The 71,778-nt window shown below is 34.9% G+C and overlaps 5 protein-coding genes and 1 non-coding gene across 8 annotated transcripts; 4 read left to right on the forward strand and 2 right to left on the reverse strand.

Moving 5' to 3' along the window:
- The first annotated feature begins 2,887 nt into the window (after nt 1–2,887).
- On the forward strand, nt 2,888–4,830 carry LOC146944252 (serine carboxypeptidase-like 9). Its single transcript, XM_085747927.1, has 6 exons — nt 2,888–2,893; nt 3,461–3,532; nt 3,611–3,729; nt 3,928–4,041; nt 4,354–4,399; nt 4,542–4,830. Exons 1-6 carry the CDS (start codon nt 2,888–2,890, stop codon nt 4,623–4,625), a joined length of 441 nt encoding a protein of 146 aa, XP_085604053.1. The 3' UTR covers nt 4,626–4,830.
- A 9,438-nt stretch (nt 4,831–14,268) lies between these two features.
- LOC146944253 (putative hydrolase C777.06c) lies at nt 14,269–20,029 on the forward strand. Of its 2 annotated transcripts, none has more exons than XM_085742655.1 (10): nt 14,269–14,508; nt 14,598–14,733; nt 15,635–15,762; nt 16,667–16,814; nt 16,897–17,002; nt 17,191–17,249; nt 18,306–18,341; nt 18,419–18,528; nt 18,703–18,769; nt 19,584–20,029. In XM_085742655.1, the coding sequence occupies exons 1-9, from the start codon at nt 14,327–14,329 to the stop codon at nt 18,758–18,760; spliced, it is 963 nt and encodes a 320-aa protein (XP_085598781.1). In that variant the 5' UTR covers nt 14,269–14,326; the 3' UTR covers nt 18,761–18,769; nt 19,584–20,029. The 2 variants fall into 2 exon arrangements, with proteins under 2 accessions (XP_085598781.1, XP_085598780.1); XM_085742654.1 differs by having other exon boundaries at nt 18,703–18,764.
- An 894-nt stretch (nt 20,030–20,923) lies between these two features.
- Nucleotides 20,924–22,602, forward strand: LOC146944254 (uncharacterized). Its single transcript, XM_085742656.1, has 3 exons — nt 20,924–21,153; nt 21,746–21,811; nt 21,961–22,602. Exons 1-3 carry the CDS (start codon nt 20,980–20,982, stop codon nt 22,459–22,461), a joined length of 741 nt encoding a protein of 246 aa, XP_085598782.1. The 5' UTR covers nt 20,924–20,979; the 3' UTR covers nt 22,462–22,602.
- A 182-nt stretch (nt 22,603–22,784) lies between these two features.
- LOC146944255 (U5 spliceosomal RNA) lies at nt 22,785–22,901 on the forward strand. Its single transcript, XR_015029362.1, has one exon. It is a non-coding gene; the product is annotated as a U5 spliceosomal RNA (small nuclear RNA).
- Nucleotides 22,902–24,462: 1,561 nt separating this feature from the next.
- Nucleotides 24,463–26,693, reverse strand: LOC146944256 (large ribosomal subunit protein eL38z/eL38y-like). Of its 2 annotated transcripts, XR_015025886.1 has the most exons (4): nt 26,539–26,693; nt 25,338–25,521; nt 24,665–24,787; nt 24,463–24,574 (listed from the first exon to the last, which is right to left on the reverse strand). XR_015025886.1 is itself a non-coding variant. In XM_085742657.1 (3 exons), the coding sequence occupies exons 1-3, from the start codon at nt 26,647–26,649 to the stop codon at nt 24,765–24,767; spliced, it is 318 nt and encodes a 105-aa protein (XP_085598783.1). In that variant the 5' UTR covers nt 26,650–26,693; the 3' UTR covers nt 24,463–24,764. The 2 variants fall into 2 exon arrangements, 1 of the variants encoding a protein (XP_085598783.1); XM_085742657.1 differs by having other exon boundaries at nt 24,463–24,787.
- Nucleotides 26,694–30,592: 3,899 nt separating this feature from the next.
- LOC146944257 (auxin response factor 6-like) lies at nt 30,593–36,523 on the reverse strand. The gene is made up of 14 exons (XM_085742653.1): nt 35,919–36,523; nt 35,260–35,372; nt 34,751–34,849; nt 34,586–34,642; nt 34,341–34,496; nt 34,176–34,260; nt 33,955–34,045; nt 33,512–33,676; nt 33,302–33,424; nt 33,067–33,142; nt 32,746–32,893; nt 31,416–32,596; nt 31,128–31,318; nt 30,593–31,007 (listed from the first exon to the last, which is right to left on the reverse strand). The coding sequence occupies exons 1-14, from the start codon at nt 35,959–35,961 to the stop codon at nt 30,809–30,811; spliced, it is 2,727 nt and encodes a 908-aa protein (XP_085598779.1). The 5' UTR covers nt 35,962–36,523; the 3' UTR covers nt 30,593–30,808.
- Between the last annotated feature and the right edge of the window lie 35,255 nt (nt 36,524–71,778).

The following is a 71,778-nucleotide window of genomic DNA, read 5'->3' on the forward strand; positions in this document are numbered from 1 at the left end:
AAGCCACTTAATCATTTTTTAATTAAATAAATAAAAATCTAATTAAAAATATTTAAAAAATTCTGGAAAAACGAAAAATTAATAAAAAAATAAAAAATTCTGGAAAATTGAAAAATTAATAAAAATGAAAAAATACGGAAAAAATTTTAAAATTCTCGAAAAATAAAAAATTGAAAAAATACGGGAAAAATTTAAAAATTCTGGAAAAATTAATAAAAATAAAAAATGATTAAAAAAATAAAATAATCTAATAAAATGAAAAATTCTGAAAAAAATAAAAAAGATTAAAAAATTCTGGAAAAATGAAAAATTAATAAAAAATTGAAAAAAATATTAAAAAATTTCGATATTTTAGAAAAAATTATAAAGATTAATCATTTTTAAAAAAATGAAATTTTTGAAATTAATTTTGAAATTTTCATTAGTATATATGTCGACTTAGGTTTTTTCAGTGTATTTATTTCCAAAAAAAATTCCGGGAATTTTTGTGTATTTATAAACCGGAAATTTTTGTGTATTTATAAACCGAGAATAAGGGAAAAAATATGTGTATTTATAAACCGAGCTTAGGTTTTTTGTGTATTTTTCAAAATTTTGAAATTTTCATTAGTATTTTTTCCGGGAATTTTTGTGTATTTATAAACCGGGAATTTTACAATGAAAATTTCGAAATATGCATATTACAATGAAAATTTTGAAATTTTTTAAAATATTTTCCAGAATTTTTATTTTTCATTATTTTTCATTTTATTAGATTATTTTATTTTTTTAATCATTTTTTATTTTTATTAATTTTTCCAGAATTTTTAAATTTTTTCCGTATTTTTTCAATTTTTTTCATTTTTATTAATTTTTCAATTTTCCAGAATTTTTTTATATTTTTTTTCAATTTTTTATTAATTTTTCATTTTTCCAGAATTTTTTAATATTTTCAGAATTTGTGTTCAATTTTTTTATTAATTTTCATATTTTTTTTCAATTTTTTTTTATTATTTTTCATTTTTCCAGAATTTTTTTATATTTTTTTTATGATTTTTTTAATATTTTTAATTAGATTTTTTATTTATTTAATTAAAAAATGATTAAGTGTCTTTTTTTATTTATTTTTAATTTAATAATTACCCACGTGGCATGCCACATGGGCATTGACCGGTCAAATTTGACCAAAAGGACTAAATTTGCAATGGGGTTAAAACTTAGGGGGCCAAAATTGTAGTTTTCATAGTTAGGGGGCCAAAATTGCAAGTTTTTGAAAGTTAAGGGAGGAAAAGTGCACTTTAGCCTATTTTATATTAAAGAGTTTAGAGACGAAACAACATGCAATAAGGCCTCGTTTGGTAGATGTGAAATAGAGACGAGAGAAAGAGGAACGAGAGAGTTAGCAGAGAAACACACAATCTCTTCGACAATTGTGGTTGTGTTTCAAACTTTGCTCTGCTACCAACACAACACAGTTCTGAGATTGAAAATAAAATTGCAGTGGTGGACGTTGCTATTTCACTTTAGATTGTGAAAAAATCAATCAATTTCCAAATTGTTTGAGTGAAATTTAAAATTAAAAACAACCAATTTGTTGTTGGATAAAATGAAAAGGAAGGTCTTGGTGGTAGGGTGGAAAGAGATTCACCGACGAGAGATGCAGCGGGAAGGTGGGGAGTGGTTGGTTCATGATAGAAGCTCATGAGTTTTTTTTAGTGGTTGTGAAGTTTTTTTTTTTTTGACTAATATTAATTTTGCTTAAGTGTATTTTTGTACTTTTCAATATAATCAACACTTCTCTTCTCTATTTCTCTCATTTCTCTTTTATACCAAACAATCCATCAAATCTACTCTATTTCTTACCTTTTTCTCTCTTCACAAACTCTCTTACCTACTTCTCTCTTCATAACTTCTCTTCTAAACCAAACACACCATAAGTGTTAAGAAGTATCAAATTGTCGATTCGAACCCGCGTCCTAAGTTAATTTTTTAATTTTTTTTTGGGATTATAGGACCAATTTAGAACTGTGCATATTTTACACACGGTTGGGATTCAATAAATGAAGCCTAAAATAAGGATGTGTACAATCTAAAGTGTGATCCATTTATGAAAAAATAATGCGAGAATGAGCATATATATATATATATATATATATATATATATATATACATATATCTAAAGTGTGATCCATTTAATATGTTGGTTTTAAAAACAATTTATTTTTTCTTTAAATTTGGCCCCTGCAAAAAAAAATTATGCTAGCTTCGCCGCTTTATTTTAAATAAATATATATTTAAACCAAAATAAACCCACTTGGGCCGGTTTGTGGTGTTGGCTTTGGACCTTAGAGTGTGTTTCTCTCAAGGTCTATGGTTCGATTCTCTTTGGTACCAATTTTGAGGGGTTGGTTTGACTTCTAAAAAAAAAAAAATAGAAGAGTAGATTGATTTTAGTTAAATATATGTTTGACATAAAGGAATAGAAGAATTTTAAAACTAATTTAGTGTTTTACCCTTCAAATCTTTCAACACTCGTGTTTTCATCCCATGTTAAGTAAAAGCCAGTTTTTGGATGACAAGGTTTTGCAGAGTAAGATGCAAAGGTTCAAGTTTGACGAGATTAAAAACATGTTTTTCTTTATTATTATTATTTTGATTTATTATCTCGTGAAGTTCACGAATTTTGACCCATGTAATGAAAAAAATTGAGTTAAAAAGAAAAAAGGAAAATTGACGTGAAACAAAAAATGGAAAGGAAAAGAAAAACGCAAGTTGAATTGATTTTGAGATGACAAAGGAAAAAAAAAATGAAGTTGACGTGAAAGAAAAAAAAAAGGAAAGGAAGAGCAATTGGACATGAGACCTAAACTTTTATTATTTCAAAAACGATAAGATTTTAACAATAAAAATGAGGGTAATTTCACCAATATAGTAAGTTACAACTCCCCTCTAAAATCTCTCAAAAAAAAAAACTCCCCTCTAAATCCTTCCAACTTAATTTGGAGGGAACAAAAAAATGCTCTACGAGGGATTATTTATTTTTTTGGCCGGAGTTCGAGCTCCGGTCTTTACATATATTATATATTGTCCTTACTAACTGAGTTAAGCTCACGAGGAACTCTAGGAGGGATTATGACCGCCTCCCTTCCTCTCCCAAAAAATTGAATTAAAAAAATATTTAAAATATTACCCCCTCCAAAAATTCATAACCACACAACCCTCAATGTCGAATGAAAGGAAAAAATTGAGGGGAGAAAAGGAAGGTAATCTCATGACGGTCTTTCTTGATGTCAAAGTCACTTGATTATTTTAATGAATATAATTATCTCAGCCTTAATTTTAATCAAACGATCATGATTAATATTTTGTATTTTTCACGATAGGTAAAAGTTCTTATTTCATACACTCTAATCTTCCCCTAATCTATATATATAACCTCGAAACATTTTGTTAACTTGATGTTTGTTTCCTCGGATGTTAGAATTACCCACAATTACTTAGTGATTATTGGGCCAACAATAGCACTGTTCGCGAAGCCCTACACATACGCAAGGTATGTAGTTTTTATACCCATACATACATATATAGACACACACACACGATAATACTCGTTTGGTTGCATGTGTTGCAGGGAACTATTGGAAAATGGAAACGTCGTTCTGATAAAATACCTTATACGGGAGATATCTCTAACAGCTTCGATTATCATGTAAATCTCAGTGATAAAGGCTACCGTTCACTAATCTACAGGTCAATAATCTTTCTCTATGTTCATAAATTGCATATGGACGTATGATTGCATTAGCACTGATGAACTAGTTTCATAATCTCTCATGTCAATTTCTTATATATATGATTTGATTTGTTATATAAAAGTTTTACATTGTCACAATATGCAAATTAATCTCAATTTTCTAACGACAAATAGATTTTATATATTGTTAACAGTGGCGATCATGACATTTCTATTCCATTCTTGGATACAAAAGCATGGATAAAATCTTTAAACTACTCCATTGTTGATGATTGGAGGCAGTGGCATACAGAGGGCCAAGTTGCAGGGTATTCACATAAATTTTACTAGAATTATTCTATTTTTTCTTTAAGAAAGTGTTGCTAACATTTTTTTTTTCTTTTTTCTTTTCTGAAATGGTCTTTCTTAAAGTAAGAGTTTACAGTTTAATTCAAAAAGTGATCAATAATTTTTACTCCCTTCAACTATTTATAAGATATATTATATATATTTAGTCAACAAACGTTAATGTATTTGGTTCAAAATTTGAATCAAATATATCAAATTTTGTTGATTCAAATGTCATCTATCTAAAAAAAACAAATTAATTTAATATTTATTTTATTTTTGTGCAAGTATAGATACACAAGGACATACTCGAATGGGATGACATTTGCAACTGTGAAGGCAAGTCACTTGTACCTCAACTGCTACAACTATAATTTACAAACACATATTTCACTTGATTAGTCTATTGAAGATTTACAGCCACACTGAGTTTCCCTAAAAATTTAACAATATGCAATTTTTGGCTTGATCAAATTTACAGGGTGGAGGACACACAGCTGCCGAGTACCGGCCTGAAGAATGTCTTGCCATGATTAGTAGATGGATATCTAAGAGGCCTTTGTAGGAATAGCCAAAAATAAACTCATATGTCACATAAATGCAGATTATTGAGCATTATTTATTTTCTTAAATAAGAGGAGTTGGTAATTAATTATATTACCTTAACTCCTCATTAGTTTATTTCAGTTTTTATTCTTCGGGATGTTAAAAAAAAATTATGATTCAATTTGACTTATCAATAAAGCAAAATTGAACTTTTGCTCTTTTAATTGATTTTTTTTAATTAGTCCTTAATATATTTTTTTGAGCAAATATTTTTTTTTTTGTTAAGTTAATGTTTATGTTCCTAGACATTTACATAATTGGCGAGTTCAATTTCGCCTATCTCACAATAAAATGAACAAAGTAATATGAAGAGAAAGATACCACAATCTTCCTTAAAAGGAATTTACAAATCTGATAATGAGAGGGGTATGAGAAGGGTATATGTAATACCCCGTCCATTTATATTGCGAGTAACGTCAGTTAACGAGGAGAGTGCGCGCGTCTGAGTTTAGGGGCGTAATTGGAATTTGAGTTTTAGGGGTATTTAAGGGCAAAAGGTCCCAAAATATTCATTTTCATGGGAACTTTCTCTCTCTAGGTTTTCAACAATATTTCTCTCTTCCTTCTCTCTACAATTTCGGTCCCAAACTTCTCTCAAAATCACCCACTCTTTGTGATAATTCCTTGAGGCAAGCATCATGAAAAGGGATAAGAAGTTCTTGATGGAAAACACCTAAAGATTGTAGAAGCAAGCTCTCTCTTTTGATTCTTGTCTACCTAGGGTTTGGTTTAAGCTTAGAAACACTTGAATCTTATTTCTCTTGGGCAAGGTGAGTTCTTAGTTAGAAAAACCTTCCTTTGGTTTGAGCTTTCTTGGTGTGTAAGCTATGATTTGTGCTAGATGTGTTTATGAACTTCAAAGCTAATTCTTGATGAATATTTGTTAAGTTTGCCATGAAATATGTTATTTATTGCTTTGGTATGTTGCTGGATGTTTTGGTGCATTGCAGGAAGCATTAGGATGCGTTTTGGGTCAAAAATTGCAATTTTGGTACCACAGGCCCGAAGAACTACGCTATTAGCGAAATTCTACGCTAATAGCGTAGCTCCCCAGAAAAGCCACGCTCCAGGGGCGCTATTAGCGCAGCCTTCTGGAGTGGCCAACTTAATTTTGGCCTTTTGGCCCTCCCTTGGGTCGGTGGTGCGTTCCGAAGTATTTCTTTCATCGTTTTACGATCCTATAACCCCAAAACGACATCTAGGCAATGCATCTAACACGTAGCGATTCTCGAATTAAAAATCATGGCAATCATAACATAATCATTAAGGATTTCTTGTGAACGAATCACTTGAATGTGAAAGGGAAAGTAATAGTTTATCAAGGGAAGAAACATAGAGACTTGACATAATGTGTCGAGAATAGATTAGCATCATTTAGACTATGAATGATAGATTGTGATACGATTAGATATTTTTTTCACTAAGAATGTTTTAACAACATATATGTGCCGTGTCTCTTGCGATCACACTAGGTTGGTTTCAAGAGGTTTCCATTAGGTGAAACGGGAATAGCCGTAAGGGACCCACACGTCACTAGGGAGTTCCGGTGGTTTACCTTAGATAGGTTTCCATCGAGCAGATAGGGTTTGCGCTCGGGTTTACTCCACCCCGGGGCTTTCCATAAAATGAATTCAGATATTGTTGTTGTTCAACACTAACTCTTAATTCAATTATTGTTGACTATGATATGACGTTAGATACGTTTAAACTTCAGAATAGAACAGTTAAAGATAGTTTTGTCGATGACGATCGTAGGTTTTCCCCTAATCGTCCGACTTAGCAATGTGGCATATGTAAAGGCCTCGATGCTTAGAGAGTATCTTGGATTAGCGGACTTAGATTTACCCCTTAACCGCGATGTCACATTTAGAGATATTGAGCCTATAACAAGTAAGTTGAACCTATGACGGATTTAGCATGCACTGCCGTCTAGGAAAACAATCCCCACACACGTATAATCAACCGTCAGGTTGTAAAGTAGACACGTGGTAACCATAGGCCTTCCCCGAGGTTATCACTAGCTAGGGTTAGATAGAACTCACTGAGGCATTATGTCTCATCCCTCTCCTTATTTGTTCAGGTTCTCAGGCTTTCCGCGGAAAAGGTAAAGAAAAGGTTCAGGAGTGAGGTGCTTGCAAGGACTTCATCATGGTGTTAGAATAGTTGATGCATATGTATAATTATGACACTTGTTGTAAAATGGTTGTATATTTTTAGACTTGTACGACTAACTTCTAAGTGGAACAATGTATCTTAAAACTTTGGCCGTTGGAGTGGTTGATTTGTACCTTGATGACAATGTTGTATTGTAAAAATTAATGTATCCAATATCAGTTTTAACGCACTTTTGATTACTCTAGACACTATCAAAGTGGGCGTTACAATTTGGTATCAGAGCAGGTCGTTTCAGATCGTGCCTTGGGTCATTAAAATTACAATCCAAGTAGCCGTTCTTTTGAGTTTAGGATATTGTCCTCATTGTTATATTTGGTTGAAATTGATCACTTTGACTTAAATATGACTTTTAGAGAGAAGATGTCCGGAGCGAGAAGAGGACGAGGCCGGCCAAGGAATAATCAGAATGATCAGGAGAATGAGAATCCTAGTGCTCAAATGTGGGCACAGTTGATGCAGCAGAATCAGCAGATGATGCAAATGATGCAACAGCAGATCCAGCAGAATGCTCAATCCCATCAGCAGTGGGTTGCAGCTATGCAACAAGGTCCGGGAGTGCATCAACAACATCCTCCACCTCCAGTTGTGGGAAACCCGGCTTTCCGAGAGTACAATCGGAACCATCCTCCAGAGTTCGATGGTAGCGGTGAACCACCAGAGGCTAAGAGGTGGATTAAGCATATGGAAAAGATTTTCCTTATGGCCAACTGTACCGAGGAGGAAAAGGTGATCTTTGCAACTAATCAATTCCGAGGTGCAGCCCAGGATTGGTGGGAAACTGCTCGACGTAGGATGGAGGCTAGTGGGGTAGAGTTGACTTGGGAGAATTTTAAGCAAGTGATGAAAGAGAAGTACCTTCCTTTGACATTCAAGGTCAGAAAAGAACAAGAATTTCTTCACTTGAAACAGGGTAACATGTCCGTGACTGATTTTACCAAGAAGTTCGAGGAGTTGTCCCATTACTCAACTCACGATGAGTATGCGGATAATGAAATGTGGAAGGTTAATCATTATAAGCATGCTTTGAGGGGTGAGCTGTATACGGTGGTCAGTCAACAGAGATTGACAAACTTTGATGAGATGGTGCATAACAGCTTGGAAGCTGAAAGAGGTTTTGACAAAGCTGTTAAAGAAGGTACCACAGCCTTCGATAGAAGAAGAGGTAGCTTTGTTGATAGACATCATGAGAAGTTGAAGCCAAAGGGGTCTCCTCAGAGGGGTAAACAGTCGGGTTCTTTCAGATCCTATCCAACTTGTAAGAAATGTGGAAAAGCTCATATGGGGGAATGTAAGCTGGGTGATAACTCTTGTTATGCTTGTGGCCAGACAGGACATTACATGGCAAATTGTCCAAATAGAGGAGACAAAGGCAAAGGAGCAAGCACTACAATGACTAGAGGCAGGGTGTACTCATTGGATGGGAAGAAGGCTCAAGAAAATGAAGACTTGATTGGCGGTATGTGTTTTCTTGGTCAGAATCCCATTAGAGTTTTGTTTGATTGTGGTGCCTCACGTTCCTTTATTTCTTTTCAATGTGTGGAAACTCTTCAATTGTCTGTTTCATTACTAAATCCCCCTATGTTGGTGACTACGGCCACCGATGGAGGAGTTGTAGCTAATTATGTTTGTGAGAATTGTCCTATCACTGTGTCTAGCAAGACGTATTATATAGATTTAGTATGTCTCCCGATGAAACAACTTGATGTGATTTTGGGGATGGATTGGTTGTCAGCAAATCATGTGTATATAGGGTGCGCAGAAAAGAGTATCTATATGCCAACTAGTGATACGATGGAAGGAGTAGCCTTGTCAGAATTGATTAAGCACACATATCAGATGGCTCAGTTTATCTGTGCTCAAGATAAGAGATTTTATGTTATGCTCACTGTGACTCCAGAAACAGATTTAAGCCCTAGCGACATTCCAATTGTCAGTGAATATTTGGATGTTTTTCCGGCAGATATCACAAGTTTACCTCCTGAAAGAGAAGTTGAGTTTTCAATTGATTTGATTCCAGGAGCAGAGCCAGTATCAGTAGCACCTTATAGAATGTCTCCCCTAGAGCTCAAAGAATTGAAAACCCAGTTAGAAGAGCTTATTCAAAAGCATTTCATCAGGCCTAGTGTGTCGCCTTGGGGTGCACCTGTATTGTTAGTCAAGAAGAAGGATGGTAGCATGAGGTTGTGTATTGATTATCGCCAGCTGAATAAGGTGACTATCAAGAACAAGTATCCTTTACCAAGGATTGATGACTTGTTAGATCAACTCAAGGGGGCGTCGGTATTCTCGAAAATTGATCTCAGATCGGGATATCATCAGATTCGTATCAAGTCTTCAGATGTGTCCAAGACGGCTTTCAGAACACGATACGGGCACTATGAATTTTTGGTCATGTCATTCGGTGTAACTAATGCCCCAGCAGTTTTCATGGACTATATGAATCAGATTTTTCAGCCATATCTAGATCAGTTTGTCATTATTTTCATTGATGACATTTTGGTTTATTCCAAGAACCCGCAGGAACATGCTCAACATTTGAGAATAGTGTTGGACATTCTTCGGGAGAAGCAATTGTATGCAAAGTTCAGTAAATGTGAGTTTTGGCTAACGGAAGTCAGATTTCTGGGTCATGTTATTTCTCAGGGAGGTGTAGCAGTGGATCAGTCGAAGGTAGAGGCCATTCAGAATTGGACTAGACCAAAGAATGTGTCAGAAGTTCGAAGCTTTTTGGGACTAGCTGGTTATTATCGCCGTTTCATTATGAAGTTTTCCCAGATTGCTTTACCCTTAACCCGACTCACAAGGAAAGATATACCTTTTGAGTGGGATGAAGAATGTGAGAAGTGTTTTAAGACTCTGAAGAAGAAGTTAACACAAGCACCAGTCTTGACTCTTCCAGACCCGGAGAAGAGATATGTTGTGTTTTGTGATGCATCGTCTAAAGGACTTGGAGGAGTACTCATGCAAGAAAACAATGTGATATCTTATGCATCTAGGCAGCTCAAGACTCATGAAGAAAACTATCCCACCCATGATCTAGAATTGGCGGCCATAATGTTTGTTTTGAAGAGTTGGAGACATCATTTGTATGGAGCACAATTTGAGTTGTTTAGCGATCACAAGAGTTTGAAGTACTTGTTTGATCAGAGGGATCTGAATATGAGGCAGAGGCGTTGGATGGAATACCTAAAGGACTTCGATTTTGATTTGAAATATCATCCAGGAAAAGCCAATGTTGTAGCGGATGCATTGAGTCGTAAAGCCTTGATCCAAGCCGAAGTAAAAATGCATGTTTGCAAGTTGCACGAGGAGGTCCAAGACCTTAACCTTGAAGCCACAGAGGATGTTGATGGTATTTGGTTACACAAATTAGAAATCTCTTGTGATTTACGGTCAAGAATTGTACAAGCACAGGAGTCAGATGGTGACTTACGAAGGAGGATTGGTCATCCAGAATTTTCTATAGCTTCGGATGGGGCAATTTTATTCGAAGGAAGAATTTGTGTACCGAATGACGCAGACCTTAAAAGGATGATTTTAGGAGAAGCACACAAGAGTAATTTCTCGATTCATCCTGGTGTTACCAAGATGTATCGAGATTTAAAGAGAGATTATTGGTGGCTTGGAATGAAATTAGATATTGCTGACTTTGTAGCTAGATGCCTGGTGTGCCAACAAGTTAAGATTGAACATCAAAGACCAGCGGGGTTGCTACAACCGCTAGAGATTCCTCAGTGGAAATGGGAGCAGATATCTATGGACTTTGTGGGAGGTCTACCTCGTACTCAGAAGGGACATGACTCCATTTGGGTAATTGTGGATAGATTAACCAAGTCGGCTCATTTCTTACCGGTTAAATCTACCTACAAAGCATCTCAGTACGCAGACTTGTTCATTTCAGAAATAGTTAAGTTACACGGTGTTCCAGTGAGTATCGTGTCAGATAGAGATCCCATTTTTACTTCACAATTCTGGAAGGCTTTCCAAAGGGCTTTAGGGGCTCGCTTGAAGCTGAGTACGTCTCATCATCCGCAGACTGATGGTCAAACAGAGAGGACTATCCAGACTTTAGAAGATATGTTACGTGCTTGCATTTTGGAAGATGGTGGAAGTTGGAGTCATCACTTACCTTTGATAGAGTTTTCCTACAACAATAGCTACCACTCTAGTATTGGGATGGCACCTTACGAAGCTTTGTATGGTAGGAAGTGTAGAACTCCCTTATGTTAGGCTGAGGTAGGAGATAAGAGTATTCTTGGACCAGAAATCATTCAAGAGACAACCTTGAAGATTAAATCAATTCAAGAAAAGATGAGGATAGCTCAAAGTCGTCAAAAGAGTTATGCGGACAATCGACGAAGACCTTTAGAGTTCAATGAAGGTGATCATGTATTCTTAAAAGTTACTCCCAAATTGGGCTTGAGGGGTACTTTCAAGATTAAGAAATTGTGTCCAAGGTACGTAGGACCGTTCTTGATACTCAAGCGTGTCGGACCAGTGGCTTATCAACTAGCTCTACCTCCAGCAATGTCAGGTATACATGATGTGTTTCACGTATCCCAACTGAAGAAGTATGTACCGGATCCTTTCCAACCAGTTGAATTGGATTCTATAGAGTTGAAATCAGATTTGACATTTCAACCGGAACCAGACATGATAGTAGATCGTGATGTCAAAACACTCAGAAGCAAAGAAATTCCTATAGTGAAGGTGGTATGGAAAGGTTCACCGGATGGTGAAGCTACGTGGGAACTAGAATCAGAAATGTTGAAGCAGTATCCGCAATTGTTTCCAGGTAAATTCTAAATTTCGAGGACGAAATTTTTTTAAGGGGGGTAGAGTGTAATACCCCGTCCATTTATATTGCGAGTAACGTCAGTTAACGAGGAGAGTGCGCGCGTCTGAGTTTAGGGGCGTAATTGGAATTTGAGTTTTAGGGGTATTTAAGGGCAAAAGGTCCCAAAATATTCATTTTCATGGGAACTTTCTCTCTCTAGGTTTTCAACAATATTTCTCTCTTCCTTCTCTCTACAATTTCGGTCCCAAACTTCTCTCAAAATCACCCACTCTTTGTGATAATTCCTTGAGGCAAGCATCATGAAAAGGGATAAGAAGTTCTTGATGGAAAACACCTAAAGATTGTAGAAGCAAGCTCTCTCTTTTGATTCTTGTCTACCTAGGGTTTGGTTTAAGCTTAGAAACACTTGAATCTTATTTCTCTTGGGCAAGGTGAGTTCTTAGTTAGAAAAACCTTCCTTTGGTTTGAGCTTTCTTGGTGTGTAAGCTATGATTTGTGCTAGATGTGTTTATGAACTTCAAAGCTAATTCTTGATGAATATTTGTTAAGTTTGCCATGAAATATGTTATTTATTGCTTTGGTATGTTGCTGGATGTTTTGGTGCATTGCAGGAAGCATTAGGATGCGTTTTGGGTCAAAAATTGCAATTTTGGTACCACAGGCCCGAAGAACTACGCTATTAGCGAAATTCTACGCTAATAGCGTAGCTCCCCAGAAAAGCCACGCTCCAGGGGCGCTATTAGCGCAGCCTTCTGGAGTGGCCAACTTAATTTTGGCCTTTTGGCCCTCCCTTGGGTCGGTGGTGCGTTCCGAAGTATTTCTTTCATCGTTTTACGATCCTATAACCCCAAAACGACATCTAGGCAATGCATCTAACACGTAGCGATTCTCGAATTAAAAATCATGGCAATCATAACATAATCATTAAGGATTTCTTGTGAACGAATCACTTGAATGTGAAAGGGAAAGTAATAGTTTATCAAGGGAAGAAACATAGAGACTTGACATAATGTGTCGAGAATAGATTAGCATCATTTAGACTATGAATGATAGATTGTGATACGATTAGATATTTTTTTCACTAAGAATGTTTTAACAACATATATGTGCCGTGTCTCTTGCGATCACACTAGGTTGGTTTCAAGAGGTTTCCATTAGGTGAAACGGGAATAGCCGTAAGGGACCCACACGTCACTAGGGAGTTCCGGTGGTTTACCTTAGATAGGTTTCCATCGAGCAGATAGGGTTTGCGCTCGGGTTTACTCCACCCCGGGGCTTTCCATAAAATGAATTCAGATATTGTTGTTGTTCAACACTAACTCTTAATTCAATTATTGTTGACTATGATATGACGTTAGATACGTTTAAACTTCAGAATAGAACAGTTAAAGATAGTTTTGTCGATGACGATCGTAGGTTTTCCCCTAATCGTCCGACTTAGCAATGTGGCATATGTAAAGGCCTCGATGCTTAGAGAGTATCTTGGATTAGCGGACTTAGATTTACCCCTTAACCGCGATGTCACATTTAGAGATATTGAGCCTATAACAAGTAAGTTGAACCTATGACGGATTTAGCATGCACTGCCGTCTAGAAAAACAATCCCCACACACGTATAATCAACCGTCAGGTTGTAAAGTAGACACGTGGTAACCATAGGCCTTCCCCGAGGTTATCACTAGCTAGGGTTAGATAGAACTCACTGAGGCATTATGTCTCATCCCTCTCCTTATTTGTTCAGGTTCTCAGGCTTTCCGCGGAAAAGGTAAAGAAAAGGTTCAGGAGTGAGGTGCTTGCAAGGACTTCATCATGGTGTTAGAATAGTTGATGCATATGTATAATTATGACACTTGTTGTAAAATGGTTGTATATTTTTAGACTTGTACGACTAACTTCTAAGTGGAACAATGTATCTTAAAACTTTGGCCGTTGTAGTGGTTGATTTGTACCTTGATGACAATGTTGTATTGTAAAAATTAATGTATCCAATATCAGTTTTAACGCACTTTTGATTATTCTAGACACTATCAAAGTGGGCGTTACAATATATCCAAATCAAGTTTCGTGGTTAAAATGTAATGTATGATTTTCAAACATTATCTCTTAGTTACAACTTTTAAATATTTCTCTATCCATTCTTGTGTTTAAGATTTATTTTAAGTGTTTAAGGCTTTCTTGATCATTGTTTTTGTCGATGTTTTACTTTTGCTAAGGGTTTAAACTTTTGTATGATCTACTCTTTTTTACTTCACCAAAGTTTTATCTTATTAGATTTTTAACGAGAGTTTTATCTTATTAGATTTTTAACGAGACAAATATCAATTTATGCTCTTTACCGATTGAGTAGTGATATATGTACAACCATTTTCGACAACTTTGATGACAATTTTTATATTCTCTCGTCATTGATCCAAAATAATAGAGAAAGAAAAAGGAAGAGAGAGAATAAAAATATAATATGAGTATGAGAGATAAAACTGTCAAAAAGTTGTAGTAAAATGGTTGTACAAATATCATTTCTCAAAATATTTATTGCATAATCACGAAAAAGCAGTTGATTTTGGCGGGTATGAATCTTCTACGTACAATAAAAATAGAAAATATATTTTCCACCTTCCTTCTTCTTTCTTCTCATTTTCTTCTCTCTCTTCTTTCTCTCTCATCTCTTCTGGATCTACGGCGACGCCATGGCCACATCCAACGGCACCGACGACGGAACTCCTCCCTCTGAATCGGCGTTGATCTTTCTCGGAACAGGCTGTTCAAGTATGGTTCCCAATGTACTGTGTCTCATCAATCCCTCTGATCCTCCTTGTTCCGTTTGCGCTCAGTCATTGTCGATCCCACCGGAGAAAAACCCTAATTACAGGTACTCTCTTTCAATTTTCAACACATTCGTCATTGATGATCGCGATTCATCGTTTTTGTTGATGTGATGTTCGTTTTGTGGATTTGTAGGTGTAATACTTCGATGTTAATTGATTATTGTGGAAGCGGTGGTAATCATAATTATATATTGATTGATGTTGGCAAGACGTTTAGGGAGACTGTGCTTCGATGGTTTGTTCATCATCGGATTCCAAGAATCGATTCTGTGAGTTAATTCTGTCAACGTTTTTGTGTTGAATTTTCATTGTAGATTGAACTGCATTATTGTATTGAAGCTTGATTTAGTGATTGGCTTGTGTAAGTACTCTCTTTCCTTTTGACACGCGAGTCCCACGAGCAACTTTTCATAAAAATAGATAAATGACTATTAGGATCTGTAAAAATATACATTATTATTAGGACATTGTCTTCAAATGAGTCCAACAAGTCAAAAGATGAAGGATTATTAACGGGCAGGATGAAATCATAAGAGTTGGCCTGTCGCAGAGCATCTGATTTTTAAGGGATATTTCATTTCAGATGTATGCTGGTAAAGGTTTCTAGGGTATGCCATGAAGAGAAAGAAAAGGGCCATGGCTATAGCATCAAAATATTTCTTAAGGAAACACTCAGTAATGTTGTCATTTCTGTGTTGGTTATAAAACTGGTAAGGTGAGTAGACAAAGCAATAGACTGTACCACCAGTCCACCACTAATTAACAAAGAAATTGAAGCTATGTTACATGCTGTGAAAAATGAGAATGTCAATAACCAGAGCAGAACCCCTTAAAATTTCTAGTTGCCATTGGTTCATTTTGTAATCTGATTCTATGGCGCTGTTCTGTTCTGTACAGGCACATTAAAATTCTTCACAGCTGCACATAAAATCTTACATCCTCCCAGCTCCTGGGAAGAAATTCATTTTAGGAAAAACAGCATAAAAATGAATCATAAGTCATTAAGAATCGTATTGCTACTGACATGATATTCAAGAACATGGATTGACTACAATTTGTTTTTAGCCTAGATTTTCTTCCTTTTGTCTACGGTATGTTCCTTGAAATTTGAATTGACCTGAAATTTTCAGTCTTTGAGAATAAAAAACTAGTTCTTTGGTTGAGTTGCAGATTATTTTGACTCATGAACATGCTGATGCAGTCCTTGGATTGGATGATGTACGAGCTGTGCAGCCTTTTAGTCCAACAAATGATATTGATCCCACCCCCATCTACCTGAGTCAGCATTCAATGGATAGGTACCTCTAGTGACCGTTGTGTGTTTTGATATGTAATTGTCTTAAATAGTTAAATTACATGCAACTTCCCTCTATTTTCGAAACCTACATAAACAAATCTTAAGATCTAAGACATTAAAAAGCAACCTAACTATCAAATAGTCTCAGAAATAGTAAGAGAACCATTATCGTTAATATTAGTTATCTCACTTACTTAAACTAAAAGTTCTGGTATAGATCATTTGCACCCTAGATAAATGCTCTTAAAAGATATAGATAAGCACATGGATTTTTGTTGAAGTTCTTTGTGGTTAATTATCCCAATATGTATCTTTAACAATAAAGTTCAGCAAGTTGAATCACTTACCAATCTGTTAAAAGGTACCTTATTGATCAATGTTGCTCTATATTTTTTATTCTTTAATATAGATAATATAATTCTGTTGATATCCCAGGATATTATGTGCAGTATCGCAACTGTATGAATCTTTGAGATGAAACCACTGTGCCGTGTGTACTTCCCAATCACTGAACTCAGATGCTTGTATATTTGGTTAAATTGTTTTGATTAGAATGTGACTTTTTTTTTTATAAGCCAAATGAAAAGTTCATTAATTGAAAGAGTATAAGCCATACTAGAAAAATTCAATACCAAGTCCCAAATATAAAGCAGTAAGCACAACCAGTAACAATAAATAATTGAAACCAGTAAAAACAAAAGCCAAACCAAAACTTGTCCAAAAATCAAATTTAGCAGAACAATACTGGGAGACCAGTTATATTTTGAGCATGTGTTGATCCCTTAACCCATAGATTGCAATGTGACTCCTATCTCAGCATGAATTATGATGCACCTTTTCTTTGATTGTATGGGCTATCCTATGCTCTCAAGTAGTTGAATCCATGGTTTAAAACTTTGCAACAGCATAGAAGAGAAGTTTCCTTATTTGGTTCAGAAACAACGCAAGGAAGGACAAGAAATACGAAGGGTTGCTCAGATGGCCTGGAACATTATCACTGATGACTGCAATCAGCCATTTTTTGCATCAGGATTGAAATTCACTCCTTTACCAGTTAATTGCACTATCTTTTTCCTTATATTAAGAATGCTTTACTCCTTTTATACGAGGACTTTACTGTTTTTTGTGGATGTAGGTAATGCATGGAGAGGATTACATCTGTTTGGGATTTCTTTTTGGTGAGAAAAGTAGGGTGGCTTATATATCTGATGTTTCACGGATTCCCGCGAGTACAGAATATGGTATGATTTGAAATACCTTCGTGCTTGGACATATGTATTTCTTCAGTTCCATCTCCCAAAATTGGACTACGAGTGTGCTATGACATAACTTATCTATTTGTTTCATCATTTAGGGGGCTTTCTTACATATCGTCATTTGATTTATGATTTTTATATCTAACATTTAGCAATAAATTTCCTTTTTACAGTCATTTCGAAAAGTGGAGCTGGACAGTTGGATCTTCTAATATTGGATTCATTATATAGGGTCAGTAGTTCTGTTGTCAATTTTTTTTGGGCATAAAATGCAAATATTTAGATATTCATTATATAGGGTCAGATTCTCAGCATGCTTTATTTCTGGTAAGTTGTTCTTCTCAGATTCTTACTTAATGTCACTCTCTCTTAAGGAGGGGATTTTGCTTACTTGCTCTGTGATAAACTGCTTCTTACTTCCCTGGTGTTTCCTACAGCTAGATTTGATTCAACTATGTGTTATTTTGTTTAGTGGAATATCAGAGATTTATTTTGATTGTGTCTAGCACAAACCTTTGAAAATAGGAAAAATATAAAATGAAAATATATATCACTTTGTCAAACCTGATAGACTATAGTGTCTCTTTGCAGAAGTAAATTTTCTGAACCATATTTCGTTTTTCTCATACAAGAGGAACGTCTGTTCTTTGTTACTTGTTCAATAACATGACTGGAGAAGGCCATTAGATGATTACTCAGTGTGTATTTGTGCTGAACCTAGATGCTTTAAAAAATTTAGGGATATCGGCATTTCTTCAACTTCAAAATAATAAACCCCCCCGATAGAAAAGTCAAGTTACTTTATTGAGAATTTTCTGATACACAGTTGTCAATTCTGTGTTTTAGTTGTCTTATTTCCTTACTTTCTCATTGATAAATGATTCTAATAGAACCCAATTAATTATTGGAGTATTAACCATTATCATAAATGCGTAATGGAATATAGTGAATTTGGTCATAAGTGTGTAATGGAATATAGAAAGGAAATTGTGTTCGTTGATAGAAAATATCTGCTATGGTCCTGTATATAAATATCAATGGAATACAAGATCATAAATGAGGAGCAAGAGACAAGGATATTGCAGAGGACTCTAACCTTCTGGTTCCGGATGTTCGAGGAACGCAGGCTCTTATTCCCTAAACCAAAAACAAGCTTCTATTTTTATTTCTCTCCCTATAGTTTATATATCCTATCATCTATGAAGAAATAACCAACCATTTAAACTAATTAACTAATCGGGTATAGTTATCTAATAGTTTTTCTCTGTTTTTTTTTGTGTCACTACAGACTGGATCGCATAATGTCCATCTTTGTTTTCCACAGGTTTGTTTTCAATTTTGCAAATTGAATGTTACACTATCTCACTGGTGGTAAAATATTATTAATTGGTCATTTTACAGACTCTTGAAATTGTGAAGAGGTTGTGTCCAAAGCAAACCCTATTGATTGGAATGACTCATGAGTTTGATCACCACAAGGACAATGAGTTTTTGAAAGAGTGGTCCAGAAGGTATCCATTTGTAAATAAGTCAAATATTGACTGTTGCTAATACATTTTGTAATAATTGACCCAACAATCTGATAGTAGCATGATCATGTAGATGTAATATTTATCATTGTACTCCTCTGGTATGTTATGTATTTTTGAAAATGATAGAGTTGACTCTTCTATGAATGTGCTTAGGGAAGGAATTCCGGTGCAGCTTTCTCATGATGGTTTGCGAGTCCCCATAAACTTATAGTAAGGTGAGGTAATCCCTCCTGACCCAAATCATCATTTTTTTCATCATGAACGGTACATAGAGAAGTAGAATATGGATCCCTCATTCTAATCAGCGGCATGCATTCGTGTCCATGTCTCGTTTTTTCTTGATACTCCCTCTGGTCTTATGTTTTTTCTTGATACTATAATATTATTGGATTATTTAATTTTTTTCCCTGATTTTGTAAAATGTGCATTAATAAATTGTGTTGATTGACATTTATGGTGTGTTTGCATGTGGAGATAAATAGTGAGTAGGTATGAAGTTGGGTGTTTTGTAAAATGTGCATTAATAAATTGTGTAGTGATTGACATTTAGGGTGTGTTTGTATGTGGAGATAAATAGTGAGTAGGTATGAAGTTGGGTGAGTAGAAAACTGAGTAGGATGAAAGATAATTTTTCACTTTTTTGTTTGGTTAGTTGAAAAGTTGCTTGGTTAGTGGAAAAGCACTTGGGATATATGAATCATTCTTATAAAATTGAAGTTGATAAAATTTGCGGGGTGGAGTTTAAATAAGTGACACTACACTTTCACTGGCCCAGTATTTTTGTGGTTCCTAACCATTACTATTACGTAATCTTTGTGCCTCCTAAAACAGCATACCCTTATTTGTACTTTAGCCATACCCTTATTTGTACCTTGGCCATAATCATCATGAGCATAAATTTTACTTAATACTGACAGACGATAAACAATAATGTAATGCTTTTTATCCTCCCCTTCTCATGATCAGTAGTGATCTTGACTTTCAATGAATATTAACGACATTAAATCTTAATCTGTATTATTTTCCTCTTGCAGGGTAAAGCATGTGACAATCTATACCATATACAGTTGATCTTATTTAGATTCATTGGAGCCTTAATATTTTCAAAGATGCCCAGTTTCTAAAGCAAACCTAGGAACCAACAGTTTTGCTGGAAGGCGGTATTTGTAGACGTGACACTGATAACTTGTGATATTATAGTGTGAGGAAATCTTGATTTTTATGGTTAAACTCTTGAAAGCTGTAGAACAATTTTTTTTTGCAAAATTGTAGAACAAGTTGAGCATGAGTTTTAAGATCTCAAAAAAATCCAGTGTATCCTAAGAATCTTTTGCAGGGTCACTTTGTGCCCCCCACCAATATCCTAATTAGAGATGTAATCTTTTTTTTTTTTTTTTTTTTCTAATAAGAAATGTAATCTTCAAGCGTGTAGTGATTGTTATAAATAATAAATGGTCAACTTGACATTTGATTGTTATTATTTTTAGCCTCATTCTATGTTGCTTCTGCTAAAGATTATGCTGTTGTATTCTAAACCTTATTGCATTCAATGTTGATTTATATTCGATTGCTGATTAAAGGATATCAGAGTAAGCGAGTTTTTGACGTTTATTTGGGAAGGGGGGTTTGGAGGAGAAAGACGTGGAATTTCACTCGTAAAAATAAAAAAAAAAAAAAGAGGATTCGTGAGTAATTTGAAGAAAGGAAATTGGAGAATCGCTTTTACGATGTCTCAAAGAGTTTTAACTGTATAATCAAGATTGGGTTCAAACTTTAAAAGACTCAAATTATCTCGTCCAAACACTAATCATCTTGAATTTGATAAAAAATTTCCCTTGACATATATGAATAATAATCAATCATTGACCTATATTTTGCTAATGTGTCCTACCAAATTGAAATGTTTATTTATTTTAATTTCAAACTGTTCAAGTTAATTGAATTCTAACATATTTTCTTCGAGAAACTGATAAAAAAAAGTATATACCATAATACCAACGTGGATTTTCATAGAATCATAGTCATAGATGTAGAATATTTATTTGCCTTTTGGTTTTTGTTACAATTGCCGTGAGCATGAAGTTTGAAGTAGTCAATGTACGTGACCGCTTTACGTTCCATTTCCAAGTCTATTCATTTTATATATTTTTTATTATCTGTGGTTTGCAAAGAAACAAAAACAAACAACAGTGGAATTGAATTCCTTTACACCATAGTCAATATTTGGAACCGTTCTAGAAAGCAACCTTATAGAAGAGTCGAGTTTGCGTGTCTTATGGTCTTCTTCTCCAATTTGAACACTCTCAAATGAATAAATAGCATTAATATATATATATATATATATATATATATATATATATATATTAGTAGAAGTAAAGTAGTAGGAAATAAAAGACTTTTGAAAGATTAAGAATATACAAACAAAAGGATATGGCATGTTCTGTGGCTTTTAACAACAAGAATTTGGAAATAAGTTTCTTTGTTTTCAAGCCAACAATTGTGATTATAGATGATCTTGTTCATGGTCTCAAACAATTCTCCTTAACTACTGAAACCCTTGGTTGTGTTCAAAGCTCTATATTTAGAAGCATCCATGGAAATATGGTAAATTCCTGTTTTCTTTCTCTGATTTCCAATTTTCAATTCAATTTTACTAGTTTATTTATTCTAAACTAATTGTCTCAATTCTAAAGTGTGTATATATATGTCCCTTTTGTTTGAAACTTTGCTGAATATAGTTTGTGAAATCCATTTCTTCCATTGTGAATTTATGCTGCAAATTTGCTTGGAAGTTGGAAAACATTAACTGAAAGATTGATCATATAATATCATCTTTATTTGGACTCACAAACTCATGTTCATCAAAAGTTTAGTTTGCTGGCAAGTTTTATCCTTCAGCAAATGACAACTTCAGATGCCATTGCTCCATGGTAGTTCATGTTTGGATTCAATTTTGGGAGAGTCAAAAGTGATTCTGAAGACTAAAAAATGATTTTGGTATGTTTGGAGATTCGTGATTAGAAATTATCCTAACTTGAATTTAAAAATTGTAGCTTTTGCCTCAAAACGTGAGCTTTACACACAAACTTATTTATTGTTCAACTCACTTTCAACTAAAATCATTTTTCATCGCCGTAGAAACAAACACGCATTGTTATCGTTGCTCACTTTCATTTCATTTGTTTCATGTAATCAGATCATATGGTATGGAGCATGGCAGAAGCAATCTATTAAGGAAAAAGAGCTTCTAACTTCAACTCTTGTAAGATAAATTTATTTTCCTTTCAGATGTTTTGTATGCATCTTTTCTACTGATTTGTGTTATCTTACAGATTGATTAAGCATACCAAATCAATTATTTCCCTCCATTTTAATTTATTCTAATACAACAACTTTTTGTGTAATTTACAGAAATCAATGTTAACCAAGGTATCAACCATGGCAAAATTAATTGAACATAGTTTCCTTGAAGCATATGCTGGAGAATCAAGAGATGGCTCATCAGCTGCAAAATTCTCAACTGGAGACATATTATCTATCAACTCAGCCGGCACGAATAGTAGAGATGACCTTAATGACCTTTCTTACGCCGTGTTAGCTCTTTTCAGGTCACGCTTTGGGAAAATAGAAGGCATGACTTCAGGTCTTTGCTTGAAAGGACAAAGCAGACCAATAGTTGTGTGCATTCATGTGTGGAAATCTCTTCATTTTTGTTACTCATGGATACTTAATTCTGACCATAGGAAATGGATGATGCCTTATCTTGAAAAATTCGCGATCGATATGAAGTATGATATTTTCAAAGTAGTGTATGTTAGTGGTGACAATGTTGTTGATGTTAACTATATTTCTCATCATCAGATGTTAGAAAATGGGAAAGGGAGCATAGAAAGACAGATAATGCAGAACTGAAACTACTGTTAAAGATTTCAAATTTTGAACTATGTACTCCTCTGCTAAGTTATTTTTCACTTGTAAATATAGTTAATTACTTTGTCAAGATCAAATTATGATTAGAAATGAATGAAAGAATGAATAAATATTAGTCATAAAGAGTGGATTAGTGAATGAGAGAGAACATGTTTTGATTGTGGAGGTACAAAACAAAGGTGAAAAATAGAAGTGTCAAGACTAAAATGTTGTTATATGAGCGAGTCCCACATCGACTAGTATAGCAGGTAATGTAAGGTGCTAGTGCTATAAATTGAAAGAGATACATAGGAAAGAAATCACGGAACCGTGTGATAAGCACAAAGCGAACTATTCTTTCGCCTTTTACTAAAGAATACCGTGTGCGTGTCACTTTAAGCGGTATACGCTTATTTTTGGAAGGGTTCTTGAAAAGAGAGCCCTGCAATATTAGTTCAAAGCTTTTTACGTGTTGTAGTGCCAATATTCTGGTACAATATACAGCATTCATTGTGTTCAAGAATATTAATATTAAAATTACCTTGCTTAATATATTTTTTGTATTTGAAAAGAACTAATTTTATTCTTTACAAAAATTTAAATAGTTTAGTTTATTTAGTAATATTATGTTGATAAATATGTTTTTATTGTTTATTAGTCTTTTTAATATACTTTACTTCGACCTTTAGTTCTTTAAAGTTTTTCATCCTTGGTTCCTCTTCAAGTTAAGCAAACTTGGTAAAATAAAAAATTGACAGAGCAAACATGGTAAAATTAAGTTTATCTGAATTTATTTACCAAATTCACTGCAAATCCATTTGTGTAAACTTGGTTTCATTTGTGAGTTCTCTGAAATTCAAAATCAGTATCTAGACTCGAATAGTTGTATTATTCCACACGTTAACTTGCAATTTATTTTTTTTGAAAAGCTAAATTAGCCCACTTAAATTGACACTGGAAATAATCGAACTTAAGACTTCAAAAAGGAGCACACTCCCAGGTCCCAAGCTAATACCACCAGGACAACCCAAGTGGGGTTAACTTGCAATCTTAGTAACCATGTTCTACCAAAACTTCCACATTTACAAGATGGATTGTACAATAACAATGAAATTTGTTGATTTGGAACTAGTTTGAACTTGGTTGACAACTAAACTAGTTTTGCGAAAAAAGTTGGTTATGTTTTATTTTGGGGTCTAAAGTGACATTATTATTAATCAAAACAGAGCAAGGTCAAAAACAACATAACCACAAACGGGTGTGGTATTGAAATGGTTTTTCTGCTGGTTTAATACCATGCACACATGTGTAGCCTACACCAAGTGAATTTTTCATGATGAATATTGATGATTGAAATTCATTTTACAGATTGATCTCTCCCGGCATATTGTCACATTAAGTAATTTTTCTCAGGTTTGATTCACAAAATGCTAAGGATTCCTATGTAAACCATTTCATTCAAGGCTTTGCTCTAACTTCAATTGAACTCCCCACAAGTAACGTGGTAATCACGTTCTCAAACATCATTACCGCCACCCTTCCATAACAAGCAAATAGCATAGTTCAATCGCACACGATTTCCTCGGCACCTACTTGTTCATTTGTTTCTATAATTTAAAAATCCATTGTCTCAAACTTAACTTATGCAGAATGCAGCAGATGTATCATGTACAAAAGAATCCATTGTCTCAAACTTAACTTATGCAGAATGCAGCAGATGTATCATGTACAAAAGATTGAGAGAATTGGTCCGAGGACAAACCACTCACAGAGAAGCCTTTAACTCTCTAGATTCGATTACTCAAAGCTGTAACTAAAAATGTCTATTTTTCTCCTCCCCTAATATGTGCCAATTTAAATAAATTAGTGTTTGAAAATCTGCTATTTAGAAAAGAACTAGCCAAATACCCCTGTAAAGATTGTTTTATAAAACTCTCAATATTATTAGTTGCTATTGTGTTCATCATTCAAATTCCAAAACTTATCACAGAAACAAAGTAAAAATAAAACAGAGAAGATAATTTCACGTCTATTAAGCCCATAGCACTAAAATATTCCATCAGACATAAAAATCTTTCATTCATTACAAAAACCATTTCCTGGCTACAATCTCAAGTTACAAGATGAGTTAAGATCCTCTCCATTTGGTATTCTCTCCATTTCATCCATTTGGAGAGATATAGATCCATTTGGAGGATCTTTACCCTTACAAGATCAACTCACAAAAATTCAAATCTTCAACTACAGAGAAACAAATATCACAAGAATGAAACAAACGCCTCTCCTTGATTTCTCATCCAATACCTCTAAAGGTCTTGAACACTCAAACCTGAAAACATCAAGAGCATTGTGACACACAAAACAACAAGATTACATATAGCACAAATTGATATGGTTAAAGAAGGGCATACATAATCCATTTTAATTTTCCAAAAGGAAGACATAGAAGAAACATATAGCCAGTGCTAATGTTAACTTTATCATGTTACAATATTTGGTTACTATTGGCAAAAGGGCCGGATTGAATTGACTTATTTGAGGAACATATCTTGGCATAAACACTTGTGAGACTGTTTGGAAGAACTTATGAAAACAGCTTATGACATGTTCATAAACTGATTTCAGCTTGTTTTTATAAGTTCTCCAAGATAAATTGAGTTAAAAATTATAGCTTCAACGCAAACAATTTAACTAATCTATCTTCTGTTATAGAAATAGCTTATACATAAGCGCATATGATGATAACTGCTTAAGCTGTAAACTACAAATTAAACTGTTGATACAAACAGGGCCTAAATATAGACAATTGAACTAGTTGAACTGTTGGTATCCTAGGCTAAATAAATATAAAATCTCAAAATGTAAATCCAACTACAGACCTGGAGGAAGTGATTGCTTCAATTTGTCAGCTTTCTCAACGTCAAACACACTAAGTGTGTAGAGGTACTTGGAACACCTGACCTTGAACTTAACCACATCCTTACTCCTCTTGATTCTCACTGACCTCGCATCCTTCCTTCTGGCAGTGAGAAGGAAATCCTTAATCTCGTTGATTTGCTTAGGCTATGTACAACAACAAATACATCGTCAGAACAATCAGCACAAATAGACATAGTAATACATCAGCAAACATGCTTCAACAATAACAAACAAAAATTTGGATAAACAGCTTAATTTAATGCTTATAGAACAAGCGTTTATTATATAAGTGCTTATGCATAAGTTATTGCTATAACAAAAGATAAAATAAAGTCAAAATGATTTTATATTAAGCTATAAGCCATTCTGGGCAGCTGATGAAAATAAGCTGAAAACAGTTGATGGACTTTTCATAAGCTCAAATAAGTCAATCTAAACAAACCCTTGACATGATAAAAATAATGGTTACACAAATGCAAATCCATAAAATATCACAACGCAAATAGTATCTATGTTATAATTGAAAACACTGATCTCTTTACAGTTTAGATTCTTAAACAAAAGTACATCAAATTAATTCCTAAAATTCTAAGACCTGTTTGGATCGACTTATTTTTGAGCTAATGCAAGACGACTTATGCAAATAAACAAGCATTGATGTATTATTCATAAGCTTGTCGAAGTAGTTTATGAAAAAACAGGTTATGAAGATGCAATTTTTGTCAGTGAGAACTTACGAATTAACATAAAAGCTTATTTATTTGCATAAGCTCAAAAATAAGCCAATCGAAACGGGTCCTAAATCTAACATGAGTATTTATCTCTTTATCATGATTAAATTATGACCCTCTTAACAAATCAATTAATCAAGTGCTACACTTTGACTAGCTTATTTGTAAAACCTAACTTAACCCAGCTTCTTAGCATCGAATAATTCAACATAAAATCACCGAAAAAATAGACTTTATAACAAGATTAACATTCTTATAAACGAAATTAATAAAAATATAAAATGGGTCTTGATTAATTTGCGTTGCAGAGTAATCACTGAATCCAATTAACAAAAAAGAAACATATAAATAGAATGTAATATTCGATAATTGAAGAAGAAATGCAAAAACAATTGAGAAATTAGAAAAAAGGGGGAATGAGAAAAATCACCATTGTTGCAAGAGGCAGTGAGTTCGAACGAAGTGTGAAATGTTGCTGCCGCTGATAAACCCTAATCCTAAACGTTTTCGTAGTTCTTTGATTTCCCCGAAAAATACCCATATCATTTTGGGCCTATTCTATATGACCCAAACCCATACTCTTTATGCACCCTCTAATTGCTCAAAAAATGCAACTACCGTTGGCCGAGCCACATTCAACTCTCGTGCCAAAAACGGTAGTTAAGTGTCGTTTGACACTTTCTAGATCGTTTTAATCACTTTTTAAATTGGTTTAACCAATTTAAATAGTCCCCTCAACCGTAGTTATCTGTCAATTCACGGTGCCTGAAAGCAAATGGTGAATGTCAAAAAAGCAATGTTCAACAAAAAATGTAAGAAATGTGTTGATAATATTAATCTGTCACTAAACTTTTTAAGTTAAATTATATTTTTTTCTTAAGGGTAAGTTAAAGTTACATGTTATTATTATTCAGAATTTAAATTGAAGAAGTTCGATTCCTTTTTCAACAATCCGTTTAAAAAATGTCCTTCCGCAATAATAGCATAAGCAAATGAATTATCATTCCAAAAAAGAAAACAAAAATTATGTTTGTAGTTCACCCAGACAAATGCTCTTTCTTAATTAATCTTGAAGGCCACAAATTTCTCTTCATGCTAATCGTAAATTCGTAATCTTAACATTATATGCTTGCCATCGTGAGGCCTACATTACCCCCTCTTTATTAGGGGGTAATTTACTTACTTGCAATATTGAGAGAACAATTTGTTGCTCTTTACGTGAAAACTGTAATGGCATTCCAATACTTACTTTTTGATATAATGATATATCATATTATCTTAATCTCAGTATTATACTCAAAGAGCACACTTTTAAGTTGATTGTTGCCACACCGCCTTAAAAGATCATTTTATTTCTACCAACTTTAGTCTATACCTTTGTCAATATTAGTGATATAGTAAATTACATCAATCGGGCCTTTAGCCCTCTTTTGTACCCAAAAAAAAAAAAAAAATACATCAATCATGTTACATGAACAAGGAAAATTACCAAACATTCCTGTAGTTGTAGTAACATATTGTGATAGTTTGGTCTCTTTCCCATAGCATTTGTGACCAACTCATTCACCCATAATAACTACAGTCGATAAATGTTTGAGTATATACCCCTTGAAACGGTAAGGGCCAATCAATTTAGCCTATCAAATTTATGAAATAACAATTTAATTCCTTAAATTGAAAATTGTCGGTCAATTTAGTTATTCCATCAAAATCAATGAAAGACATACATATTAACTTAAATAGTAATTTGTTGGTGCATCAAAATGAACATATAACCTTTAAAATTGTGGTTTAAATTTTGAGAAAATGATAAAATCACCAATTTTTTGTATGAACGAATTAAATCACCATCTTAACAATTGAGTTTACACAAATAAATAACTATTACATTAATTTATCATGTATATATATTAAAAAATTACATAAGAATGGAAGACAGACAAACAACAAATTGTATCCTTAACAACAAATTGATATTTTTCAAAAAATTTTAGAGAAGATTGATATTTTTCAATTTAAGAGACTAATAAATCGCTCTTTCACAAATTTGAATAACTAATTTGATCAACCTTTAAAATTTCAATCAATGATTAAAAGGTCCATTTACTCTAAATATTTATCTACGTGGGATAAACCCCTTAAATGATTAATAAATTAAAACAATTGAACATACTTTAAAGATATAAGGTTTTTAAAGAGGCGCATGCATGTATAAACATAACTATATGACAAACTAATATGAATGTAGATACAAATACAACTTCCACAAACAAGAAGCCATAAGATCCATGCACGTGCTAAATAAGTTTATCACAATCACTATCTTTTTGGTCAAATTGTGGGTGACAGAGCAAAACCAGACAGTAGAGTCAGTCCCAAGAAATAAAGTGATAGAAAGAAAGCAAGTAGAAGAATCAAGAGTAACTCCACACCTAAAAAATATGTATAAAGTGGGGTTATTGTTATTGTAGATAGATAGATAGTGCCCTACCTTGTCACCATTCCATACCTTGAAAAAGCCCCCAACAAATAAGGCAGCCCCACATAACATGCATCAAAGTAAATTGCACAAACCTATACTCAACTCCAACTTCTTTAGTGCCCGTTTGGTTCAGCTTTGAATATAATTGATTCTGAGAGAATTGATTCTGATAGAATTGATTCTGACAGAATTGATTCTAAGAGAATTGATTTATGTTTGGATACAATTATGTAGAATTGATTAAACAAAATGATTTATGTTTGGATGCAATTATGTAGAATTGCTTTTGAATGTATAATTACTAAAATAGACATAGCTAAAGGAGAATTGATAAAGGGCAATAAAGTAAAATAACATGTTGTAATAATAAAATATACAAACCTATACACGTTGTTCAAGGAGAATTGATTCTAGAAAAGCTAGAAGCTAGGATTTGTAGCTTCATGGAGAATTGCTTTTGGAGGATAAAAGCAATTCTGAAAAGCTGAACCAAACACGTTGTTTTTGGCTAGAATTGCTTTTGGCACTGTAGAGAATTGATTTTGGGCTAGAATTGCTTCTCAGAAGCCAAACCAAACAGGCCCTAATCACATATTCCCACTTGGAATGCTAGCTAGTGTCACAACTAAATAAGTGACCTCAATTACACTCTTTTCTACCACCCTCTTCCTTAGATTCTTTAAATGTGTAATACAAATTTCAGTGGAAATTGCTAAGATTAGAAACATATATCATTACATGAACTAGAAGGATCCCTATTACCTTATATGATAAGAATAAGTGAGAATCTATAATAATTTATACAAAAATGGAAGGCAAATGAACAATAAGTTGTGCCGCTAATCCTTGTATTAAATTAAAATAATATTTAAATAATAAAATTGTATATTGAAATATATCATATATGACTAAAAAGGCTTATTTTCGTTTTATAAACTTAATTTTGATTCTAAACTTGCATTTAAGATAACTTAAGTTTAGAATCAAAATTATCCCAATAACAAACTTTATATAAATTTCATCATAAATTCTCATTGAGATGAGTGGTGTTCCTTCCCCCATTCAAATTCTCCTATCATAGACTATGTATAATTTCATCTGACAGATAAGTGGTATGCCTCCCTCAAAGATTCAAACATAATTAGTTCACATCACACTAACTTGTAACCTTGCCACTTACATCCTTTGAGGTTACGACTTAAGTCAATAAGGATATACTAACGCAAAAGACAAGTTCATTAGGTAGCAGAGCCTCGTGGCTTAAGTGGTATTCAGTGGACTACCTAATTCAGTCCATAAGTAACTCTTTCCGTAGCTCAACTCTCAAAAAAGCACAGATGGTTATGACTTAAGTTCATAAAAAGATTTCAAACCAAAAGAATGTTTATATTAATAAGTGCCTTGTGGCTTAAGGATAACATTGAGTTTTCTTATCTACTTACTAATTAGGTTTTCATTTCCACGTCAACTTAGACAAAGGAGTCAATGCACTTTGATGTTCTACAAATTCCAAATACTTTGGACACGAGGGCATGAAGCAAGTATGACCAAACAAGATGGAAATGGACAAATGTACAGCTTTCACTTTACCATTCATGTAGCAAAAGCATTGCATCAAAGGTGAAAAAGGGTGGCATGGCCAAAACCAACAAACAACAAAAGAGGGCCACTTTCACATTAAATAGAAAAGGAGAATGAGACACATCACATGCATTTGGTGTCCTCTTCATGTTCAAACAGTCACATCTCTTTTTCACCAAATGGTTTCTACCCATCACTATAAGGTCCATAAGTCCAACATCATCTGAAATATCAACTGGCCATTTATTTTCATGCACATGATACAGATTTTGCCAAACAATCAATTCAATCGTGACACATCAAAGGTCAAAGTTGTTCGATGTACTCCATTAGTAAATTCATGCATCCCAAAGATTTTGAGCCAAAAGCAAGACTAAAAGTAATGAAGTTTGGTATGAGTTGAATTCTAGAGAGATCTAAATATCTGAACTTCACACATTGATTTCCTAACGGATTAAGTATTGTATATAATTGTAGCTAGCACAATGACAAGATACCATATAGTTACAGTATTAGTTTATGAATAGTCCTAGCATGAAAAACATGTAAACAAAAATAAAAGGCTATATTATATAAGATAAACACATTTAGATAACACTTCCCATAAAAAAATGCAGACTATTAGCAGTCACATCTTTTAGTAGTCTAGAGATCCCACGGTTGTTATCCCGCTGCTTAGATTTCTTGAATCTTGACGGCTCACATAGTCATCACAAATGCTATTTGAGAGCCTTTGAATTGGAACCGAGTTCAAAAGCCCGAGGCCAGTGTTGCCCATTTGCTGCACTTCCTCGGGCGAAAGTATCTTGATGCACCATACACTATTCACAAATTCCCTGTCATAAGAGAGATTGCATGTAAGCGACGTAAGTGTACAGAAAAGAGGTGCACAATAATCTAGTTTCCAATTTAGCATTAAAAAGAAAAAGGAAGAAAGTAGAATATGGGATACTTACGGCCAAGGGCCATCACCGAGGAGAAGAACATCATTCTCTCGGTCAACGAATACAAGCTGCCAGCCTGATCTCACAGGGTCCTCCAACTCGCCTTCCAGTCCGAACATTCGGGCGAGCTCACTACGCAGCTCATTGTAGCTGCTGAATTTAGTGATATCCAACGATCTTCCGAAGGACCCTGATTTATAAACCTGCAACAAGAAACATACCAAATAAAATGTAAGAAGTGGTGAATGATGATCAAGTTCTTATTTGAGAGATGATAATAATTCCATGAGGAAAATTCACCTTCACAAAGGTCTTGTTCAGTGGGTTGTTTCCTTGATCCCCGTTTTCCTGGGTATGCAAGAAACCAGGTTCACCAATACCAGGCGTTACTCCATGATTCAACGAAGAATCAGCACCTGTGGTGTTCATGTAATTAGAAGATTGATGGTAGGACATGGTTGAGGAATCATTGTTGTTGCCACTGATCCCCTTAAAGTTCGACATCCCATTATGCATTAGAAGAGATGAGGGATCTATATTGACACCGAATAAAAGATTACTTTGCGGATCATTGCTCCCTTCTTGGTCTATTGGGCACTCCCTACCAGGAAACGGTGGCAATGTAATAACATTTTGAGACAATGAATTCTGTGCCTGCCCTAACTGCTCCACCTGAGGCAGAATACATTGAGATGCTCCCGAAGAGAGGAGTGGATCCACCGCAATGCGCTTCGACGGCCAACCAGTTGAATTTTGAACAGGAACCCAAGAGCTTGTTCTTGGAAGACTCATAAGGTGGGATGATTCATCATGCGGAAACGATGAACCCATGATACTGTGCAAAGGAGAAACAATAGTAGTTGAAGAGTTCACATTTGAATCAGAAAAACTCTCCTGATGGCATAATGAAGAGAGAGCTTGCATGGGTGGTGGTGATTGAGGTTGAGTCGCTGAAACAAACTGAGACATTGTAGAGACCGAACCAGAAATCTGCTGATTATTATCCACCACTTGCTGTTGAGTTTGTTGTTGCTGCTGGTTATGATGACGGAGTGGATTATTGAATGAGTGCTGATGCTGTAGATGCTGTTGAGGATTAGTCTGAGCTTGTGGCTGAGATTGCGACAGATTTTGACTCTCCTGATTATTATTTTGAAAGGCCTGTTGAGGCTGCGACTGTTGCAACATCTGCGCCTGCATTAAAGCAGCGGTCCTGTTCGGGAAGTTCGGTGGTTGCTGAAATTGAAGCAAGGAACCCAGAAGCTGTTTGGAAGGATCTACTACAGTCCTCATGTCCTGAAGTGCAGTAGCAGCCACAGCTTGATACATATCGGTTTGCATATTAAGCATGGCGGGATCAAACCTTGGCTGCATCCAAGAATTAACCCCAATCCCTTGATAATTAAGAGATTGAAGCCCTCTATCCGTGTCTCGGAGCCACAACAAAGGAGAATTCATGCCAAAATCATCATCTTTCATGCCTGCAAGCAGTTAAAGTAAAGAAAACTCTGATGCATAAATGAAATAACCTTTGAAATGTAATTAGCTTAGGAAATTGAAACTAAATTATGTGCTAGAAAAAATAAATAAATCATGAATATTTTCGATTCTAAGATGACATGAAGCTAACCATGGAACGAAGGCAATCCAGGAGGCCACGGTCGTTTAAGCCTGAGAGGGAATGGTGACGGATACATAGGAAATGTTGTTAATGGCTCGATTTCCCACAAAGACACTCTAGGTTGCCTTTCTCCGGCAGTGGATTCATCCCAACCAACCTGCGATCCAAGTCAAAAAGCTGCATTTTAATTTTTTTAATCTTTTGTTAATGAAAAGAAACTGTGCATGAAAAACATATCATAAATTATACTTCAAAAAGGCAAGGGGAAAGTCAATGTAAAGGTATAACTTGGGAGAAATATTGAAATATCAACAGCATTTTATTACGAACCTTTACCGAGCGCCAATGTGAGTTCTGCCACCGGACAGAATCCAGGTCACAAATGCCAGTTATTGTACCCATGTATCTGTGCAAGAAAAATATATTGGTGTTATATAATCATATTATAAAAATGCATCAGTTTTCAGTAACTCTAAATTCATATTTTATATAATCTTTCAATTCCACATAAAAAACTAAAGCATTTATAGAATATTATTTTGAACAATAAATTTGAAAGACCTACCGTCGCACACTAGACTCCTCTGTTTCAAAGAGCATCCTGAAACGCATACCAACTGAAACTCGAGTATGATACACAGCTTTAACATACTTCGCCAAGGGTATGACAAATTCGGATGGACACGCACTGAATATAAAAGAATAAAATAATGTCCATCAAAAGAAATATATCATGACTTAAAAGTTCGAATGTGTACTAGTTATTATTGCATACCGTGGGTTATAGAAAATAGTGAAACGGCTATTGGTTGCAGCCGCATGAGCTGCTGCAGCAAGAAGTCCCAAGTGCATACTATCACTTGACAGTACTGAGGAAGGCATCACAGTTTGTGGTCGGCTAGCACGGCGGATACCAAGAAGCAATTGGTTCTTTTCATTCCTATTGAAGAAGATGCACTTGAGTTACACCATTGATAAGATATCACATAATCACATACATACCAAAAAATCAACAATTCTCGTGTATCATCATAATAAAGTAAGCAGATGCAAAAAATATGAATAAACCGCACTTCTCAAAGCCTGAAGCACTTGTCAGTAAGAATGTTTTAGTATTGAAGGCATGACAGATCCAAGGTAAAGGAATAGAACAAATTAATGAGGTCGAGAGGAGAGAAAGCGCCACTTTGATAAGCAGGACACAATAAAATCACTTGCCAGATAAACAGCACAGAATCACCAGCAACAAGTCTTTTAGCACTCACAAAAACACTCCATCCAGTTGTAAGTAGATGCCTTTTGGGCTGGCCTGCAAGAGATAAAAAATTATAAAAAAGTAACGACATATTTTCAGCCCTCAACAAGAAACATGTTCATCTCAAACTGAAAGAGAAACTCCGACATTTGCAATTAAAGTGAAATTCAGCTTTGTAACTCGCCTCGGAAGATATGTCTGAATTTCCATTCGTTACCATGCAAATCCCTTGCTATTAACTCTTGAGCAGGAGGCTGTTGGGAGAAATCCTGCAGGTCACAATTACGAAGACTTGAGAAACTGATAGATTTGGTAGATAAATTAGCATGACTTTTCGACAAATATTTACCAAAGGAGGAAACACTTTTTCAGCCGCCCGGCGAGGCACGGAGAATCCCCCATGAGTGCTTGTGTCACTAGCAGTCAAGGTCTTGCAAAAGTAGTTTGTCGGCTGTTTACTTGGAGTTCCCAGCTCTGCTGGAAGGTAAGCCTCTTTTTGCTCTTGCTGCAAACGCATAGATGATTAAACGCTTGAAAATGCATATACCTATCTAAATTGCAAAACCAGTTATCACTTAAGGCAGTGTGTCATACAGCATTCAGAGGTTGCAAGGTCATCTGCGCATACACCTCATCGGTCTCCACGTCAGCCTGGATCAAAACAAGCAATTGGGTAATGAAAACATGGTGCCAGACACAAAAATCAGGGAAAATGAATCAAAACGATACACTAAGAAAAAATAAGTAAACAAGTCATACATGCATAGTCAAATTATGAAGTTGACAAATAAGCTGAGGAGGTAAGCTTGGATAGTTTGGGATATGTGCATCGACTTCCTTGTTGGTTGACACAGCCACCTGCGCAGAAAAGCACCGAGTTAGGATATATGTGTCACATATGCAGAAATGATATGAAGAGAGAGATACTTTAAAAATAATGGTCTACGGCCGCAATTTGGGCTGCAACAACAAACTTTTTATGCCTCTTCAACTACAATTTGGGTCATATCAGCCGCATTTGAACGCAATTCTCCGAATTATTAAAGATTTTGACGCAGCCGAAATTTAAAACAAAAGTAAAAACAGAAAAGGAGAATGAAGAGACTGCATATGATACTCATGACCAGAAACAAGAGATTCCTAGTATTACTTTATTCTTACTGTCTTCCCCTTAGTAAAAGAGTGTAACACACATGTCCACCATGATTTTTCAAAGGGAGCACTACAAATACAATAATAATCTAACATCATGTTATTTTACTACTCACTTGTTCACTGTGACCTTGTGGAAAGTACACAACTCTACTTCCAACTGCTGGCAAAGAGACAAGAGGGCCAGCACATGCATGCCAAAGTTCTGAATCTAGAACTCTCTTTTCCCCTGCAAAATCCATCCCAATGTCATGTATTATAAAAACCTCATAATTGTCACAAAGGACAAATTGATTATGGGGATACTCTTAGTAAATCCAAGATCTTAAAGGTGCTTATTTGACAAATGAAACAAAATTACTTTTCTAATTCCTTAGCTATGGCAAAAACAAGAAGAAAAAAACATAGCCCAAAAGATGAATTTTCACATCCTCCACTTCAAAAAAAATTAATTAAAAAATATATTTATACACTACACCCTTCATGTTAGATAACAAAAACTTCAATGCTTAAATAATTAGCAAAAAAAATGCAAAATGAGAACTTAATCCCCCAAAGATTAAATTAGCAATAAAATTAGAAAGAACAAGTTCAAATCCTGGCTGGAACAATCCAGAGACAATTTTTATTTACCTCTGGACCGAACTCGAGATTATCACACCCAAAAAAATGTAGCAATAACAAATTCAAGAAAAATTGTGAACAAGGAAAGATAGATGAAAAGAAAAAGGAAGAAGAATCTGCAAGAAATTGTTAAGTGTGAACAAACACATACCTTCTTGGGGTGGAGGACTAAAACCAGCTGAAGAGAGTCTCATTGGAACAAAAAGTTATAAGAAATTTGTAAACTCAAAAATTGAGCCCACAATCAAAAACACTCTCTCTAAGTAGACAAATTAAGCAACAAAATAATCAGAAAATGACACTCCCACCAAAAAACAATCCTATTATTCTCTTTCTTCTTTCTACTACATAATATCATTCTTTGTTACACTCTACACCCCCCTTTCACCAACCAAAAAACTGGTTAAAATCTTAATATTCGTCAACCAAAACCAGTTTCACAACAAAAAACAATCACTTTATTCCTCATTGATTCTTCTTCTCCTTAACCCCCAACACCCCATGTTCCATTCTTCAACTACACGCTTCATTGCAAACAATAATCTGAAGAAGAAGAAAAGGCAAACAAGAGCCAGAAGGTGAAAAATGAAAAAGATGAAAACTTGATAAGCAAATAGATAGATCTTAAGAAAAGAAAAGTGAACGGATCTCACAAGAAGAAGAGAGTATGTTTAAGGAAAGGAAAAATGGAAGATCAAAAAGAACAAGAGTGGTGGGTGAAGTTACTAGTTATAGAAAAATGAGATGAGAAACAATGGTTTCTTGTGATTGAGCTACTGCTACAAGTAGTAGTAATTGAAGTACAGTAGTAACTTGGAACACTGTTGCTTTACCTTAACTTCTGATTCTTTCTCTCTCCTCTGTCTTTTTTCTCTCTCTCCTCTCAGTTTCATTCAATCAATCAGAACACAACCGTCATTATTTTAAGAGAGAGAAAGAGACAGCATTTCATTTCATTTTCGGACAACCAAGGAGGGAAATTTACATCTGCCTAAGATTCACTGTTCCTTCTACTCCCTCCGTCCCAATTTATCTGAGCCCTTGGCTCATTTCACACAGATTAAGAAAAATGTATAAATAAAAGGGAAAGTGGAATATATTGTATTGGGAATGATAAAAGTAGTATTATTTAGTGTTATATTGTATTGGGAATGATGAAAGTTGTATTGAAAATTAAAATGACTCAGTTATTTTGGGACACTTTTTTTTAGAAAATGAGTCAGATATTCCGGGACGGAGGGAGTATCATGTTTATTGTTTTTCCCTTATCATTAAATTCTCCTTCTTTTACTGTCACTGTATATAGACTGTCTAGGCAGTACCTTGTCAATTGCCTGACTTATACTATTTTTTAGTCACTTTACTCCCTAAATAGAAAAGGAGTCGTCACTTCAGTCCTTGAATGCAGATAAATTGTAAAATAGTCCCTGAATGTAGACTCTGTTAGCCAATTTAGTTCCTAAATGCAGACTCTGTTAATCAATTTAGTCATGAATGTAGACTCAGTTGATCACTTTAGTCCCTGAAATTGACGAACAGAGTTTAGGTGTTTTGCAATTTCTCATTCAGGGACTAAAGTGACTACTCATTTCTCATTCAGAGACTAAAGTGAATAATTCCCCTTTTTCTTTCTTTCGCACATAATCTCTGCACATATTTTTTTTTTAATTTTAGTCTTTTTTAAAATATTTTGTTGATTTAGTGTTTAGACCAAAAATAATAAGGGTTAATTAAGTTTTTGGTCCCTATAAATATCCGCAGTTTTGTTTTTAGTCCCTATAAAAACAAATCACACTTTTTAATTCCTACAAAATTTTCAGTTAGTGTTTTTAGTCCCTGTTAAATTAAAATTTGTTTAATTAAGCTTAAAATTTTAAATTTTTTAATGATTTTTTACATACTTGTTTAAAACATTATAAAACAATCTGCCGCAATAAGTTAGCTCAAAATTGTATTTTTAGGTCCAAATTTTCGTTAGTTTTATCTTGAATTTTTGGCGATTTAAAAAAATTATATTTAATTCATTACATGTTAAAAAAAATTAATTTTTTATAAAAGAGATTATTATAATGTTCTTGACATGTCTGTTAAAAATCATTTAAAAATATAAAAGTTTAAGTATAATTAAACAAATTTTAATTTAACAAGGACCAACACATACTTTTAGTCCTTGTAAAACTAAAATTTTTGAATTTTAACATATTTTTTACAAACTTATGTAGAACATTATACAAAGTTCCTCCGCCAAAAAGTAACATTATATGTTAAAAAATTAAAAGATTTTATAAAAGAGTGTCTTACGATGTTATGAACATGTCTGTAAAAAACATTCAAAAATTTAGAAGTTTAAACATAATTAAGCAAATTTTAATTTAACAGGGACTAAAAATACTAACGGAAAATTTTGTAGGGACTAAAAAATGTGATTTGTTTTTATAGGGACTAAAAACAAAACTGCAGATATTTATAGGGACCAAAAATTTAATTAACCCAAATAGTAATAATTTTGTTGATAAACCCAAGCATTTAATTTAATTTAATTTAGTGGCAAAAAGATAGATTTTGAATATGTTCGCGTCTATCTTCTCAAACATATGAAGTCTGGATACTGCAGAACAAATATGTATCTGTATCAGATACATATAGATATTGATACTTCACGGATACATACAGATATTGATACTTCACAGATAGGCAAATACACTTATAAAATACTTCACAGATATGTATCTTAGAAAAGATGAAAGGTAAAAAAGTGAGACAGTATTGTGAAAATGTATATTGTTTAATTTTAAATATGTATCAATATAATTGTTTCTCGATCAACCACTTAAAATTATATTCTTAAGGATGAAGGTAACGAAAGGAAGAGATTCAATTAATTAACATTAGACAATATTTGTGTTGAGTTCTTTTTATAAGAAAACTTTACATTTTTTATTTTGATCACATGTATTATTTTTATATTGTCTTTCATAATAATATAATAATGAAGCTGGTTGTCCTCGTGAGCTTAACTCAGTTGGTTGGGACAATGCATAAAATATGCAAGGTTCGGGGTTCAAACCCAGGCAACTACCAAAAAAAATAATGAAGTTGGTTTTCTTCAAGTATTTTACATGTATATACGTTTTAATATAAAAAATTTGTTAACATATCTTAGTTGTATCATAACATAAATTTTAAAAATTTTGTGTATCCGCATAGTATCGTATCGTACTTGCACGTCTTGGGGCATCTTATAAAGCTCACGTCTGCGTCTAGTACACGCCCTGCCAAACACATGTTGAGAAGTTCTGGGTTCGAGCTTTGTTATTGGTTTTATTGGTAAAAATATAGATTTAGTGGTACATACCTTTGTATTGAAAATACTTTTTGAGCTCGAATGTTTTCTCTACCATGGATTGAACACCATTTCATTTTCGGACAACCAAGGAGGAAAATTTACAATTGTTTAAGAGCATCCATAATGACAATAAACTAACAAGAGTTTTTAAATGTGTCTCATATGTATATGTTATTTATTTATAATTTTAAATAAAAGTATTATTTCTTCAAAAAATAAAAGTATTATCAAAGACTCGATGACTCTGATGATACTAAACTAAAAAAAAAAAGTTCTTAAATAGGTCCATTATATATGTACTTTAATATCTACATTATTTTTTTATAAGGCAAGAGCAAAATGACATTAGATAATGAGGTTCCAACTAAATTGACACCCAACTCTAATGTTTAGTCAAATGCTCATAAATATTATTGAGCCGGGGGGGGGGGGGGGGGGGATTACATAAAAACTGATGGGACATAAATTTAACCCAGTAAAGCCACACAAGAGTGTAGGTCGACCCAAACAGATGATACAAAGATTAAAACAACACACAAGTGTATAAGTTTATCAGCCTCTAATTAATCATAAAACTAATTAAAGGTTTTCGATGCGGTGATTGAACCCTCGGTCAACACTGAGGCGGCTCATGTACCATCAACTCCCTGCAACAATGGCAGCAAGCTAAACGACTCTTTCGAGCCTCTCAGTCCAAATCAATCAAAAATGAATGGCGGATCCTAAGTTGTCGTATGAATTGTCTGCAAACACAGAGGCAATTCAAGAACCATCAACTCCCTGCAAAAATAGCAACAAGCTCTACATGTCTCTTTCGAGACCATGAGTCCAACATCAGACAGACAGAATGATGAGGATTTCAAATCAGTCCGAAATCAATCACGAAAATCGATGCGGATATTAAGGCGGCAGCAGTTCGGAGGAGGCAAACCTTAACCTTGACACCTGCAGATCTCAACAGATCTGGACAATGATCAAAGAGTCAAAACATTGGAACGCCCTCCACGAATCGATGACACACCTGATAAGAAAACAGCAGGGCGACCGCCGCCACAGACGACGCTGTAGCAACAATCGACCCATTTTATAACGACAGACAACAAACCCACCTCTGAAGCTCAGAAACCATGAACTGAATGAGAAAGAAGGTCGCTGTCAAAACAAGCAAAACGACGGCGGCGTGGGAAACTCATTCCGACAACGACGATGATTTCAAATCTCCCCATACGGACATCGCCAGACAGGGAGAGGACATCGGTGGTGCGGGAGGTGAAGCTCGTCACACCACCATCCATATAGACTACAACAGAGAAGATTCGATTTGAATTTGGAGGGGGTAAGTGCGGCGACAGAAGAAAAACAAATACATTTTGAAAATAAATAAATAAAAATTGAAAAGTGAAAGAATTTGAGATGAGGAACCAACTTTTATATATTTTATTTCTTATTTTAACTATATGACTCGTTAGTTGACGAAGAGAGAAAGAGAGTCTTCATATAGTTGTCAGTAACTAATACGTACTCATTTTTTTCTTCCCCAATGAAAGTCTTTGATAAATTGATTTTTTGTTAAGTAAAAGATTCATCATTAGAGATGCTCCAAGATTCACCGTTCCTTCTACTGTGTTTTTCTCTTATCATTAAATTCTCTTTTTTACTGCCATTGCACTTTGTCTAGGCATTACTTTGTCATTTGCCTCGTTGATAATTTTTCTTTAAATATTAAATGTTTTTGCTTTAGTCTCTTTAAAGATTTTTGTTCATAACTCAAAATATTTAGTTTAGTGGTTAAAAAAATTGAATTTGAGCATCCTGATTTTGAGCTTTGTTAATGATTTTGGAGTGAGTAAATATAAATATGTTTGTATCGTATTTTCTTTGAACTTGAAGATCTTCTTTATCTTGAACTGGACATCATATTTTCACCCTAAATTTATTTCAACAAAAAAATATTTTGTTGGTTTTAATCATTGCAAATATTTTTGTTTTTGTAATTTCATGTAAAAATATGAAGATTACACATGAGTTGATTTAAAAGTAGAGACCAAAAGTGATGATTAAAAATTTTTGGAGACTAAAAATAATCAAAGAATTTTTTAGAGGGACTTTTAACAAAAATTTGATATATTTATATGACCAAAAACATATTTAAATCTTACAATTTTTTAGAGGGACTCTTAACAAAAATTTGATATATTTATATGACCAAAACTATATTTAAATCTTACAGGAACCAAAAAAAATTATATATTTGCAATGACTAAAACGAAAACAGTTTTTTATGTAGCGACTTTTTGCATATCTAAATTTATCTATTTTTAACATAATTTAACTTTAAGTTGACATATTTAAACACGTCAATATTTTCTCTTTAGTTTTTTATATTGTCTTAAGGGTATTTAACTAATTTTTTTATATTGTCTTAAGGGTATTTATTAGTTTTTTTTTTCATAGCCTAATCACCAAAATCATCATAAAAAGGGTCTTGTTAACCAGTGCCCCCGGGGCACTAGTTAAGGAAACAAAAAAGGAAATATTTGCATTGAAAACATCATTATTTACACTTTTTAAACTTTGACTACACAAGTTCCAAGGTACTTATGCTATATTTGGTTTCCTTAACCAGTGCCCCGGGGGCACTAGTTAACATTTTCCTATAAAATTTTAATAAAATAGAGAGGAATAATATCAAAGAGAAAATAGAGATAGATTTGGTATTGTCACCGACCACGTAATTCATGCGACCATTACTGGGACAAGTCCACATCAAAATAATTTAACTCATCCATTAAATAGTTAAAATATCACATTGTGTTGAACGTTGAAGAAGTTTTCTATGAGTTAAATTAAGCCAAACCCAACCCAGCCCAACCGTTAACGCATTATTGCAATTTGCATGGTGATGATGAAAATGAGTGGTTGAGTGTGGATGGAGAAAGGAGTAAAAAATGGAAGAAAAAAAATATGGGACCCAATTGAGAAAAGATTTGGTGATGGGACTAGGCACTTACTGCATGTACAGTTCTATTTTTTTAGTGCTACACCACTTTTTATATTGCTCTGCTCATTTCATTGTACGACTATCGAATCATTCACACAGTACCTTCCTTCATCCTATTTCCCCACGCATTCACTCCTTCAACCTAGGTAGGGTAGGGTAGGGAGACCGTGTTGAAAACGCATATCAACGGTGTGTAAAATGATTAAGATAAAAAAATTAATTATAAGATAAATATCGCAGTTTTGTAAAAGGGTTTTGCTAGAAACCATCCATGAAGGTGTCTTTTAGCAATCCATACTTTTGTTGGAACAAAATGTGTTTAACAATGAACCTTAAAGGGTTTTGATGATAACAAGGTATTAAAAATTGTAAATTGGACTAGCTAATATTTGTTCAAGTGTACAGGACCATAATTATAAAGTTACATCATCATTGGTTCTTAATGAGCAAATAAAGAGCTATGGAAACAACAAAAATTTGAAGCTTGGACGCTCCTGAAGGCAACTTGCTACTGAAGAGAAAAAGCGCTCCTGAAGTCAAGCTGCTCCTGAAGAAATAGCGCTCCTGAAGTAAGCTGCTCCTGAAGAATAGTGCTTCTGAAGACAAGAGGTCCAGAAGCCACATCATCAGAAGCTGCGTCATCAGAAGCTGCAGAAGTCATATCATCAGAAGCTGCATCATCAGAAGCTGCCTCATCAGAAGCCATTTCACCAGAAGCTGAATATCAACTGGATTTGCAAAGAATCAAGAATTGAAGAATTATCAATGCAAAAGCTGTCTATTGGATTCGAAAACACAAACAAAGGATTAGTGGAGTTTGCAACGGTCATTTCAAAGGTGTTTGAAGGCGTGTGTTTGCAATTTGGACGAAAGCGTTGACATTGTACTTTGTACGAATTGTACAACCACGTTCTCCACTACTCTGTTTTGTGTCCGCGCTACAGGACAAGAAAACAGCTCCAGAATACGGTTTCGCCTGCATAGATGTTCCTTTGGATAAGGAATGGATTTCAAATTTGTTCTTCATAGGACAACAGCCAAATCAGGCAAAAGATTATTGGTGAAAGATCAAGCTTCAACAACGACTCTTTGGTGTGCTGGCAATTTCACAACGTCTCTTTCACACCACTATATAAAGGAGTGAAGACCTAGAGAATTGGTAATGCATGAACTCTGAACGAAAGACTCACAAAGATTTTCACAAGTACCAAACCTCTGCTGAAATTGTTCTGCATTCACTTAGAATTTCTGTGTCTCAAAGTCATATCTTAGAAATTCTTAAGTCCATTGAGTCTGTATCTGATTTGTATTGTGAGCACCTCTGATTGTATATCAAGTGTTCAACCTTAAACAATTTTCTGTGTAATTTTGTTTAGTTAGGAAGTCTCTTGCTTGTGTGCTTGAGCATTGGAAGTCTCTTGCTTGTGTGCTTGAGCCTCTTGCTTGTGTGCTTGAGCATTGGAAGTCTCTTGCTTGTGTGCTTGAGCATTTGTAATCAGATATTACTCATAGTGAAATCTCCTTGGAAGTGCAAGGGGGACTGGACTACTTCCGGATTGTGGAAGGAACCAGTATAATTGCTTTGTGTCGTTCTTCTTCTCTCTCTCTCTGTTTTATTCCGCTGCATTTAGATTCTGATTATCACTTCAGAAGCTGTCTCGCTTAGCTTCTGATCAGTGTGTTCAGTTTTTAGGAGAAACGAAGAATTTTTCTAAAACACAATTCAACCCCCCTTCTTGTGTTTTTCTCACCTTCAATTGGTATCTAGAGCCTTGGTCTGTTGTGTAACACTTAACCGTGCAACAGTCAAAGATCTGAGAAAAACATGTCTACTCCTACTCCTACTGGTCCTGGTGATACTAGCTATAAACATGTCTTACATGATTATAGTGATAGTAAGAAAACCAGTATTGGAAAAGTTCCAAAGTTCAATGGAGATGCTGAAGAGTTCTCTTGGTGGAAGACCAACTTTTACAGTTACATCATGAGCCTAGATGAAGAATTATGGGATATTCTGGAAGATGGTGTTGGTGATTTAGTCCTTGATGAAGAAGGAGCTGCTGTGGATAGAAAGAAACATACTCCAGAACTGAGGAAACTTTACAAGAAGCATCATATTATCAGAGGAGCTCTTGTCACTGCCATACCCAAAGCAGAATACATGAAGATGAGTGACAAATCCACTGCTAAAGCTATGTTTGCTTCTCTCTGTTCAAATTATGAAGGGAGCAAGAAGGTCAAAGAAGCAAAGGCTCTCCTGCTTGTACATCAGTATGAGTTATTCAAAATGAAGGATGATGAAACTATTGAGGAGATGTACTCAAGGTTTCAAACCTTAGTTTCTGGTCTACAGATTCTAAAGAAGAGCTATGTTGCTTCTGATCATGTAAGCAAGATACTCAGAAGCTTACCTGCCAGATGGAGACCAAAAGTGACTGCCATTGAGGAAGCTAAAGATTTAAACACTTTAAGTGTCGAAGATCTTGTTAGTTCTCTCAAAGTTCATGAGTTAAGTCTTAATGAACATGAGTCTACTAAGAAGAGTAAATCAATAGCTCTTCCATCCAAAGGCAAGTCATCAAAAGCTCTCAAAGTGGTTGAATCTGAAGAGGAAGAACAGTCAAGTTCAGACTCTGAACCAGATGCTGCAGAAATGGCCATGCTCTCAAACAGACTTCAATATCTGGCCAAGAAGAACAGAAAGTTTCTCTCCAGAAGGGGTAACTCCAGAAGCTCAAGGAAAGAAGATCAGAAGGGATGCTTCAACTGTAAGAAGCCAGGTCACTTCATTGCTGAATGCCCTGATCTTCAAAGAGAAAAGTCAAAGGACAAGTCAAAGAGGTCTACATTCAAACCAAGCAAATTCAAGAAGCAGATTAAGCAGAGTTTAATGGCAACCTGGGATGATTTGGGTAGTGAATCTGGATCTGATAAAGAGGAAGCTGATGAAGATGCAAAGATAGCTGTTGGGTTGGTAGCAACAGCAACTTCAGAAGCTGGGTCAGATTCAGACTCAGAAGATGAAAACGAGGTATATTCCAAAATTCCCAGAGATGAACTTGTTGAGTCACTTAAAGAACTTCTTACACATTTTGAAGTAAGAACCAATGAGTTGAAGGATTTAAAAGAAAAATATGCTGATTTGGTACAACAGCAAAAATCAACTTTATTGGATCTGAAAGCTTCTGAACAAGGACTTAGGGGCTTTGACTTCATGTGTAAAACATATGAAGATCAGCTCAGGTTCTTATGTCAGAAGCTACAAGAAAAGTGTAATGAAAAACCTTTAAGTAACCATGAAATTGCTCTTGAAGATTTTATTATATCTGGCATTGACAGAAGCAGAGTGGCTTCTATGATTTATAGCATTTACAAGAACAATGGCAGAGGAATTGGTTTTCCAGAAGTGAAACTGGAGAAAACCAATCTAAAGTCTTGTTGTGAATGCATCAAGGAAGGTCTGAAAACATTCTTTGTACCAGAAGGGGCTGAGTTGGAAACTGTTGTTCAATCAGAACCTGAAGCTTCTAGTTCTAAGGCTAAGATTACTTCAAAGCCAAAGAACTCTAAGTCAAAGGCTATGATCAAATCTGATTCCAAAACTTCAAAGGTTAGGATCCTGAAAAGATCAGAACCTATTCCTCAGAGTCTGGTGAAACCAAAATCTGGGGTTCTGAAGTCTAAGTTTCAGAAGAAGACAGTTACTGCTTCTGAAGTACCAAAACCTAAGGTGATGGTTAATCAGAAGCAACCCAACTCACAGCACAAGGTACAAGAAGTGAAGAGTAAAGCCTTAAGTACTAACCTTCCAGGACCCATAGAACAATGGGTACCTAAATCTAAAAATGTCAATGATGCAGGTATGTCTAAGAGCAGTGCCAAAGCAAAGATCATGGTACCTAGACAGTGGTTGCTCAAGACACATGACAGGAGACAAGTCCATGTTCCTCAGCCTAACAATGAAAGAGGGAGGAAATGTGAAATTTGGAGGCAACCAGTCAGGCAAGATCATAGGTACAGGAACTATTGGTAACTCCTCTACCTCAATTAATAATGTATGGTTGGTAGATGGTCTTGAACATAACCTTTTGAGCATTAGTCAATTTTGTGATAATGGTTATGATGTGCTTTTTGAAAAACCCAACTGTACAGTAATCAACAAGGAAGACAAATTCATTGTGTTCAAAGGAAAGAGAGTTGACAATGTCTATAAAATCAATTTTTCTGAACTGGCTGATCAGAAGGTGATGTGCCTACTATCAGTGAATGATAAGAAATGGATGTGGCACAGAAGGTTGGGACATGCTAACTGGAGGTTAATCTCTAAGCTTAGTAAGTTACAACTTGTGAAAGGGCTACCAGACATTGACTATTATTCAGATGCACTCTGTGGTGCATGTCAGAGAGGGAAAATTGTGAAATCATCTTTTAAAACAAAAGATATTGTTTCAACCTCAAGACCTTTAGAATTACTCCATATTGATTTATTTGGACCAGTAAGTACTGCATCCTTATATGGAAGTAGATATGGATTAGTCATTGTTGATGATTACAGCAGATGGACTTGGGTGAAATTCATAAAGAGTAAAGATGTTGCGTGTGATGTATTCAGTAGCTTCTGCACTCAAATTCAATCTGAAAAAGAATCAAAAATTTTGAAAGTCAGAAGTGATCATGGTGGAGAATTTGAAAATGAGCCATTTGAAGCTTTTTGTGAAAAACATGGAATTTTCCATGAATTCTCTTCTCCTAGAACACCACAACAAAATGGGGTTGTAGAGAGAAAGAATAGAACTTTACAAGAAATGGCCAGAACCATGATTCATGAAAACAATTTACCAAAACATTTTTGGGCAGAAGCAGTGAATACAGCATGCTATGTTCAAAACAGGATCTATATTAGACCTATTTTGGAGAAAACAGCATATGAACTCTTTAAAGGAAGAAAACCCAATATCTCTTACTTTCATCAATTTGGATGTACATGTTACATTCTGAACAACAAGCTCTACCTAAAGAAATTTGATGCCAAGGCCCAAAGAGGAATCTTTTTAGGTTACTCTGAAAGGTCAAAGGCATACAGGGTGTATAATTCAGAAACACTCTGTGTTGAAGAATCTATGCACGTTAAATTTGATGACAAAGAGCTTGAAGATAAAACTTCAAAGCAAGGTGAAAGTTTTGCAGAGATACAGGTTCCTGAAGCTACTCCAGAACCTGATCAGATAGCTGAGTCTGAAGATAGTCCAGAAGCTGAACCCACATCAGAAGCACAAGATGAAGCTGCTTCTGATGAAGCACAAGATGACTCACATCAAGAAGATCCTCCCAGAAACACATTCAAACACAAGTCTTCACATCCTGAAGAGCTAATCATTGGAAACAAAGATAGTCCAAGAAGAACAAGATCACATTTCAGACAAGAAGAGTCAATGATTGGACTAATCTCAATGATTGAACCTACAACAGTTGATGAAGCACTTTCAGATGATGGATGGATCCTAGCTATGCAAGAAGAGTTGAATCAATTTCAAAGAAATGATGTGTGGGATCTGGTACCCAAACCTCAGCACAAGAACATTATTGGAACAAAATGGGTATTCAGAAACAAGCTGAATGAGCAAGGTGAAGTAACAAGAAACAAAGCCAGACTTGTTGCACAAGGGTATAGTCAACAAGAAGGCATTGATTACACTGAAACGTTTGCTCCAGTTGCAAGATTGGAAGCAATCAGGTTACTTCTTTCCTATGCAGTTAATCATGGCATAATATTATATCAGATGGATGTCAAGAGTGCATTTCTCAATGGTGTCATAGAAGAAGAAGTGTATGTTAAGCAACCTCCTGGATTTGAGGATATTAAATATCCTGACCATGTTTTTAAATTGAAGAAATCACTATATGGCTTGAAACAAGCTCCCAGAGCTTGGTATGATAGACTAAGTAATTTCTTAATCAAAAATGATTTTAAGAGAGGACGGGTTGACACTACACTCTTCAGAAGGACCCTTGGGAAAGATACTCTTGTTGTGCAAATATATGTTGATGATATAATATTTGGTTCTACTAATGCATCTCTTTGCAAGGAATTTTCTGAGTTAATGCAGGATGAATTTGAAATGAGCATGATGGGAGAGCTGAAGTTCTTCCTTGGCATTCAAATCAATCAATGCAAAGATGGAGTCTATGTTCATCAATCAAAGTACACAAAGGAGCTTCTGAAGAAGTTCAAACTTGAAGATTGTAAAGTGATGAACACTCCAATGCATCCTACGTGCAACCTGAGCAAAGAAGATGAAGGAACTAAAGTAGATCAGAAGCTGTATAGAGGTATGATTGGTTCTTTGTTATACCTCACTGCATCTAGGCCAGATATTTTATTCAGTGTATGCTTGTGTGCAAGATTCCAATCAGATCCTAGAGAATCTCATATGACTGCTGTCAAGAGAATCTTCAGGTATTTGAAAGGAACAACCAATCTTGGACTCCTTTATAGGAAATCCTTAGATTATAAGCTAATTGGATTCTGTGATGCTGATTATGCTGGTGATAGGATTGAAAGAAAGTCAACCAGTGGCAATTGTCAATTTCTAGGTGATAATCTTATATCCTGGGCTAGCAAAAGACAAACAACTATTGCTATGTCTACAGCAGAAGCAGAATACATTTCAGCTGCAAGTTGTTGTACACAACTACTTTGGATGAAACATCAGTTGGAAGATTATCAGATAACTGCTAACAGTATTCCCATTTATTGTGATAATACTGCTGCTATTTGTTTGTCTAAAAATCCAATTTTGCATTCAAGAGCGAAGCACATTGAAATCAAACACCATTTTATCAGAGATTATGTTCAAAAAGGAATTTTAGATATACAATTCATTGATACTGAAAATCAATGGGCTGATATATTTACTAAGCCTTTAACTGTTGAAAGATTTGATTTTATAAAGAAAAATTTGAACATGCACTTTGTATCTGATGAAATGCTTGCTTGCTCCTGAATAGGATTTTAGGTTCTGAAGTTAGTTCAGAAGCAGTAGTCCATCAGAAGCTCTTTATTGAGGTTCTGAGGAAAACTCGCTTCTGATGATGACGTCAGCATCTGAAGTCCAGAAGCTGGATTTATTGCTTCTGAATAGTTGAATTAGTGGAAACGTTGGAAGTTACCTTTTAAAAAGTAACTTTTGGCCCACTAACTTGGTAGTTACTCTGTGAACTTCTTACGTGGCCTGTATGTGTTGGTGTATAACTAAAAGGGCAATGATGATTTAAAAGCTTTGAAAGTACTTTTCACGCGCCCCCAATTTTGTCATTAATGTTATGTTTGTTTGTCTCTTTTGAATTGCAATCGTTTTACTTTTAACACTTTGTCAATTCACACACTACTCACTCACAACAAACACATTTGCTCTCAAACCTCTTGCGAAGTAAGCGCATTCTCTCAACCTTAGAACCCTAAAATCTTCATCTTCTTCAAATCTTCGTAAATCATCAAATGGCATCATCAAGCTCGCAACGAGAAGATTCAGTATCTACTTCACGAATGGTCCCTGAATATGACTACAGAGGAAGAAGCATGAAATTGGAAGAATGGGATTTGCAGGTTCAGATAGAGAATCCAGTGGACTTTGATTCTCTGAATTTTCATAGGTGTTCAATCAGAAGCTACTATGAAGAGCAAGGACTCATGGATTATTTCAAAATGTTGAATGGACCAACATATGAAGCTCTGGTTAGACACTTCTGGGTAAGAGCAAAATTCTACAACAAAGCGGCATCCTTAGCTGAGGAAAGTCAGATGGTGCTAATGTATCCTGAATTAGAAGGGAAAACAAGAGAAGAAATGGGTCTTGCGCCATTTGTTGAAGATGAAATCAGGTCCAGATCTGTGGTATTCCAGTAAGACTTGCACAATGGCACATAGAGTATGTTCTCAAGACTGCAGCCTCTGGATACTACTCTGGAATTGATCTTTCAGATGCTGCTGAAAAACGCATTTGGAAAAAGCAAGCCAACTTGGTGATATACAATTCTGAGAAGGAGAAGAAATATGCTGAATTGAGCATGGAAACTAAGATGCTTCTGAAGATTCAGAATGAGAACCTGTTTCCAAGTGGTGACTGTGTGAAACCAAATCTAGCTCAGAAGGTCTTTCTCCAGCACTTCATCAAGAAGGAAAAGGTGAATGTGCCCAAATACATGTTCAAGTACTTGGTAGAGTGTTTGAAACAGAGTCAGCTACTGGATAAACCCTTGGTTCCTTATGGAAGACTCCTCTCAGAGATATTCTATCAAGGAGGTATCTTGGACAGTCTCAGTCAATCTCAAGGCTTCACAGATCAGCTACTTGACACAAAAACTGGAAAATTCATTAATGCTCATACTCTCTTGAATATGAAGCTAATCAGTGAAGTCACCAAACTTCAAACTGATTTAAGTGAATCATTTGTTAAGTCTGATCTTATGAAGGACTTTCCACCCATCTGCAAGAAGGATCCCATTGAAGTGCAGATGTACTATATCAAGGAACATTTTGAGGCAACCAATGAGAGAATCAGATTGGAAGATATTCCAGAGGAAATGTATGGTGGTGCTCTGCCACGAGCCAGAGGCATAAAGTCAAAAAGGAAGATAACTGCAGAGCAATATCTAGAGGTTGAACAACCTGCTAAAAAGGCAAAAGTTGCTACTGACAAGCTCAAAATTGGTAGTTCATCAGTACCTTCTATTGAAGAAGCCATTGAAGACATGGATTCCAGGTTGATCATGGATGTTGGCATTTCTCTTGATCAACCTGCTATACCAAAGAGGAAGAGGAAGCCAGCCTTGAGGAGGACCAAGGATTTTCCTCATATCACCTCTACAGCTCAAGATGCTTCTGATTTGGAGTTAAAGGAGTTACAAGAGAAGAAGGCAGCAGCTGAAAAAGTCTTGGAAATTGCTGCTGAGCTACAAGAGTCTGTAGTCTCAGAAGCCAAGAAAATGTTGCAGATGACCAGTGAGTTTGCTCAAGAGGATTCTGATCCTGAACCAGAGAAGGTAATTAATATATCATCAGATTCCGCATCCAAATCATTATCAGACTCTGATGATTCTGATGATGATATACCCTTAGCTCAACTGTTTCGAAAACCAGTAAAAAGCCAATCAACATCAACCAAAACCAACGATAAGCCCTCTCAGTCAACTACTTATGAACCAGTTGGTCACATAATTAATGAGAAGTTGGCTGAACTGGCTGAGCAGAGAGAAAGAGTCATTGATACTATTTTTCGCCTTCACCCTCAACCTCTTAACATTCAACCTCTCAACATGATTCCTCCAGAAAATGTTGAGTCTACAACAGAAAAGGCCTCTGAAGCAACTCCAGAAGCAGCTGCTTCTGAAAATGTTGTTTCAGAAAACCCCCATCAACAAACACCTGAACCACAAAAACCCACAACACCCCCACAATCACCAATAGCCATCATTGACCACCAACTCAACAATCAAACAACATCTTCACCACAACAACCATCAACTGAAACTGAATTTCAACCTTTACCTGAACACTCTCCAGAACCAACTCCCATGGATGTTGACATCTCTCAAGTCAATGTTCAAGACTCAACCTCCACCACACACATTGATTCTGACCAGCCTTCGTCTTCAAACACACAAACACACCTTACCTTTCCAATTCCTAACCCCATTCAAGATTTAGAAATCAGTGATTCTGATCTTGAAACCCTTGATCATCCACCCACAAACATCCTGGAATCTGGATATATTAATTCTGAGCTTCTCACAATCTTGAGTCAGATGCATAATCTGGTGGATCAAAGAAGGACAATTGATCTCACAGGTGCATATGAAGACTCCTGGGCATCTCTTCAAAACCGGGCAGCTGGGGTTATTGAAGAAATCAAGGCCAAATGCATCAGAGTCAAGCAAGCTTCAGTCAGAAGGCTAATGGAGCAAGTGAATCAGAGTTTTAAAGTAAGAAGTTCTACACTGCTCCTGGCAAACCAGCCTTTCTTCTTTGAAACGGATTACTTGACCAGAGAAGCAAGGCTGTGTAAGCTTCTGAAGAAACAGATGGCACAGCAGCAGCAAGAAGCTAGAGAAAGGGAACAAGCTCTTCTTCAGAGGCAACAACAACTTGAAGAACTGTTGAAGAAGAAGATTGAAGAAATGGAAGAGATGAAGAAACAACAACAAACCAACCCTTAGTTGCACACCCTTGTGTTTTTCTTTGTTTGTTGTCTGTTTTAAAATTTCTTAGTCCTTGCTTCTGAAACCATCTTGTCTTATTTCTCTTGCTTCTGAATGCTTACTGATTCTGACTGTTTAGCTGCTTCTGACAATTGATATACATGTTCATATATTTTGCTCTGACTTATTTAGTTCACTTTCTTTTGTACTCTCTCCTGTTTGAGTTTTTCTCATATCTTTTTGTCTTTTATGCTTAAATTTATTTTAATTTTTTTTGATAATGACAAAAGGGGGAGTATATGTGACAAGTATTTAAAGGCTCTGAGCCCCATTAATGGCTCTGAGCCCCATTAATGGCATTTGAAATTTTTGAAAACCTTCTATCATTTTTTTTACCTTATTGGTATAAGCTATGAACGAACGAAGGAGTATCAAAATTCAAGTAAAATTAATTGAACCATTCTTCTTATCTATAAGTTAATTCTTTCAATGATTCAATTTTGTTTTTAAGCTCTGATAATATTATTGCGCGAAAAATGAATTTAATTAACCTGGATAGAACTTAGGGGGAGCTTACAAACCTCACCTTAAAGACTATCAGACTCAGGGGGAGTTTGAGCTTACAAACCTCAGATTCTGAGCTTACAAACCTCAGAACCCCAAAGTCAACTTGTTAATTAGATTAACAACAATTGATCAATTTTAAATACTTTTGTTTGTCATCATCAAAAAGGGGGAGATTGTTGGAACAAAATGTGTTTAACAATGAACCTTAAAGGGTTTTGATGATAACAAGGTATTAAAAATTGTAAATTGGACTAGCTAATATTTGTTCAAGTGTACAGGACCATAATTATAAAGTTACATCATCATTGGTTCTTAATGAGCAAATAAAGAGCTATGGAAACAACAAAAATTTGAAGCTTGGACGCTCCTGAAGGCAACTTGCTACTGAAGAGAAAAAGCGCTCCTGAAGTCAAGCTGCTCCTGAAGAAATAGCGCTCCTGAAGTAAGCTGCTCCTGAAGAATAGTGCTTCTGAAGACAAGAGGTCCAGAAGCCACATCATCAGAAGCTGCGTCATCAGAAGCTGCAGAAGTCATATCATCAGAAGCTGCATCATCAGAAGCTGCCTCATCAGAAGCCATTTCACCAGAAGCTGAATATCAACTGGATTTGCAAAGAATCAAGAATTGAAGAATTATCAATGCAAAAGCTGTCTATTGGATTCGAAAACACAAACAAAGGATTAGTGGAGTTTGCAACGGTCATTTCAAAGGTGTTTGAAGGCGTGTGTTTGCAATTTGGACGAAAGCGTTGACATTGTACTTTGTACGAATTGTACAACCACGTTCTCCACTACTCTGTTTTGTGTCCGCGCTACAGGACAAGAAAACAGCTCCAGAATACGGTTTCGCCTGCATAGATGTTCCTTTGGATAAGGAATGGATTTCAAATTTGTTCTTCATAGGACAACAGCCAAATCAGGCAAAAGATTATTGGTGAAAGATCAAGCTTCAACAACGACTCTTTGGTGTGCTGGCAATTTCACAACGTCTCTTTCACACCACTATATAAAGGAGTGAAGACCTAGAGAATTGGTAATGCATGAACTCTGAACGAAAGACTCACAAAGATTTTCACAAGTACCAAACCTCTGCTGAAATTGTTCTGCATTCACTTAGAATTTCTGTGTCTCAAAGTCATATCTTAGAAATTCTTAAGTCCATTGAGTCTGTATCTGATTTGTATTGTGAGCACCTCTGATTGTATATCAAGTGTTCAACCTTAAACAATTTTCTGTGTAATTTTGTTTAGTTAGGAAGTCTCTTGCTTGTGTGCTTGAGCATTGGAAGTCTCTTGCTTGTGTGCTTGAGCATTGGAAGTCTCTTGCTTGTGTGCTTGAGCATTTGTAATCAGATATTACTCATAGTGAAATCTCCTTGGAAGTGCAAGGGGGACTGGACTACTTCCGGATTGTGGAAGGAACCAGTATAATTGCTTTGTGTCGTTCTTCTTCTCTCTCTCTCTCTGTTTTATTCCGCTGCATTTAGATTCTGATTATCACTTCAGAAGCTGTCTCGCTTAGCTTCTGATCAGTGTGTTCAGTTTTTAGGAGAAACGAAGAATTTTTCTAAAACACAATTCAACCCCCCTTCTTGTGTTTTTCTCACCTTCAACTTTGAGGTGTGATTTCCTCTTTTTAGTTATAATTTTGTTAAAAGATACCTTCATAAAAATTAGTTAGTGTCTTTTAACAAATACTCACAGAATAACTTGCTAAAAGACACCTTCATAAAATGTGTCTTCTAGCAAAACCCTTTGTAAAATTAGGGTGATATGTGAATTATCGTGATTTTGATTAATAGAGCGTGATTAAAAGGTGTCTTGTAGCAAAACCCTTTGTAAAATTAGGGTGATGTGAATTATCGTGATTTTGATTAATAGAGCGTGATTTTTAACACCAATAATTAAGTGATCTAAGTGGTAAGATATTTGAACTTCTTAAGTATGAGATTAGTGTTCGATTTCTGACTCATGTATATAAAAAAAATCTAATTAAAAAGGAAGAACATACCTTATGTACTTTACGGATTCCTGGACGGAGATTGTTCACCACAAAATAAGATAACATGATATTTAACATACTGAATATATGTCAAAATAGTTTTAAATTTTGTGATTTGATAAATACAAACTTGTATAAAAGAAAACAAAAATACATTTAAAAAAGGATTTTGCTAGAAGACACCTTTTATGAAGGTGTCTTTTAGCAAGTTATTCTACAACCATTTGCTAAAAGACACCAACTAATTATCATTTGCTAAAAGACACCAACTAATTTTTATGAAGGTGTCTTTTAGCAAAGTTATAACTAAAAAGTGGAAATCACACCTTGAGGTGTGGATTGCTAAAAGACACCTTCATGGATGGCTTCTAGCAAAACCCTTTAAAAAAAATTGTATTAAGAAGAGCGTATTTTACTTTTGTAAGAGATTACTATACAAGTTTTTAAATAATTTTACTATATTCCGTTTCTTACCTGACAAGTAACAAGTTCCTTAAGACATTTGTTGATATTTTCTTTAAAATTATTATGTGTCAATAGTTGTATTTTAGCTTTTATCATCATAACACCTTAATCAAATATATGGTCGCTACTTTAGTTTTTACACATCTTAATCGAATATATGGTCTCTAGGGGTGTATAAAGGACGATTTTTATATGACCTGAATTCAGCGATTACTTTAGATCGTGCCATTTTTTAGACTTAAACCTGTCCATGAACCCGATGAGGTTCGAGTCCAACAAGGATGGAACAATACAAAGAAAAGATCGGGTTTTTCCTAAAGCAAGTCACCACTACTTGTTAAAAAAAAATCACCAATGCTTACATTTTAAAATAAAAAAAAATTAATCAACCACTTTTTTTAATCTTAGGAAACGACACATAATCAAAAGTAGCATATGAAACAACAACATAATCATAAGTAACACAATCGTAAAAAAATAATCAAAAGTAGCAGCAACATTGTGTTCATGGTTGGCCATTGCATGCCCAACCAACTCTATGGAGCTGGGTCTTCAATTTACAAGGGCTTCCAATATTTTGTTATATGGTAGGTATGTCCAATCCAAACACTTACGATGATTGCTCCTTTTACCCCTTATTTGCCCTTTATCCTGAAGCTTTTAAAAACGGAAAAAAATATCATTTGAGGGTTATCTCCCAAATGGTTTGCACATTTGCATGGGGTAAAAAGGAACTCTAAACACTTATTATCTCGTAAAAAAAAAGAGTAAATAGACAAGATAAGTCCAACCCAACACCACAAACAAAACAAAAATCAACAAAGCAAACTGTAATCAAAACAAATCTTATAGTTAATTTGTGATTTTAATTGCCAACTCAAATTTTCTAATTATTAATTTGTAAATGTTCAAATTGCTCCTATTGTTTTTTTATTAAGGGTTTGTTTTTAATATTTAAGGAGGGCTCCAAATTGATTGGGACGACTTTGATTGTGTCACAAATTAATTAACATTTTGTATTCTATATAACCAAAATAAACGGTGATAAATTAAAGAGTACAATCGTCTCAAAAAACAACGGTTTGCAATGGTGTGAGCCTTAGTTGGAGAGGCGACGACACGAGACTGAGTCTGAGGAGGCAATGAGAGGCGACATGTGAAGTGAACCCTGATGCACGTAACAAAAAGTGAGTATTGTGGAAGTGAAAGAGTGGTGTGTGAGAGACAGAGTCTAAGAGAGTATGTAAAATAATATTAAAAAAAAACTTTGTCCTAAAATTAATTTGGGATGGGACAGGTAACTCGAGGTTAACCCGAACCTGATCCCTGTTTCAATCATGTCTCTATCGTGTCCCATATTTTTTGTCCCTGTTTTTCTTTTGATCGAGTCAGATCCGACCCATTGCATATAGGACGAAACAAGTTGTGAGATGGGGTCGGGTTTTGTGCACCCCTAATGGTCTGTGTGTGTGTGTATATCACATTGATACTGCCATACCAAATTGTCTATAAATTTTAAGATCCTCAAAAAATATTTTTCATGTAGTTAATTATTTACAACTGCAATTGTTAACAGAATTAGTTAGAAAACTATTAAAAATGGTGTGTGCTCAAACTATTAGACATGGTGTGTGGATAATATGAAGAGTAAACGTAATTTGTAAGGATAAATTAGTCTCCACCTAAATATTAAGATGACATCGAAGTTTATACGTTATTCCTTTCCTTGATCCACCTACTATTGGATCACTCGTGTTAACACTCTACGAGAAAAAAAAATCAGTCACAAAGGTATGAAAATCGGTCACTAATATGTTTAGTGACAGAAATAGTGACTAAAAATTCAGTCGCTAAAGTAAAATTCGGTCTCTAATACATAAGCGTCAGAAATAGTAATCAAAAATTCAGTCGTTAAAGTATAAACTATTAAAAATTGATAATTATTCCAGTTGCTACTTATTTAGTCACACTTCCCTCAAAAAAAACTTATTTAGTCATACTTGAAATTTATTCCTAGATGCGTCCCTGAACTTAGACTCATCCTAAATTTTAAGATAATATAAGAGTCTATCGAATATTCGAATATCATCCACTATAGGGCTTCTAAGATCATGATCCCAATGGTCATGGTATGAGGGGTGGTGTTGAAGTTACACATTGGACATATATAATCTTAAAAATATGCTTATAACGGATAGATATTTATCATTTTACAAGTTAATTTTATAAGGATGAGTTGGGACTTCGGATAAGTTAAAATTTACTGATTAACATATATTTTGAATTGCAGTAGTAAAAAAGCTTAAGCAGTGAAGCATTCTGTACACTTTTCAACTAATTTAATTGATTCACTCCAAAATTCCAAGTGCATGCATTACTGAGCTCACAACACACATGCAAAATTCACCTAGGTAATTCCAAACCTTGTGTACACACAAATAATGTCCTCTTCTGGATTATATTCAAGCTCATTTCATTATTTATAAGTCGGCTTAATTAGTACGTATAAAATTAAAAAAACCAAAAAGCAACTATAGTACCACTTTATAAGACAGTCTAGCTAGCTTGTGCACAGACTTTTCATAACATGTACGCCCAACTATGATTTTCTTTTATACTGTTGATACGAGAAGTAGAACCAATGTACTACACACGTACCACCATGATTTTCTCATTAAGAGATTCACTTATTATTACAAGAATATGTTCCTCATCATATCATTAACATATGTAATGTAACCAACCAAATAATATATCATACCACATGTACATTAATTCCACTATAAGATGAGTGAGTTACTTAATTAAAATGTCGTGTAACGTTATATCACCACTAAATTTATACCACGACATTGTTGTTGCTTGCCTTGTTTCATGTCGTTTTGCTTCACTTCTATATTGCTTTGTTGTCTTGTATCTCCACCATATTCTCTTGTTTTTCTCTGTCCATCGTCTGTTAAATCTAAAATTATGTACCTTTATTACCATGGCAGTTAGTCATTCAATTAGAGTTTGGTACTATAGCCAACTAATCCTAACTCAAAGCAATTAATTAACTCTTTAATTAGAGGAACTGATCGTAATTACACCCTCCGGTCACAAATATAAGCAAAAATTCACTTTTTAGGTTCATTCAATAAATGATGTATGTGGACTATTAAATAGACCACACACATCATTTATTGAATGAACCTAAAAAGTAAATTGTTGCTTATATTTGTGACCGGAGGGTGTATAACTGTTTGTTACATAAAAAAAAATGTTTTTTAGATACAATTTACAATCCTTTTTTCTAATACAACAAGTTAGTTAAGGTTTTTGACATGAATTAGGTTTTTAATGGGATTGAGAAAAACTCAAATCCCACTTAAGAAATACAGGACTTTTGATCAAAGTTTGTAAAGAGCGACATCCATCAGTTAATAAGTCTATTTTGTAAGGATGATATATAGACAAATATAAAACCCTAATATGGTATCATAGTCAATCAATCGTACCATCCATTAATTTATATATGCATCAAACTCAATAGTGCATAAAACCTAATATAGTATCAGAACTATCGATCAGATCACCTAACATTTATATACACGCACAAAGCTCAATAGTATTGAGCGTGGGGGGATGTATTGAGAAAAACTTAAGTTGCACAATTTTATAAAGATGAGTTAGACTCAATATAAAAACGTAATAAAAAGGTATTTCAAAAGCTTAGAACTTTTCACCTATTATGAAATTAATGCTCGAGTCCATAGCAAAATATTACTTTTTTTATATGGAGTTGGTCAGTCTCATAAATTATATGGAGTTGGCCAGTCTCTCAAATTAGCTACTTCAAATTTCGAATTCAGTTTTTTTCTTTTTACGTGCAAGAGCGATGTTAACAATTCTTTGCACACCATGTTAGTTGTTTGTTACATAATGACTAACTGCTAAAACTAAAATTGGTAACCTTAAAATAAACCTAAGCGCATATTGTACCTAAAAGAAGCTATATATTAAAATTATAGATTATGAAGTACAACTTTCACATTAACTAGAAACCCAAATGAAGTGAATGGGAGCATATATAATAATAATAACAATAATATAATTAGTTGAAACATCAATGTCCATTACAGCCCCCCCACTGTGTGGAAGATTTTGGTCGTAGGCCACATGTGAATGGATTTTTCTTCACATACACATGGATAAGATCTACTTTTTAATTAGGTCATTCCTTCAAATGTGCAAAGCAACCAAACATAAACTAATTATTGTAAAAGCTTTTGGCTTTTTGTCTCGTACATATATAACTTGTTAAAAATTCTCACTTGCCAAAAAATTAACTTATTAGTGGAATGGAAAACGCAAAACTTCACTAATATTTTTTTTTTATCATATAGTTTAGTCGCTAATTTTATTTTGATTTTTTAGTAGTGGAATTTTTTTAATAAGACAGGGTGATTATAAATAATGGTTGCGACTGTCAAGCGTGTGGTTGGGACATTGTCAATATTGATTTACCTGAATTCTGTATCATGGACCATTGTTGATAGGGACTTGACAAGTCTATAGAGAATGTATCAGAAAAACAAGCCTGTGGTGGTTTGATGCTTGGACTATATATACCCTGAAAATCTGATTGAACTAACTTGCTAAAACCTACGAGAGGTTCAATTATACATTCTTGGTATTTCTAACAATGAGGGTTGGAAATTTGATGCCTAAATTTAGATTTGTATTCTCTATGCAATGGTGAATATAACATACTATCTTTGTTTTTAATTTTCCATTTTACCATAGGTTGACATCTTTATCCGCAAATATATATATATATATATATTACAAATTAATAAGAAATATAAAATTAATACATGTTATAATTAATTAGTCAATTTCAAATATAAAAAAATTATAGATTGACGGGTTATGCAAATGTACCGAAACAAATTAGTGCAGGTTAAACTGGTCAACTACTAAACTTTGTTTCTTTTGAAGATGTTAAACTAACACATTCAAATTGACACCGAGAAGAATCGATCTAAGAGACCTTGAGAAGGAGCAAACTCCAAAGTAAAAAAAAAAAAAACACCACCAGACCAACCGATAAACTTTGTTCATGTTATCATCCCTGCCTAACTAGATATCAATTCCTTTTATAAATATCAATACCTTAATTAATAGTCAATAGACTAGTCTCTAACTTTTTGGGTAAGGGATACACAATTCAAAAACAAATGTATTTATTTTTAATTGTGGTAGGTAGCCCAGTATAATCTATTTATAAATATGATATAATTGGTGCCAAAGCAAAGGATTGAGTTAGATCTTTTTTTCAACAGCAAAAAATCATGAATGCATGTGTGTTGTACTTGTACATGAGAAGGAACACGTCAAACACTTATTGCATGTAATATATCATTCAAGTATATAGTCATAGAGGTGTGGATCCCTACAGCTGTTGTTTTTTTTCTTGGTGTTGTCTTTGTTTCTTTTCTTGATTTATTTTTCATTGATAAAAAATTTCTCGTATATGTACAATATATTTTATAAAATGCATGTGAATAAGATTATATGTTTACATATCGATTTTTATAAAAATGGCGACATGCATATCAATAACGCCATTTACCTGAATTTTACGAAGATATTTTTCTTCATTAATTTAAGAGTGATATATGTGTATAAAATTTCAAGAGAAGGGAAGAGGGGTCGCAATGTATATGGGGGAATTTATGGAGTATGGGACTTCGATTTGTGGCTTTGAAATCTGCTATTCTAATTTTATGGTTACAAAACTTAGTGGGACAATGATTAGATAATACATTTTTGAAATTGGTAGGGGTGGGGCAAAGGATCCAGCCATATATTTAAGGGGTGGGCTTCTCCAAGATAACGTCAAAACAACATTATAATATTGCATCAGGGTATCCCACCAAATTTGTAAATTTATGCTCAACTAATCACATTATAATATGTTACCCCAAAAAAAATCATTTTATAGGATGTTATATTTAATCACATTATAATATGTTACCCCAAATTTGTAAATTTATGCTCAACTAATCACATTATAAAGTTGGGTTTGATTACAGTCAGACCTGTCTTCGTTACTTTGGTGTCGGTCGTGGGGGCATGCCTTTGATTTCTCTGATTATTACCCAGAGCTGTTGAGTTCTGCAGGTGTCAAAGATATGGTCACGCGTCGATGCTGTTTGAATATCTGTCGCAGTCGTTTGTGGCTGACTTCAGACTGACTTGGAATCCTAGTCATTCGTATGATTGACATTGGACTAATTGGACTCGAAAGAGTCGGTGTTGCTTGTTGCTTCGCTGCAGGGAGTTGTTGGTTCTTGGACTATGCTGTGTTGACGGTTGGTTCATACACCAAAGCGCTGACCTTTGTTTAATTAGGATTAATCATTGGAGGTTTCATTTGTGTGGTTTAAAATGTTTGTAATGCCCGTTTGGGTTGTCTGCACTTGTGTATTTTTACTGGGTTAGGTCTATGTCCCCCCAGTTTTTTTCTGTACTTTTTCCTTTTTTTTAATAATATATATGGGCATTAGACACAAGATTAGAGTATAGTTGAGAAATCACCTGTTCTCTTTCTTGATGTTTTTATGCTCTGGCCTTATCAAAAAAAAAAATTTAAGGTCTGTCATTGTAATAAAATTATAATTTTTTTAAGTTAATTATTAATTATGTATATTTTTAATTTAATATCAATTTCTATTTTTGTAAGTTATATTATGTTTTATTAGAAGTAAAATTTATATTTGAAAATTATAATTCATATTTATTTTATATTTATGATACTTGAAATTTATATTTTCAATTATTAATTCATATTTCTTATCAATCCATCATGTTAGTTCCTCAATTATTTTTAAAATAGGAGAGAAAGTATAGTTTAGTGAATAATTCTATAGATAAAAAGTAGTTTAGAAACTGTTCATGATTTTTTTTGGTTTAGAAGTCAAATGAGATAAAAAGATTATTTAGAGATTATGTATTATAATGTTATAGTTTAGAGATCATATAAGAGGGAAAAAGTACGTGGATTAAAAACGGTTCTGTTATTTGAATGGAAAATGCTAGATATCAAAATATAGATATCAAATTTAATATGATATATAAAGATGCTTTAATTATATTTTTTATCCGAGGTTTAGCAGTTCAACTGTTTTGCCCTAAGAGATTAAAAGAATTGAGGAGTTAAAAGTTTAGAGTTCAAATCTTGGAAAAAAAATAGTATTAACATAACAATCAACATACTAACATTCATCATTCAATTTTTATTTTTTTTATATTTTTTGTCTCCTTATATTCATTCGTTTGTGAAATTGGTTCCTTATGAGGGTTGACCATTCCACATTATGAGATTTTATATTATACATTTAAAAATGAGAGAGTTTAAATAGATGATCAATTTCGTGAACAAAATAAGAAAATCAAAACTATAAATATTAAAATTAAAGATACATTTTTTTAATTTTTTTCTTATTTTTATATTTTACATATTACATGTATAAATTTCTAAGATATATACGATCAAATATATCATACTGGATATCAAAATTTAAAGTATGAATTTGTCAAAAAAAATTAAAGTATGAATTTCCCTTTGAAGAAAAGTTTGTAGGACATGGGTGAAGAAAAAGATAGAGCAATGATAGTCGAACAACCATTTAGTATAATCTATTTGACAACCTTCATTTTCTCTTTTTTCATTGGTCAAAAACAACGGAGAGAGAAAAAGAAAGAGAGAGAGTAAGAATATAATGTGAATATGAAAGAGAAAGTTGTTTAAAAATTGTCATAAAATGGTTGTACAAATATCATTTCTGAAAAAGATAAGGTAACAGACATTTTTGCATGAATCATAAACAGCTAGCTAGCCTTTCATTTTCGTACATCCACTATTAATTTATTATGAATGGAATAGGAAGAATAATGAAATTTTGATAGTCACTTTCTTTGTGAGAGTTTATCTTTCTCGTTGAGTGGTGAGTGCAAAGAAAGAGAGAGGTGTGGAATGGAAAAAAGGGAAAAATGTCAAAAAAGCAACAGCTCAGGCTAAGATTTGAGGGTCCCGCAAAATTCTCTCTCTAATTTTTTTAGTTTCCCTTTTTGACGCAAAGGCATTCGGTTGGAATGGGAATATGGGATATGGGGTCGGGGATGGAGTACGTAGCATAACTCTTTCCATTTAAAAAAAGGCTTAATAGCACTTTTAGCCCTCTATGTTTGCAAAAATTGCGATTAAGGTCCCCTATCTTTGAAAACTATAAAACTGCCCCTTATGTTTCGTTTTCGTTGCAGTTTTGGCCCCCATGGTCATTTTTGATCTGGTCCACGCTGACATGGCACCAACATCACTTATATGAAGGGGCCAAAATCGCAACTTTGGCAAACATAGGGGGCCAAAAGTAATATTAAGCCTATTTTTTATTTTTTTAATTCATTTTTTTTCCATTTTTTTGTTTTGAAAAAATTAAAAAAAGAGGGAAAATTAATAAAAATTGAAAATAATGAAAAAAATACTGAAAAAATTTAAAAAAATTGGAAAAATTAATAAGAATGAAAACAAAAATCAGAAGAAAAAAAAATTTCGCATGACAAGTGTGTATATACATACCACATCATTAAATCATTTTAATAATAAAAAAATTAAAAACTGAAAATCTTTTAAAAATAACAAAAAATCAGATTATTTTTTTAAAAAAAATAAAAGATTGATTTTTTTAAAATTTTAAAAATAAAAAAAATAAGATTATTTTTTTCGAAAAATAAAAGAAAAAATCAGATTATTTTTTTCGAAATTTAAAAAATTAGAAAAAGTTCGGATTTTTTTCGAAATTTAGAGGATATTTAAAAATAATGGAATTTAATTTTCAAAATAAAAAATTTAGATTTTCTTGCGAAATAAAAAACTGGAAAATATTTAAAATTTTAAAAATCTGGATATATATTTTTTAAAATCCAATTACAATATGAAAATTAAATTTTGAAAATCATATAATCTCAAAAAAAAAATCAATTTTAGTTCAAAAGAGATTGGAAGAGCAACTTGAGGTACTCACTTTTTAAATTTTAATGTCTCCTAAATAAGACACTTTTTAAAATTTTACACGCATTAGTAATTCTTTTTACAAAAATATTCCTATGTAATTCAAGCTTCTCAGATTTTTTTCCTAAATTTTTAATTAAACTAAAATCAATTTTTTTCTTCAGATCATATGATTTTTAAAATTTAATTTTTCGATTGTAATTGGAATTAAAAAATATATATATCCAAATTTTTAAAATTTTAAATATTTTCCAGTTTTTTTATTTCGCAAAAAAATCTAAACATTTTATTTATTTTGAAAATTAAATTCCAGTATTTTTAAATATCTTCTAAATTTCAAAAAAAATCCGAACTTTTTTCTAATTTTTTAAATTTCGAAAAAAATCTAAATGTCTTTTCTGCTTTTTTCTTTTATTTTTCGAAAAAATAATCTGATTTTTTATTATTTTTAAAATTTAAAAAAATCAATCTTATATTTTTTTTAAAAAATAATCTGATTTTTTGTTATTTTTAAAAGATTTTCAGTTTTTAATGTTTTTTTATTATTAAAATAATTTAATGATGTGGTATGTATATACACACATATTATGCGAAATTTTTTTTCCAGATTTTTGTTTTCGTTCTTATTAATTTTTCTAATTTTTTAAAATTTTTTAATTTTTTTTCATTATTTTCAATTTTTATTAATTTTCCCTCTTTTTTTAAATTTTTTCAAAACAAAAAAAATGGAAAAAAAAAGAAAATGAATTAAAAAAATAAAAAATAGGCTTAATAGCACTTTTGGCCCCCTATGTTTGCAAAAGTTGCGGGTTTGTAAAAATAGGCTTTTTTTTTTTTTTTTTTTTTTTTTAGGTAAATCAGGAGAAAGGACAGGCATCAAGGAGAAGCAACGACATCCCAACTAGGTTGGCACCCCGATGAACTCCCATCCTATACCGCCAATCTCAAATTTTATTAAAAAAAAAGGGGAAAAATACATGAGGGGGGACTAGGCCAAAACCCTCGAAAAAACAAAAAGGAAAAGAAACAGACAAAGAAAAAGACAACAAAATAATAATAACAAAGCCTCCTACGGATAACGAAGCCGAGGTAACCCACAACGATCCTCAAAGAAATCCTGCTGAAACTCTGATGGCAAAGATGGCAGCCACACTTCCCCAACAACAGAATGACCCAAGTTAGCTAACCTGTCAGCGCACCTGTTACCTTCACGGTAGATATGAGAACAAATAACCTGAATATTAAGCGCGCAAGCATTGTGCCAGCGGTTACGGAGCCGGATAGGAACCAACGACACATTTTTGAAGGCTAGCAGAGCACTAGAAGAGTCACTTTCCAACCAAATATTAGTCCAACCCTGTTGGGCTGCAAACTCCATAGATAAAATATAACCGAATACCTCTGCATCAAAAACAGAACAAGGGCCCAAATTACAAGTAAAAGCACCCAGGAAAGTACCTAAATGATTCCGAAACAAACCACCGCAAGCTCCACTAGAAACCAAAACTGAACCGTCGGTGTTAACTTTGACCCAAGGAGCAGATGGCGGCTTCCAACAAACCATCATTAACTCTTTGACATTCCTTTGATGATGGGGGACACGAAACAAATCAAGAATAGGGGCATCTGCTGCAATACATTTACCAGAGGATAAACCCCCACTCAAACCAATCAACGCATGCACTCTCACCTGAACCGAATGCAAAGTAGGAGTTGTGGAAGAAAACCGAATATTATTTCTAGCCCACCAGATAGCATGAACCGAGTGAACAATAGCAGCCAAGAATATATCATGCAATTGAGAGGAACAAGGCCGAGGAATGCTATTAAATACGGCAAGGGCAGAAGTATGATCAATCACGACATTCAACAAAAGACCAAGCCAAGTCCAAACCGATACAGCAAAATCACAATAAAAAAATAAATGGTCCGAAGTTTCAATACTTCTCAGACAAAAGCTACACATTGAGACCATTGCACACCCACGGGAAGCTAAATTGTCATCCGTAGGCATTTTACCATGAACAAGGCGCCAAAATATGAAGGAATGAGCAGGTGGAATACAAGTATTCCAAATAGAGGACGCCCAAGGCAAGGGAGGAGCCTGCGGCCTCAAAAAGGAGAAAGCAAGCTTTGCAGACAACTTACCATCGGAAGCATGGGACCAAGAGAATAAATCCGGAAGAGCAGAAGAAGGCAAAGTAATACCTGCTAGACGAGAGGCCACATCCGGAATAGAACTCACCTCATCCGGAAGGTTCCAGGCTGCATTAGAAATAACATCACACAACAATCCAGTAAAATTAATATGCACCGACGGCTCAATTTGCAAAATATCAACCAGAGGATCGCCGAGCCAGTTGTCAGTCCAAAAATGAATCTTCTCACCAGTACCTACCACCCAAACAGAATTAGCCATCACCGTAGCAATCTGAGGTTTAATACCACACCAGACAGACGATTTAAAATAATGTTGAATAGGCTGCCCCTTAGAAAAATAACGAGACCTCAATAGGACAGCCCATTGGGAGTCCTCTGAAATCAATTTCCAAGCTAGCTGTAACATAAATGCTTCATTCACAAGACGGGTAGGCTTAAGATCCAGACCACCCTCCTCCCATGGGAGACACATAACCTTCCAAGAAACCGTACATATCTTCCGCGTGTTAACATCCCCACTCCAAATAAATTTTTTTATCCAAGTATCTAAATTGTGCAATAACCGCCTAGGCCACATATAAACATGGAAGGAATACACTAACATACCATGAATGATAGATTTAACTAGCTGCACGCGACCCATGATAGACAGTAACGTACCTTTCCAAGTTGCCAATTTCATTTTAATTTTGTCCGTAATTGCAAGGAAATAAGCACTCTTCGGTTTGCCTTTGAACACCGGGCAGCCAAGATAAGTAAAAGGGATGATACCAGAGCCAAAGCCTAATAAATCCCCAATCATCTGCTCCCGCGCCAAATTCATAGCTCCCGTATAAAAGCGACTCTTGCTATTATTAATCTGTTGCCCCGAAACATCAGAATATTGCTTAAAAATATCAATAAGACATCGAATATTACTTTTAAGACCTGTACAGAAAATCGTTACATCATCAGCATAAAGTATGTGAGTTGGCAAAGAAACACCACGACAATAAGAAATGGGCACAATTTTTCCTGCATGTCGTGCCAAAGACAATGCTCTGCTAAGGACCTCCTCCGCCAAACAGAAAAGAAGTGGAGATAGAGGGTCTCCTTGACGGACACCGCGAGAGCAAGAGAAGTAACCCACCGCCTTACCATTCACCAAAATAGAGAGGCGGGCTGAAATCAAGATGGCGGAAATCCAACCAGTGAAAACTGTAGAGAATCCAAACTGCTTCAAAACAGAGATTAGGAAATTCCAGTCTAAAGTATCAAAAGCCTTCCGAATATCCACTTTCATAGCCACATTACCACCATATTGCTTTTTATCTAACAAATTGATAGCCTCAGATGCCAATATAATACAGTCAGCAATTTGACGGTCACGGATGAACCCACGTTGCTCAATAGATACAATTCTCGCGGTAATATTCGCAAGTCTGTCCGCCAATATTTTTGTAACAATTTTAAATTGGAAATTTGCTAAAGCAATAGGTCGAAAATCCCCCATAGTTTGCGCCCCTGGAACCTTAGGGATGAGCACAATCAAATTAGAATTTATATTTTCAGCAAAGCTACCAGATAGGAAAAAATCTTGCACCGAATGCACTACATCAGCACCTACAATGTCCCAAAAAGTCTGATAAAAATGCCCCCCAAATCCATCAGGCCCCGGAGCACCATCCCCATTAAGATCAAACACAGCAGATTTAATTTCATCACCTAAAGGAAGGCGTGTAAGCATATGATTATCATCCTCAGAAACCAAGGCAGGAATAGTGCGAACAACAATATCATTATCAATGCAAACATTATCGACACTGAAAATAGCCTGAAAATAATGAAGAATATGATTCTCAATTTCACCAGCATCAGAAATAGCATCATTACCATCATACAGCAGGGAGATATTTTTTGAAGCTGCTTTAATTTTGGCAACTCTATGGAAGTACGATGTGTTCCTGTCACCATGAATAAAACTTTGAGTACGAGCCTTATCCTTCCAAAATTGGTCCTGACAGTTCAAAGCCTTGGTCAAAATCAACTGAGCCTCAAGATCCCGTAGATAAAGATCATCGGAGAATCCCTCGGTGTCCAAAATATGCTGAATACGAACCACTTCATCTAAAGCCAACCGAACCTGCCTATCAACATCCCCAAAAACTGTGCGGTTCCACTGCTTAAAAACATTTTTCAAGTTACGCAATTTAATTTGTAACCGCAACATACCAGAACCTCTGACATTTTTCCTCCAAGAATCCATAACCAGTCTACGACAATCCTCATGAGAAGTCCAAGATTTAAAGAATTTAAAAGGAATAGCATTCTTCACCGTTAACTCATCTGCAGTAAGCAAAAGAGGGTGGTGATCCGATTGATGTCGAACTAGAGCACAACAACAAGTAATTCGCCAAAAAGCCAACCACTCCTCATTACAAACCGACCTGTCAAGTCTAAGGGCCACATTTCCAGAACCAAGGCGACCATTAGTCCAAGTAAACAAAGGGCCAGAAGTAGGGAGATGCGTTAATAAATTAGCATTCGACCAATTTCCAAAATCTAAACAGGATAAAGAATTTGGAGGCCAACGCCCCCGTTTTTCATGAGCACCCATAACCGCATTAAAATCACCAATGAACAACCAGGGACCCGGAAAACATCCTTGCAGATTCGTAAGATCAGCCCACAAATGACGACGATGTAGATAGGAAGTACTTGCATATACACCCACAACATACACAGACGAGTGCTGCCACTGTACTTCCAGAGCTATGCATTGATTAGATACAAAGGCAACTGTAACATTCACATCAGCGCCCCAAAGAGCCCATAAATTAGGTATCAACTCACCTCTAATATTCTGACAACACTTAGTAATTCCAATACCATGCCAATACCACGAAGGAACATGAGAAAAACTAATCATAGGTTCAGCCAAAAAAATAAAATTAGGCTTATGAGACAAATAAAAATTTTTCAATGCAATTTTGGTATCTGGATTACCAAAACCTCGAACATTCCAATACAACACTATCATTGATTAGATGTAGAATTATCACCCGTTGATCGGGTTGTGTAAGGCTTACCAGAAGTGGTCTTTTTGAGGTGTTGCTTCTGCTTTCTAGTTAACGCCGGAACCAAAGGCATTTCCATAGATTTTTTGTCATATTCTTTTACTCGGCGCCACAATTCAATATCATGCTGAATTCTTTCACTGCTATGAATATTAGTAACCACATACTGCGGTACCCCTTCTTGGGAACAAATCTCGGTTACATCAACATCAACCAGAGAGTCATCAGAAAGATGGATATTAGTTATATTGTGATCAATGGGTTGGGCATCCAAACCTGCAACAATAGAGTCCTTCGGATGCTTCTGATGTTCAGCAGATACCTCATGCATGTCAACATGCTCAACACTGGAAGGTCTTGAAACACTTTCACGAGCACCCTTGGGACTCTTCTCCAGCTCCCTCGGGCTCACATGATCATGTTCCACACCATCCTGAAGTGGCTCAGAAATATCATCTATCACAGGGATCTCCAACTCCTCCCGCAATATCTGATGCGTCTGCTCCACTCCGTCAGGTCGTACGTCCTCACGCCCAAGAGGGGATAAGTGTGAAGCACTCTCAATAGAACCAATGGGACTCTCCTCCAGCTCCCTGTGATTCACATGATTGTTTTTCACACTATCCAGAAGCGGATTAGTAGCAACAGTCACCGTGGGGTTCTCCAACACCTCCCGCGATGCCTGATGAGACTTCTCCACTTCTACGGAATGCACGTCAACGTGCGCAACAGGGGAAACAATCTTCTCCGACACCGGCATATTCAATGCTAACTCATCAGTAGAGGAACGCCCAATGACATCAAAAACATTATGCAGCGGCAAACTGAAAGAGTTTGAAGAGAAATCTGAAACCGGTACTGCAGGTAAAGAGACCGGAATTGATTGAGTGATAGTGCTGATAGGTGTCGGAACGGATGAAACCGGTACTACAGGTAAAGAAACCGGAACAGAGCTGACAGGTGTCGGAACTGAAGTATCTGGCTGCGGAGCTGGTGCCGTCATGGTTGTGGTGGCCACCATTGATGAAACAATCGGTCCCAAAAATGAAGTCGAAGCAGGCAATGAAGTTGGCAATGCCAATGAACCTGAAACCGATGATGTAGGTACAAGGGCAGTAGTTGCGGTGTCCAAAACTCTATGAGTAGTAGTAACAGTCGAAGCAACCGGAACCGGAACCCATGAATTATTACCCTTAGAAGTACCGACATCAGTTTTGTTTTTATTTTGCCGAATAGGATGCTTAGGGTTTGATTCGGCAACCACTATCTGTTTCCCACGATCAGCCTTGTCCTTCTGCAGTTGCGGATGCAACCAACGACATGATGCAATGTTGTGCCCAATAGAGTGACAGTGATGACAAAACAGAGGCATTCTCTCATATTGCACTTCCACTTTGAAAGCGAAGTCCTCTCTTTCGACAAGGATTTCATCATACAATTTCTTTGAAAGGTCAATGTCAACAAGAATTCGAGCATAATGTCCAAATGTACGGTTTCTAGTATGTCCATCTATATCAATTGGAGTCCCAACCGCACTAGCAATTTCCTTCAACGTTCTCTCCCGCCAATATTCTTGTGGCAGCTCCACTAACCGGATCCAAAGCGATACATGTGTTTGCTTTTGTGTCTGATACTTGAAATCTTTAGTCCACTGTGATAATCTTAGCAAACCCGGCTTAAGGTTAACTGTGCCAACTGCCCAAATCTTCCTATAATCCTCCGCCGAATCAAACAAAAAATCATAATACCCCTTACCAAGAGGCACCATCTTCCAACTAGCCGTTGTCTTCCATAATTTACTAATCTTGCTACTTAGATCACGGGCCAAGTAAGGTTTCTCTCCTTTGTTAAGGGTCAGGCGAGCCCTTAACGCATATTTGCAATCCTCCACCCCCTTACGGTACTCCTCTTGAGTGATTTTTATGCTCAAAGTGTCACCTTTAATGCACGGTGAGGGGTAGGGTCTGTCATCAGCGGCTGAAGCACCCACAAGTGCTGCTGCAAAAGACTTAGCCGCAGCTGAAGTAGTGTGAACAGGTGCGGCAGATTGCACCATATTCGAAAGAGATGGCACAGCATCAGACACACACGGCCATTGGCACGTGTATGCCATCTGTTGTCCGATAACAGATTACCAGAGCGATTTTAATAAAGAAGCACGCGT

Source organism: Medicago sativa, chromosome 2 (genome assembly GCF_051527215.1).
Source record: "Medicago sativa cultivar Bolivia chromosome 2, Bolivia_mono, whole genome shotgun sequence".
Taxonomy (NCBI): domain Eukaryota; kingdom Viridiplantae; phylum Streptophyta; class Magnoliopsida; order Fabales; family Fabaceae; genus Medicago; species Medicago sativa.

Excerpts from the sequence above, each read along its gene's own strand:
- LOC146944252 (XM_085747927.1), top strand. Across the intron at positions 3,533-3,610 it reads AAGCCCTACACATACGCAAG|GGAACTATTGGAAAATGGAA; the intron begins GTATGTAGTTTT and ends CATGTGTTGCAG. Across the intron at positions 4,042-4,353 it reads ACAGAGGGCCAAGTTGCAGG|ATACACAAGGACATACTCGA; the intron begins GTATTCACATAA and ends GTGCAAGTATAG.
- LOC146944253 (XM_085742655.1), top strand. The coding sequence starts at position 14,327 with ATGGCCACATCCAACGGCACCGACGACGGAACTCCTCCCTCTGAATCG. Across the intron at positions 16,815-16,896 it reads TGAAATTCACTCCTTTACCA|GTAATGCATGGAGAGGATTA; the intron begins GTTAATTGCACT and ends TTGTGGATGTAG. Across the intron at positions 17,250-18,305 it reads TATTGGATTCATTATATAGG|ACTGGATCGCATAATGTCCA; the intron begins GTCAGTAGTTCT and ends GTGTCACTACAG.
- LOC146944254 (XM_085742656.1), top strand. The coding sequence starts at position 20,980 with ATGGCATGTTCTGTGGCTTTTAACAACAAGAATTTGGAAATAAGTTTC. Across the intron at positions 21,154-21,745 it reads GAAGCATCCATGGAAATATG|ATCATATGGTATGGAGCATG; the intron begins GTAAATTCCTGT and ends TCATGTAATCAG. Across the intron at positions 21,812-21,960 it reads AGCTTCTAACTTCAACTCTT|AAATCAATGTTAACCAAGGT; the intron begins GTAAGATAAATT and ends TGTAATTTACAG.
- LOC146944256 (XM_085742657.1), bottom strand. The coding sequence starts at position 26,649 with ATGGGTATTTTTCGGGGAAATCAAAGAACTACGAAAACGTTTAGGATT. Across the intron at positions 25,522-26,538 it reads CACTGCCTCTTGCAACAATG|CCTAAGCAAATCAACGAGAT; the intron begins GTGATTTTTCTC and ends TGTTGTACATAG. Across the intron at positions 24,788-25,337 it reads GAAGCAATCACTTCCTCCAG|GTTTGAGTGTTCAAGACCTT; the intron begins GTCTGTAGTTGG and ends TGATGTTTTCAG.
- LOC146944257 (XM_085742653.1), bottom strand. The coding sequence starts at position 35,961 with ATGAGACTCTCTTCAGCTGGTTTTAGTCCTCCACCCCAAGAAG. Across the intron at positions 34,497-34,585 it reads CCTTGCAACCTCTGAATGCT|CAAGAGCAAAAAGAGGCTTA; the intron begins GTATGACACACT and ends ATGCGTTTGCAG. Across the intron at positions 32,597-32,745 it reads TGGATTGCCTTCGTTCCATG|GCATGAAAGATGATGATTTT; the intron begins GTTAGCTTCATG and ends AACTGCTTGCAG.